Source organism: Camellia sinensis, chromosome 3, assembly GCF_055761805.1.
Source record: "Camellia sinensis isolate YWXY chromosome 3, ASM5576180v1, whole genome shotgun sequence".
Lineage (NCBI taxonomy): Eukaryota > Viridiplantae > Streptophyta > Magnoliopsida > Ericales > Theaceae > Camellia > Camellia sinensis.
In genome coordinates, this window is record NC_138963.1 from 70,215,699 (window position 1) to 70,287,787 (window position 72,089).

The 72,089-nt window shown below is 41.4% G+C and overlaps 2 protein-coding genes across 2 annotated transcripts; one reads left to right on the forward strand and one right to left on the reverse strand.

Annotated features, from left to right (window-relative positions):
- Positions 1-4,709: 4,709 nt before the first annotated feature.
- LOC114307195 (protein NODULATION SIGNALING PATHWAY 2) lies at positions 4,710-6,311 on the reverse strand. Its single transcript, XM_028252592.2, has one exon. It carries the CDS (start codon positions 6,309-6,311, stop codon positions 4,710-4,712), a length of 1,602 nt encoding a protein of 533 aa, XP_028108393.2.
- Positions 6,312-14,119: 7,808 nt separating this feature from the next.
- Positions 14,120-18,073, forward strand: LOC145821597 (uncharacterized). Its single transcript, XM_082918127.1, has 6 exons — positions 14,120-15,364; positions 16,157-16,807; positions 16,919-17,035; positions 17,342-17,510; positions 17,601-17,836; positions 17,939-18,073. The coding sequence occupies exons 1-6, from the start codon at positions 14,120-14,122 to the stop codon at positions 18,071-18,073; spliced, it is 2,553 nt and encodes an 850-aa protein (XP_082774253.1).
- The last annotated feature ends 54,016 nt before the right edge of the window (positions 18,074-72,089 follow it).

Consider the following 72,089-nt stretch of genomic DNA (forward strand, 5'->3'; position numbering starts at 1 on the left):
TTTGATGTTTAGAAAAATATAATTAGTCTTACAAATTTAATATAACTACACTGATATCCCTTAGGAATCTAATTCACATAAAAATTAAAACCTTTTTAATCACTAATTTGTCATATGAACAAAAAAAATAGTATTATTATTTTTTTCCTACTAAAATTATATTATTATTTGTTTATTTCAGTATCTATATATTCACTATCTACATTAATTTCAATCTATGTAATTTTATTAAAAAAAAGATAAATATAATTATATTAAAAATATAAAATTGACTGTATTTTTTACTCACCATCGCCATGCCACTATGTGGCCCAAGAAGTGATAGTCCAACCTACCTTAAACCAAAAACAACTTTGTCGGTATATGGTTGTATTCTATATCAAAACTTGTAGTCGGACAATTGGGTGGAAACAAAAACAAAAACAAAACAAAACAAAACAGAAAAAACAAAACAAACAAACGAGCGAACTTAAGCATGAATTTTTCTGGGTGTTGTATTTGATTGGAGTCGTTTTTTTTTTTTTGGCTAATGAAATTTATTATTATTATTTTTTTTAAGGCAACTCATATGTACAAAGTGAACTTGAGAGCTTAGATCGCAATATCACGAAGAATTACTCAAAAAGATTCGAATTCATGATTTGATCTAAAAATCCTTAACAATTGAATGACTTGTACGAATTAAAATACAATCTACATAATTCTACCCTTGAGACAACAACCCTTGGCCAAGTAAGGTTCCTTTGGTTATCATTAAAAGGGATGTGTAACCTCCAAATGCATTAGAAAATTGGGATTGGTTTTCCTTCAGTTTGTGATCGGATTGGAGGATATTATTGGAGCCATAAGGGCTCACCACAGGTCTCATTTCGATAATCTGAATCGTTCAATGTATAGAACTCATCGAGTATTATATGCTTGTAAAAAATCACGTAGATCGGATATTAATAGTTACGTGATCAAATCAGTTTCGTATAAAAAAAATAGATGGTGAAAAAATAAACGGCTGACAGAAACATGAACGGATGAGATGGCTATTGATATTCGATCAATATGATTTTTTACATATACATAGCACTCGACGAGTTCTACATATTGAACGGTTCGAATTATTGAAACGAAATCCATGGTGAATCCCACGAGCCTATCAGTACCCTCCAATCCGATCACGGACTGAAAGGAAGCACAATCCTAGAAAATTCTCTATGACCTATTCAATGTTTGACGTTGTGTTTTTGTTTGTCGCATAGGTTGTTGAGCAATATGAAACTCGAGAGAACAATGATACTAAAAGAAATTCTGGTTGGGTGTTCTTCCATTGAATAAATAATTGTTCCAAGTACATATGTTGGAGCATCATGTGAGTGATATTGCTTAAATGGTGATTTAAATCAATTGCATAATGAAAAATTTCATGAATGGTACATGTTGACTTGTTTTTATTAAATAGTTAAAAAAATAATGATAACATTGCATCTATGGGGGATTAAATGGTATTGAAAAAAAATTCTAACAAAATTTTATACTCAACATTTACACACTTTTCTATTGTTAATTACAATAGCATAGGGGTTGCAAAAAGCTTGATAATACGCATACTAATGTTTGTGTCTATTTAGCTAAACAAGTTAAGCAATGCTTTTGAATTTAGGTCATTTTTCATAAGTGCTAACAAATTTTTTTTTTCTCATTAGTATATTTCGTAAAATTGAGAGGCCTAATCAATAACAGACCTTATGCCATCATAATCGGATTCTCCTTAGCATTTTCTTTATCGATTTATTATCTAACAGTTGATCCAAAAGTTACAAGCAATTCCAATTGTCACAACTAGTGATAATGACTGTGTGTTGAATTGTGACAATTAGATCAACTGTTAAATGATAGAGAAATGGAGAAAGTACTAGAGAGGAATAATATTTATTTTTTAAAAAAAATAATGAAAAATTTTGAAATATAATATTTTCATGTCATTTTCATTTTCTTATGATTTAAAACTCAAAATAAAAATATTTTCTTAAAAACGAGTTTTTTTTAAAAATAAAATTTCAATATTACCAAAACAATTTTTTCTTTTCTTTTCTTGAGAATGATGACCAATAACCAGCCAGTTCCATTCCATTGTGTTTCTAAAAGCAAAAAATATCTGCAGTTCCATTCCATTGTGTTTCTAAAAACAAAAAAAATTGGCAGTAGCATGGGGCTTTTTTTTTTTTCCCCCCTACGGGGTGAGGGAATTTATTTATGGTCAAAAATATTTTCAATTAAATACTAATGTTCTATTCGGTTAAGTGGAATGAAATAAAATGGAATAAAATTGTCATTCTCTATGTTTTTCAATGATCATTCCCTTATAATATTAAATAAAATATATTTTTCATTATTTTTTTTAGTCAATCAAGCATAAGAATAAATTTTGATGGAATGATCATTTTATTAATTTCATAGCATTTTAATGAATCAAACACTTCATAAGAGTAATAGAACCTGTGCACCATTAAGGACCTGTGCACCATTTAATCCCACAAGTGTTTGTATAGATTAAAAAAATCCCACAAATGTTAGTGATGTTTTCTGTGACAATTTTCTAAATCTGTTACTAAAAATTGACAATTAGTGACTTTTTCTATGACGATTTTCTAAATATTTTGCTAAAAATTAATAATTAGTGATTTTTTTTTTTTGTAATAAAATGTTCAACTATTGCTAAAAAGTAACAATTAGCTACACTTTTTTTTTTTATAAAAACGCCACTAAGAAAATAAAAAATTAGACTTTGTGGTTACAATGTTAAGTAAACATGACTTTTAAATGCACCAAAAATAAAGAGGATTTATTGGTGCACACATCTTCCTAATATGACATTTTAATCCATTCCCCTAGAATAAAACAAGGGTTTAGTAAATGAAAAGTGATATCAACCCCACTTACATCCCGAATTTATCTCGAATGTGAGTTGTGTAGTTGAGATTAAATTTATGTAGTGTAGGGTCTATGTGTATAATAAATGTAAACCACAAGATAACAATTTTGGGTAGTTAAAGTTAGGTTTGTAGTATTACTCGTAGACTGTGTTTGATTTATGAATTTAGAGAATGATTTGAAAAGAGAAAAGCAAATGATGTGTGAAATTAGATAAAATGTAAGTATATTTTATTCATATTTTATCTTATTTCTCTTTTCTTTTTGAAATCTCTCCTCAAATCCTTAAATCAAATACAGTCTTAGTAAATGGACCCGTGATTTGCATGTGAGAGGAGAACATCAAACAAATGGAGAAGAGGTTGGAATATTCAGATTGGGCCCAGTTAATATCCAGCTCGATTAACAGACACTAAAAGGCCCACGTAGTTGGACTTTCCGTAACTTCATGGGCCTCACACTATCCATTCGGACAACACCATTCTGAGAATAACTCGAGCAGTGTGGTATACACAATTGACTATTGGGTAGAACAACACATTAGTCTCACAGCCTAGCAAGGTTAAGGGCCATCACTACCAACGGGCCAAAACAAAAACCCTCTAGGAGACTTTGTATGAAAAGTAAAAGTATGCACCAAAAACTCTAAACTCTCTCTCTCAATCTATATCACTAAGGGAAATGCTAGAGAGCTCTAAATCTAAAGTTTTAATTTGAGCTTTAGTGATGTGTCCAAACAAAAAAAAAAAAAAAAAAAACAAGGCATGGCACAAACATCACATCAGTGGGTCCCACATTCCCATTAGAGTTATTAGAGCTCCTATATTAGAGCTCTAAAACATTTTTGATATCACTAATGACGGGAAATTATTTAATACTTTCGGAGTATCATGTAGTCATATTCTAAGTCAATCACCAATTATTTAGTCCCATGTTATTCCCCATTCCCAACATAAATTGTGGACTCTTACGCCTCTCCACCAATCAAAACTTTATGGAGTATCAAGTGTCTATACTCCGAGAGTACTGAATAATCACTCATAATAACGGGATCGGAGGATCTTTAATTGGCACCACACCGGTGTCCCCAAAGACTCACTTTATCTTCTGTTGCAAATTATTTGATCACATCAAAACCATACAAATCTGATTATCATCATGTTTCTTAAATTTTTATTTCTTTTGTTGTACATTCTACTTAGTGGAAAAAAAAAAAAAAATTTTTTTTTCTTATTTGACAGAATCAAGGCGCTCTTTTCAGTATTTACAAAATCAATTAATCAAGATAGCATAAGATGTTTTTATTGTTGTAGATTTGTTGGTTGCCAATGTATGGATGGATGGTTGCAAGCTGTTTTCAATCCGATGCAAGTCCATATCATACGGTCCAAAACAAATGGCCAAGCATCCTATGTACCCAATTCTCTCTATCTCTCTCTCTCCCTCCAAATCCATTCTTAATGCTAAAACATTTAAATATCCCGTGTTAAAAAAAAGAAATAGTTTATTTGGTGAAAGCAATAAGCCAACAACTATTGATAAAGTAATTAATGAGAAAGACCTTCGGTTAATTTATTCCTAGTTGTAGTGTTACATTTGTTAACAAGTAAGAATTCATCAAAATTGAAAATTTTCAGGTGAAACAAAGCTTTATCCAAACAAAATGAATCCATATATTACTGTATTTGACTCTGTGAATATACACAAAAATCAATCTATACAGTATGAAATAGGTATAAGTAATCTCTGTCTCCCCTACCAAAAAAAATTGTGTTCTTAAACTTCAATCAATTCCAACTAGAAACTCTCACTAATGGAGTTCCCAAAAAGCACAAAACCACTTCATTTTCACCTTCCCCTTCACTTCTTACCCAATATGCACCATCACCTTCTCTCACCAGTTCTTTAACCTCTGCAATCACATCTTTGCTCATCTTCAATGCATTCAATCCCATCCTTGGGACAAGCCCACCTCTCCATTCTCTCTCCTCAAACTTCTCAAAGCAAGCAAGAGAAGAAACATAGGGTGCCACAAATAGACACTCCATGGCTATTCTTGCTTCTTTAAGGTGCACAGGCATATGCCACTCCATTGACTCGAGCAAGGCCGTGACATGCCCCAATTGGCCTTCGAAGAAAGAACCAAAACCGTGAAATTCACTCATCATTGTCTCCTCCTCTGCTCCATGCCCATCCCCAAATGTTACAATGCCCCTATCTTTCTTACCGGTGTTGATTGATTCTTGAGCTATGTTTAGAAACTCGGTCACTTGCCTAGAACTCCTCTGCCTCCCCATGTGGGGGAGACCGACCATACAATTGAAGGCTAACCATTCTCTTACTCCACACTTTTTCTTGATGTTCTTCATCTCGGTTGACAAGCCTTCCATGTCCATCTCCTCGACCTTCAACTTCAAACCTGAAGAAAAGGCGTGCTCAAAAAGCAGTGCCTTTGCCTTCTCAAAGTGCACATTCACACCATTGGAGTCCTCACATTTAACTGATATTATTCGCATAGCCCGTTGACGTTGCCTTCCAAGCGCCTCAATCAAGGGAGGCCATTGCACTCCTTCACCCATATCAAAGTCCACAACATGAATTACCTCCGCGTCCTCAGGTACAGCTCCTAGTATCAACGTATTGGCGGTGAAGTGAGCGAATCTACCATAAGGGAAAATCTGATAGAAAGCCCTAAACGCCGCTGCATAGTTCTTGCTCGCTTCTTGTGTCAAGTAGTCTAAATGTTGATCCAATGATCGGATCAAGTAATACGCCAAGCGTTGAAGAGCTATGCCTTTTGGACAAGCCTTCTCATCTAATCGCTTCAAAATTACCTCCACAAGCTCTTTTTGTTGATTCTCCATTGCCTCTCCACACGCCTTGAGCAAATGAAGAATGCTCAATTGGTTGTCCAGCTCCATATCTTCCTTGGGAAAGAACAATGGTTTGTGGACTGATTCGACATCAATTGATGATGGCCCGATTTGTATCACTTTGTCTAATTCTTGTGATTGTGGACCGCTCTCGCTTCCTATCCAGCTGCAAATTAGGCCGTCAACCTCATCAAATGCCATATTTTCGTCCGAAGTAATACTGGACTCTTCCAAATTTATCAAACACTGTTGAATTGGGGATAGGGCTTGGAAACCCTCATTCCAACAGGGGTAACTATGGGACTCATCATAGTTCGCGGATGAGATGTAAGGAACAGAAGCGAAAACTTCAGAGGAATCCTCGGTGGTTGAGAGGAACAATGAAGAAAACTGGCAATTCCCTATATCAGTATCCATTTCAAAACCATGAAAACCACCTTCATCAAAATATGAATCAATAGTTTTGAGGTATGACCATGATTGATTAAGCTCTTGCCCAAGCATCATCACTTCCATGGCGGTTAAGGGTTGGAGATTCATGGAACAAACAATTCTGATAGAGTGTATATATAGATACAATCATGGAAAATATAGGATTGGGAGGAGAGAGAAGATAAGTAGATCCCGGCATCATTGTCTCATAGATTTACTACAAGCTTCTCCAGTTCCATTGGCAACTTCTTTAGGAGAAGAGTATATGGAGTATATTGGTTGATTTGTTCAGATAATTCAAGAGAACAATTGGACACAAAATACAAATCACTATGGTCCAAACATGTAAAATTAAATTCAATGAAAACCCATCAAAATCTTCGTTCAATACTTAAAAAAAAAACAATTAAAGTTTCACATTATTCATCAATATCTTAGGACCTCAACCTAAAAGAACTTGGGGGTGTGCTCTCTCTATATGTTCAACTCTCATTGGTACTATCAACTCTTTGGGATCATACTTATTTATCCGATTCAAAATTTACCTAATTCTCACAGTGCTATCAATTCTTTAGAGTCACATCCGCGAATCCTGTTCAAAATTTGCCTAATTCATATAGAGGCACATTTTACACGAATCTCAAAATTAATCGAAATGCACGTAAGTTGAACCGGACATCCGTGCATAAAAAAAAAAACTTATGACCCCACAATTAAATATGTTTTAAATGTTGTTTTCAAACTTACGTACGGAAAATGAAAACAAAATCACAAAATCTTTTCGCGGCTGACTTTAATGTTGTGGGGATTTAGAACGTCTACTATTTAGATTAGGATTATGTGTTGTGAAAATTAATATAATAAATATCATTGCGAGGATTGCTAGAACAAATCTGTTAGGCAGAACATGTGTCGTAACTTTGTGGATTATAACTGCCTTATTGATTTCGTCAACCAAATCTTAGGATAGACTTTATACTTTGAATACAATCCAAGACATGGAAGTAGGGACAATGAACTTTAGGTAGGTACTAGGTAGGGTTTGGTTTTTTTTTTTTAAAAAAATGGTTGATAGCCAAAATTTGCGTGGCTCGAATGGATCGAATGTGTCAAAACGACGTCGTTTTGACATTCAAAACGACGTCGTTTCGAGCAATTCGAGCCATGAAATTTGGAGCCACCTAGCATTGTTGTTAAAAATATATATATATATATATATTTATTTATGTTAATTTTTGTAATTAAAATTAAGAGTTAATTATCTAAAAGTTCTATTTACAAAGGTTATAATAACTCAAGTCATATTTAAGATTTTTTGAACTAATAAGTCATATTTAATAAAACTAAGAATATTATCAATTTTTTCCCTAATTTTTAAAACTAAGAACATTATCAATTTTGCATAGTGATATTCTAGATAATCGTTTCACTAACTGATGAAAAAAATAGAGCATGATATTAAACGTTTTTTGCTTTTCTACTTATTGGTTTGATTTAACTATCCAATAAAAGCGGGAATATTATCAATTTTTCTAGTTTTAAAATTGATATCATTTTTAAAGTTATTTATTTATTTTCAGTTTTACAAATCAATATTCTATCATTATGTTCTTTTACAGACACAAAATTTTCAGTTTTGTACAAAAATAATTTAGTTTTTTCAAAATTTTCAAGGAAAAAAAAAACATTCACTTTGTTTGGTTCTGGATTTAGAAAATTCTACTTTTTTATTTTCTGTATTTTAATGTTTCAATGATTTTTTTTTTAAAAATTTTTAAGCAATTTTTTTAATTTTTAGACACATCTAATATAAATACACTTAAAAAGTATAATATTTTTAAAAAAGAAAAAAAAAAACTTTAAAAAATGCACTAAATACCAAAAAATACAACCAAAAAAAATATATGAAAATTCAGTATATTTTTCGTATTTTTGTGTATTTATTAATTTTTTAAAATATTTTTCCACAAATATTTTATTATTTAGATACATCTAAGTAAGATGCATCTAAAACAGTAAAAAAAATTGCTTAAAATTTAAAAAATATTCACTAAAAACAAAAATAAAAAACTCAATTTTCAAAAAACTTTTTTTTGCACATAATTTTTTTTTAATTTTTTCAATTTGAAAGTTGATATTTGAAAGTTTTTAAAATTAAAATAAATGTCAAATCATCATGTTCTTTTATAAATAATCATAAATGATGAACAATCATTATTTGAAGGATAATTTCGACTATTAAAATTTTAATGGGACTTGAAGGTTCCAAAAATCTTAATTAGGACTTAATAGAGTATAGGTTCATAAATTAAAACTTGTATGTAAATATTCTTAAAATTAATAATAAACATAAAAAAATAAACACGTTTTGGTGAGTTACTAGAAAGAGTACTCAAAGAGCATATTTGTTTGGATGAACTAGACAAGATTAGATGTGATTAGCATTTCAAATATTGTTAATCTTGATCATCAATCATTTTGGATTGTATATCATATTTCATGTCAGAATAATTTAGAATTACAAAGGAGGGGACTAACAAAATTCTATCAAGTTTACAATTAACTAATTAGTCTAAACCTCTCACTAATCCTCCATTTTATATCATATCACCTCTTGAGATTTAATTCCCTCGTATGAGAGATAAGATGTCCGGATAAACTAGTAGTTCGAACCTTGAATTTCTTAGTTAAATATCAAATTATGTATTTTTGTTAGATTACTAGTCTAATTCCAAGGCTATTTCCACTCAAACAAACATGCCAAGAGGGTGGGAATTGTCAAAGGGTGGACGGTGGATAGAGGGTGATCGAAAGTAGATAATGTAGGAAATAGAGGAGTGAATGAAAATTTGATTTCAAAACAAATGAAAATTCAATTTCTATATTTTTAAACTTTTGTAAATTTTGAAAATTGTTTACACTTTATTGAAAATGTAAATTTTTTATTTTTTATTTTTTTGATGGTGAAAAATGTAAATAGTTGTCAAACATGTTTTTTGTTTACAGTTCTCGTTTTTTTTGAAAACAAAAAGGGAAAGAAACCAAGATGTTTCCAAATATTGAACAGTTTTTCATTAAATTTTGGGTAGCGAAATTGTTACTACGGTGTCATTCGTTAAGTTTACAATTTATTATGAAAATGAAAATAAAAATTATGTTTCGTAGTAGAAGATACAACGGAACTTCGTGGATTAAGAATAACTATTTTGAGTTTGGTCTTGTTGATTTCGTCAACAAAAATCTTAGGATAGATAGTTGAATACAATTTTATTTTATTTTAAAGATGGTACTTGAATGCAATCTAATATTTTAGCTAGTTAGGATTTGGTAAGGCCTTTTTTTTTTTTTCATATATGCAAAAAAATAAAAAAATAAAATTTTATTATAAAAAAAATATGATAAGTTGTTGGAAGGCGTCCCTAGATTCAGGGTGTTAGAGCATCCACAATGGACGTGTTAGTGATGGTGTTAGTGTCAGTGGCCAAAGTTTAACTAGCTACAGTAACGTTTGGATTTCACAATGGACGTGTTAACGTGTGTGTTAGTGGTGTGTATTAGGGTCAGTTGTTAACTTGTTTGTTATCTGCGGAGAGCGTTGCAGTGAGCGTTCTAGCTGGGAAGGGAAGTGTTTTTTTGTCTTACGGGTTGACCGGCCAGTTGACCGGTCAACGGCAAATTTTTTTTTTTTTTTTTTTTTTGGGGCTTTTTTTTTTTGGACTTGAAATTTAATTTTGGGTTTGAAATTTTTTATTAAACTAAATTATTTATTTATTTTATCTATATATATTTAACACACACCTTAACACACTGTTTAACACATCTATTGCACCATCACTCACTCTCTAAAATTAACAAACTCTTAACACATCTTAACAAACATTTTTGGGCCCCACTTTTATTACTTTTTGTCATATAACACACACCTTAATACACTTTTTTAGCCATCCCATTGTGGATGCCCTTAGAGGGTGAGAGGTTGCTGGAGAGGATGGATTATGGATGAGGGAGTTAGGGGTGTAAAAATGGCCCGCGGTCCGTGGGTGGCCCGATGCCCGCCTACGACCCGAGATGGGCCCGACTTGTTTAGGCCTACTTGGGCCCAGGCCCGAGCCCTTGGGCTAAGGCCTGGACCATTGTTTTGAAGCCCGACCCGACCCATGAGCCCAACCTGTTTGGCCCCAGTCCCTCGGCTCGCTTAAGGCCCAGTCCGAAACCCAGCCTACTTGGGCCACCCATGGCCTAATGTATTTTTTAATGAAACATAATAAATTTTTGGCAGAAAAAAATTTAAAAATAAAAAAAAATTGATTAGGCCCATCCAAGGCATGAATACCCCTAGGCTTAGGCTTGGGCCTAGACTTAATTTTTTAGTTCATGGGCCGGCCCGGCCTTGCTCGAATTTTGGCGGGAGCTCACAAGACACGTCATGGGCCTGGCTCAGTCTGAGCCCAAGTGGACCAGGCCGGGCCAGATTTACACCCCTAGAGGGAGTGGTCGAAAGTGATTGTCAGTAATAATATGGTTTAGAGTAAGTGAAAACTTAATTTCAAAACAATTTAAAACAAAAGTTTTATGTTTTTACACTTTTGTAAATTTTGAAAATTGTTTACACATTTTAGAAAACGTAAATGTGTGTGTTTGGATTAAGTTTTTTTTAAAATTAATTTTTTTTTATTTTTCGTGTTATTTTTTTTTAATTTTTAGTGAATATTTTTAAAATTATAAGTATTTTTTTATACTTTTTTAAATGCACTTTACTTAAATGTATCTAAAAAGTAAAAAATTTGTGAAAAAATATTTTAAAAAATTAATAAATACATAAAATATGAAAAATATATTGAATTTTCATATTTTTTTTGTACTTTTGGTATTTAGTAAATTTTTAAAAGATTTTTGTCAAAAAATTATACTTTTTATGTATATTTATATTAGGTGTGTCTAAAAATAAAAATAAAAACAAAAACACTTCATATATTAAAAAAATTCAGAAAAAACTAAAATCAAGAAAGTAGAATTTTCTAAAAAGTGTTTTTGGAAAACCAAAAACAAGCAAAGTGAATTGTCATGTGTGTGTGTGTGTGTGTTTTTTTTTTTTTAAACTGTTCTTAATTTTTTTGAAAACAAAAATATTACTAAATATTGTGCAAGGTGTGTCATCTGGTAATGTTTCTAGTTTACATTTTATTTTAATTTTTTTTACAAAAAGCATTTAATATGTTTATGTTTATTATTATTATTATTATTTTGTAAAAATAGAAATAAAAAACATATTTAGTATATATGTATTTTTGAAACTTACTTTGAAAACAAGTGAGGGATGATTGACGATGGTTGAAGATGGTGACTAGAGGTGGTTGCCAGCTACAAGAAATGGCCAAAGGTCGATAGTCATAGATGTGGCTAGATGTGGCTAGATGTGGCTATTAACTGTTCGAGAGAGTGACTAAAGGTGCTGATTAAAGCTAGTTTTCAGCAAGAAATGATGGTCGAAGGTAGTTGTCGACGATAAAAAGTAGTTAGCAACAATCAAAGATGTTGACTAGGGGTGGAAAAAGGAGTAAGGGATGAAATTTTTTTTTCTACGCTAATGATACCAATTTTTTTTGTAGGTTACAAAAATTATGTAAATTTAGTGAGTATTTATAAATTTTAAAAACAAAAATTGACACCAAACAAATTTTTGTTTATAATTTTTAAATTTTTATAAATATAAATGTAAACATAAAATTACCAAACGGACCTTAAAACATTTTCCTTCGTATAATAACACTTTAATAATATTTCAATATGTTTTAACTATTTTTGATATAAGAGCAACTCTAATAATCAAGCCAAAAAACTGTTACGCCTTACAAAAATTCATCTTGAATGGTACCCATTGCCAAAAACTAACAAAACTAATTCTTGTGTCAAATTTAGCTCAAAACTTGATAAAATCATATTTTATTGCATGAAATTTTCTATCAAAAATTCAACTCTTTTTTCTTTCCAGAATTTACAACCTTCACAAATTAAAACTCAAACAGAACTTGTCAAATTATCAAAAAAAATTATACAAATAGCCAAATTCTACCATGAAAAGTCATCATTGGAGTGGTATAGTAAAAAAAAAATAGTGCTTTTATTCCGTAGCAAATCAAAAATAGTTGACAAAGTCATTTTAGTTAGAGTTGAAGATATGAGTGGTGATCACACCATAATATGGTGAACCCTCTCACACCATATCATAATCTTCATTTGGTGATCAATAAACCTTCCCGCAAGATGTAGAATAATCTGGAAGTATTTTGGTGTTTGAATTTAAACACAAAGAGACACAATGCTTCATAGCATTGTATCTATTCCCATACATCATGATGACTATTGGCAAAGGTTATCAAAATACTTATAAATAGTTTGAGATATAGTTCTTATGTTTTCACTTCCAAATATCCAGAAAACAGTATATAAATAAACACTCCGTTTACTTCCGGATTATCTTTTTTGTCTTGCGTGATAAACACCCTCACGGGAACTTCGATCCATTGCCATTGTGAAGTTCATCTTTCAGTGGTATTAGAGCGGGTTTACACATTATCGCAAATGTCAAAATACAGTCTGGAAGAGAAAAAAAATTTCCGAGCTATTTTTGCCGAAAATTCAGAAAATAATTGATCAACAATCTACGGCATTGGTGAATTCCGTTTGTTTATTTAATCATCACCAACGCATTGTATTCCCATAATTCTATTCGAAGAAAATAACTGTTGGTGGTGCTATTGTCCCGAACCTTGCCGAAAGTGAAGCCGAATTACACCGTTGGAAACAATTTTATAAAACATTTTTCGGTTCAAATTGGGTCTCAAAATTGACACCATCATGTTCTTCACAGAATTTTGATCACAACGGTAAAATTCGTTTTGAAAAACGGCAAAAATTTGATCCACAAAATTCGAAATTCAGTGTTTGGTCGCCGACTCCCGTCACCGGAGGAGACAATCTGTGCATTAATACCGTTGAAGACTTGGAAATTCAAAATTTTGGGCCAAAAACAAAACCAACTAAAAGGGGCCCAAAAATTAGAGTTACTGCTAGAAAATCCATTCCTTTGGGTCTAAAAATTAAAAAGCATTTTGTTCAGCTCATTAGCCCAGGCGCAGCCCATAGCCAGGCACAGCCAGCCCAGCGCGCAGACAAGCCCAGGTCTGCATCCTAGCTAACCCAGTGCGCAGGGTCAGCCCAGTGCGCAGCCCAGCCAAGCAGCCCAACGCTGCAACCAAACGCGCGTCCATCTTCGCGCGTCGCCCCAGCGCCCCGCGCATCGCACCCGGACCCAGACCCAGACCCGCGTCCGTCTGCTTCGCCCGACCCGCGTTCTGACCCGCGCGTTGACCAGCGCGTTGACCAGCGGTTCAAGCCGGTTCAGCCACAATTTTGAACCGGCAGTCGGTTCAAGGGGTTTTTCGGCTCGTTCTCGCTCATTTCAAGGCCGTTTTAAGTCATTCAAAAGCCAAAATTTCCATAATTTTTCTAAGAATTTTTCTGTGGGTACTTGTTCTAAATTTTCTGAAAACAAAATTCGAGGAGGAGGCTATCCAAGGGTGTTACCAAGGAAAACATCCAAAGAAACATTGTTTAAAAGGCACCATTGTGTTCCTTGGGCTCGTAACTATTATTACAATACTCATAAGCAAAGTATTGGGTTTACTAGGCCTTTGGATTTTCATCATTCTTCGTACCCAAGGCAACAGTACCGTTCTATTCCTTAACATTATTTTCATCACAGGGGCTGATTCAATAACTACAAGGCTTTTCCTTATTGTTGTTGTTTTTTATTTTGCTTATTTTTATTTTTAGTTTAGTAATATAATATTCACATTTGAATTTTCATAGTAACACATTTTGTTTTTAATATGGCTATTGAAAATACAATGGATTCTTCGAGAATCGAGATGCTTAATGGAAATAATTTTCGAGCATGGAAGCGCCACATTTCTTATCTTCTTACACATGAGAAAACATTGCATACTTTATCCACTTCTAAACCAGATGATGATTCAAATTGGTTCCAAAATAAATGGATAGAAGATGATGCAATGGCAAAGGCAACTATGTTACATAATATGAAAGATAACATAATTCCGCTCTTTGAAGAACATGACACTGCTAGACAACTAATGGAAGCACTAGAAAGTAAGTATGGAGTTCGATCGGATACTCAAATTCAATTGTTCTTGGAAAAATATAATAACACTCGTATGAGTGATAATGATAGTGTTGGTGATCATGTTAATCAAATGGAATTAATTGCTAAAGAATTATCCAACACTAATCACTCTTTGTCGGACAAGATGCAAATAACAACCATACTTAATAGTCTTCCATTGTCTTGGAATCATGTTAACACATCTCTAACTCATAGCGAACGAGAGATTTCAATGGTAACATTGCCTGTTCTCTTAGTTTTGGAAGAAGAAAGAATGAAGCGTAGGCGTAAAGAAGGATTTTCTTCTAATTTGTTGATGGCACAATCTTCACTACAACCACAGAATAATACCCATACACCATTCAACAAGAAAAAGACTACTTTTTTCAAGAAAAAATGGAAGAAGGGATTTCAGAAAGGATGGAAGAAACCACAAGAATGGAAAAAATATCAACATCACAAGCATCAAATTGGCCCATGTTACAAGTGCGGTCAAAAAGGTCATATCAAAGCCAATTGTCCTCAGAAGAAGCAGACAAAGGAGAATAATCCTGTTGCCATGGCAGTTTCTGAAGAAATGGTACTTGAACCTTCATCACATTCATGGTGGATTGATTCTGCTGCAACTAGGAATATTGTGCAAAATAAAGACATGTTCGTGGAATTTACTGACAAGAAGGTTGGTGAACACAGAATCTACATGGGTAACAACTCCTATAGTGATGTTTTGGGCATCGACAATTATCAATTCTCTATTAATGAGGCTTCTATTGTGCTTCATGATGTGCTTTATGTACCTAACATTCGGCGAAATTTAATTTCAGTTCCGGTGTTAACTGAAAAAGGTTTTGAGATTACTTTTAGGTCTAACACAGTATTGATTAAGAAAGGAAGTGTATTAGTGAAAGGTGTAAGAGTGAATGACATGCTCTTTCTTCCTATTGATAATAAAGTATGTATTTCTGATTATTTGCATGTTTCTACTAATAATAGGTCTTATTTGTGGCATTTAAGGTTAGGTCATATTAATAAAAATAAAATGTCTCGAATGTTTAAAAGTGGCTTATTACCTAAAGTATGTTCTGATGATTTTGATATATGTGAACCATGTATCAAAGGTAAAATGACTAGCAAACCATTTTTTAAACATTGGAAATCATCGGAATTACTTGAAATAATTCATTCGGACATTTGTGGGCCTTTAAGAACTAAAACTCATTGAGGCATGAAATACTTTATTACTTTCACTGATGATTATTCAAGATATGGACATATCTACCTTCTTAAACACAAATCAGAAGCACTTGACAAGTTTAAGGAATATAAATTAGAGGTAGAAAAGTAACTTGGTCGGTCCATTAAACACTTGAATAATGATAGAGGTGGCGAATATGAAGCTATGGATTTTTTCTGTAAGGCGAATGGCATAAAACATTTGTTTATAATGCCATATACACCACAACAAAATGGGGTCGCAGAAAGACGAAATCGTACTCTCATGGAAATGACAAGATCTATGATGGCTCATGCTGATCTTCCTATTCATTTTTGGGGGGAAGCCTTGTCCACCGCTGTGTACATATTTAATAGAGTCGAAACAAAAGCCAAACCTCTTACTCCTTGCAAATGCTGGCATGGAACTAAACCTAATCTTCAAAATCTCAAAGTTTGAGGATGTAAGGAACATGTACTTATTTTCAAACCTTTAAGGAATAAATTGGTAAGCAAAACTTGGGAATGCAAGTTTATTGGTTATGTCGCAAATGGGAGTGGTTATCGTTTTTACCATCCCGAACGTGGATTGATAGAAAGTCGAGATGCAATTTTTCTTGAATCCACTGATCTTGTTACTCCTATTGACCAAATTGAATTGCTCTTTGACGTATCTCAGGATTCTTCTCTTCCTACTTTGTCACACAGTCCGCATATTCTCCTCGAACCATCTCCTAGTGGGAGCAAACGCAAATTACATGACGTTGTTTTCCCTGTTTCGAATTCTGAGATAAGTGGGAGTCAGAGCAAGAGAGCAAGATGTCCATCTACGGTTTTGAAAGATCATTATGTTTTTCAAGTTGAAGAACTTAATAACTTAGTAGATGATCCTACTAGTTATAATGAAGTAATGAGTAGCAATGATGCTACACAATGGCTTGAGGCAATGAATGAAGAACTTGACTCAATCAAGAAAAATGATGTTTGGGAATTACTTGATCTCCCAAATAGAAGAAAAGCCATTGGTTGCAAATGGGTTCTTAGAAAGAAATTTAAAATAGATGGAAGTTTGGAGAAATACAAGGCCAGGTTAGTAGCCAAGGGTTTCACTCAACAACCTGGAATAGACTTCGTAGATACATATTCTCCTGTTGCAAAATTTGCCTCAATAAGAATTCTAATGGTGCTAGTCGCCAGGATGGGTTTGGAATTGCATCAATGAGATGTTAAAACAACTTTTCTCAATGGAGAATTAAAAGAGGAAATTTATATGATGCAACCTGATGGTTTCTAGAACCAAGGTAATGAGGATAAAGTCTACAAGTTGAAGAAATCTCTATATGGACTTAAACAATCTTCAAGACAATGGTACTTGAAATTCCACCAAGCCATTTTAGAAATGGGCTATGTTGTAAGTCCATTAGATCACTATGTTTATATTTGGAAAAATGATGACAAGTTAGCAATATTGTCTTTATACGTGGATGACATATTGTTAGCAGGAAATTGTCCAGATATGATTATAAAAATCAAAACTTTCTTAGCATCTAGATTTGAAATGAAAGACATGGGTCTTGCAACCTATGTTCTAGGAATTAGAATTTCAAGAGATAGAAATTCAAAATTATTATATCTAGATCAAGAGAAATATCTAGACAAGGTGCTCAAAAGATTTAATATGGATAACTGTAATTCTTTAAGTACGTCTGTTTGCAAGGGACAAAGTCTTAGTAAAAGTATGAGTTCTCAAACTGAGTCTGACATTGAGGAAATGAGAAATGTTCCATATGCTCAAACAGTAGACAGCCTAATGTATGCCATGACAAGCACTAGACTTGACATCTGTCATGCAGTCGGATTGGTAAGTCGGTTTCAATCCAATCCAAGTAAGGAACATAGGGAAGCAGTCAAAAGAATATTCAGATATTTAAAAGGCACTAAAAACTTGAAGTTATGTTTTGGTTTATGTGTTCTAGATATAAAAGGATACACTGACACGGATTTTGCAGGAGATGTAGATGATAGAAAATCTACTAGTGGTCATGTGTTCTTGTTTGGTGGAACAACAGTTTCTTGGTTAAGTAAGAAACAAAGTTGTGTTGCAAAGTATACTATGGAAGCTGAATACATAGCTTGCAGCACAGCCGTTAGTAATGCGGTATGGATAAAACGATTTGTTGGCAGTTTACAATTAGGTATACCTGTCAGACCGGTCAGTATGTTTTGTGACAATTAGTCTGCCATCTCATTAATAAAAAGTGGAGCAAATAGCTCTAAAGGAAAACATATTGATGTTAGTTACCATTATATTCAGGATATAGTGGAGAGAGGTGAAATTAAAGTCAACTATATACTCTCAGAAGAGATGGTGGCTGACCCTATGACCAAAGGGTTGTCTCTGGAAAAATTCAGAGAACATATAGCTAATATGAGATTGAAAAATACCTAGTTAGGTGGTTTAGCTAATTATATAAGAGCATAGTCGGATGACTCTGGGGATGCCTAGATAACCGATGTTTTGCGACTCTATCTTGCATGGAAACATGTGTTTGGTCAGGTAACAAAATAGAGGAACTGACAAGGTACGGATATCATAGTTAGCATGAGATGTAAAGTCCATAATATGCAATATGCTAACTAGATGATATTGTCTGCTTGATCAACAAAAAGTCATTGATAAGGTGTGTTAAAGAAAACCTTCAGGAATGGGTTTTATAGAAAGTACTTAACAATAATTCCAGTGCAGGTCGACACGTGAAAAATGTGTACGGCTGAAGTCGTCAATGGTGATTGGGTATGGACTATGAACCCATCACTAAAAATTGATGTCGTTCACTTGTTATATAGTGAATTGAAGTCATCTGGAATGTGTTGACAGTGGAAGAACACATTCGTACAGGTGCGGTCAGATTGGTGACAAAAACGTACGCATGTATGGCCAAGTCACAATCAGACGTCGATCTATGAGGTAGTTTCATAGATGAAAGTTGGCATGAGGCAAAGTTTTGGTACCAAGGTTAACATGCCCAACTCAGGTTTTATCACCAATATTATAATGTGATCAAGTGGGAGATGAAGATATGAGTGGTGATCACACCATAATATGGTGAACCCTCTCACACCATATCATAATCTTCATTTGGTAATCAATAAACCTTCCCGCAAGATGTAGAGTAATTTGGAAGTATTTTGGTGTTTGAATTTAAATACAAAGAGACACAATGCTTCATAGCATTGTATCTATTCCCATACATCATGATGACTCTTGACAAAGGTTATCAAAATACTTATAAATAGTTGGAGATATAGTTCTTATGTTTTCACTTCCAAATATCCAGAAAATAGTATATAAATAAACACTCCGTTTACTTCCGGATTATCTATTTTGTCTTGCGTGATAAACATCCTCACGGGAATTTCGATCCATTGCCATTGTGAAGTTCATCTTTCAAGAGTTACTCTAATTTGCATTTGTCTTATGTGAATAATGATATACAAATAAAAAAAAATTATATAAAATTTTGATACGAAATAAAGTGACCAATGTAAACTTTTCTTTAAAATAAACCGCTTACGAATATGAGTTTTATTTGCAATTCTTGTGATTTTTTTTTACTGCATTTTCTATATGAATATAATTATTCTTCTCTTGTTACAAAGTAATTATTTAGTAGTGATAAAATATTACATCATATTGCCCTACTAATGAAGCAACCAAAAACTTTATCGATAAGACAAAATTAATCAACCCATCTTTATTCGTGAACTGTATGACACCCAAAAAATGTATTTTATAAGGGAAAATATTTTAAAGTTCTAAAAGAAGCGCTTTAAAAGGGTTTTAATTTATCATTTTATTTTATTTTATTTTTTTCACTACCAGCTGTGTAAAGCTGCTTTTACAGCTGCTCCTCTAGAGCTCTGGATTACTACCGTTTTATAAGTTGGGTTGGGATTCATCACAAGCTAATTTGAGAAGTTTATGGGCTCAGTAGTTTCATTTTGATAATTTTAATTATTTATTTTGTAAAATTTTTTATATATATTATTTATAAAAAAATTAAATCTGTCTAATAATTGTAATCTTTTATTTTATTGTGTTTTTTTTTTAAAAAAATGAATGATTATTTTAAAAAATATACTTGACAACTATTTTTTTTTTTCATGAATGATATATTTTAAACAATTCAAAAAATGAATGGTTTATTATCCATGAAAAAATTGGGTAGGTATGATAATTTTTTCCATAAATGATATATATTAAGAGTCTTATTGAATAAATAATTCAAACTATCAAAAAGGGACCCGTGATGAATTCTACAGACCCAAGTTGTTTCAAATTGAAATGTGAATTTGACAGAAATTCAACTTTTATAATTTCTTATTTGCCGAGCAAGTTTGGGAATTGACTTTTTTAGCTAAAAAATCAACTATCCTATCTACTTTTTGACATATTTTTTCGTAAAAAATTAATTAAAATAATTAATTCTTAAAACAACATATAATATCATAAAAAATATCACATGATACTTTAATAATATCCAATAATTTTCTCTTATTATAATGGCAGCATTAAGGCCTCGCTTGGGATACAAATATTTTAATCTAAAAGTTAAAAAATTATTAAAAAATCAAAAAGCTTATAACTTATACAAAAAAGTCAAAAATTTTCTTTTTCTCTTTACTTTTTGTATATCATTTTGTAAAAAAATATAAAATTATTTTAAATATACTAATTTTTTAAACTTATATTTTAACTAAAAAATTAAAAAATTACTAAAATAATAAGTTCTCATACAAGGCCTAACCCGCGAACCTTAAGAAGGGATAAGCACGGGGAGGAGAGGATTAGTAATAGAGAGTTGAGAGATAAACGTATATCGACCAAGTGATTGAGTCGAATCTTTCATATACGTTTGTTGTGGTCATCGAAGACCTGGTGTTTTGCCACACCAACCGATCACCAAATATTTTTTAAGATTGACAAATATTTTTGGCTTTTGTATTTTATGTAGTCTGACAATACAATGAAACTTTTTTTTTTTTTTTTTAACTCACAATCCAATGAAACTTTGGTGTCTACCATGAAAGAGCTTGCGGATGATGGCAACATCCTGCTTACACCCTCGTCCAGTTGACCTCTGTCTCTGGCACGTATAATTCGAAATTTAACAACGCTACATATTTATATATATAAAATAATATATTTAGGCTTTTTTTTTAACAACATTTAAAAAAATTAATTTATTAATTTATTGACTTACTTAAGTCACATTATTTGTTTATTTTTCTGCACATCTTTTCGTAATAAATAAAAAAAAGTAAATTCTCAAAACAATCCTTATAAATTAAAATTATTTTAAGTGTGATTCACATCCTATTAATTTTAAATTTATACCGTTTAACTCAGTTTTGAAATAATTTTTGAAGTAAACTTTCGTAGCTCCTTCCTAACATTTTTCTTAGAGACTAGATGACAAATAGATAAAATATATGCACAGAAAATTTAGCATGTGATTTAATTTAATTTATATATTGTAAAATTTACATATAAATCTGAATCACACAATAATTTTCTCACTATAATTCCACGGATGAATTCTGTCTACCTTGTATTATTAGATGAAAATTTGTCCAGTTGTACTTAGCTGGATAAAATGTTTGGTTGTATTTGGTAGAGCTTTAGAATAATGATTTAAGAATAAAGTTGTATTTTGAGTTTATGAGTTTTGGAATTAGGATTTGAGTGTGGAATATTTGTTTGATTATAAATTTTAAAAAGAGTTTTGAATTGAGTTTGAATTTAATGATGTGACATATGATATTTGATTAAAAAATTTACAACTCATAACTAAACACACAATCTAAAATTCTATTCAAAACTTATAAAAAATTTTAAAAAAATTCAGAAAATATTTTTTATTTAAAATATAAAAATAACATATATCAAAAAAAAAAAAAAAACTGTTCAGTCAACCGGCCAATCAACTGGCCGGATGTGCGGAGGGACGACCAGATGGACAAGTTTTCATACGCAGGTGTGGAAATGATTTTTGAAACGCGGAACCAAAAGTAACATTCAAATCAATAGATAAAATTATGATTTGAGAGTCCTACCAAACACGGCTTTTGTTTATTTTTTCACGACATGTCAGGCCGTTGGAAATCAAGTGATTTGAGTTGAATCTCTCATATATCAAATCTACACAATTCACCTTATTTCCAAGATAATTTTCGGAGTAAATTTTGATGATCTTTAGGTCAAGTTTGGCTATCCTAAATAAGTACATATTTTTTATCTTTTTATTTTTTTTTCATCACATCATCTCTCTACTTTTTTGCACATATTTTCGTAAAAAGACAAAAAGTACACTTATTTAGGTCATCCCAAACAACCCCGTAATATTTTTCTTTGAGACTAGATGAAAACAGATAAAATATGTGCATAGAAAAATATTTTAAAAAAATATATTATGTGGTTTAGATTTAATTCACGTGTTATGATACTTATATGTAAAATGAATTTGAGTCCCATAATAATTTTCTTGATGACCAAACTAAACCAAATCTTAAGTTCCATCAAATGGGGTCGACTACATGAATCTTTCCTCTCTACTCGACTTTATCCAAAGTCATTTCATTAGTCAAATTAAGGAGATTCATATCTCTATTTACTATATTAGCCCACGTCAATCTAGGTTTGCTCATTCCTCTAGCACTTTCATCTACCATCACTGTATCGTATCTTTTCACTACTGCCTCTGTTGGTCTCCGTTGTATATGAGCAAACCATCTCAATTTATTTTCTCTCAACTTATCTTCTATCGGTACTATTCCTGCCCATTCTCCAATATACTAATTTCTAACTTTATCTTTTCTAGTCTTATTATACATGTACTTTAGTATCTCCATCTCAGCAACACTTATTTTATATACATGTTGTTTCTTAGTTTCCTAACATTTCGATCTATACAATATTGCTGGTTTAATAGCCGTTCTATAAAACTTCTTTTTTAGTTTAGTGGATACTTGTTTATCGCACAATGCCCCAGACGCACTCTGCCACTTAAGCCACCCCGCCTTAATTCTATGGACCATATTCACTCCAATTTCCCCAACCATTGTGATAATCAATCCTAAATAACGAAAATGTTCACTCTTAGGTACTTCTTGGTTCTCAATCTTTGCTTCTCCTTTGTTTCCATTGCTACTGTTACTAAAAATACACTCCATGTACTCTGTCTTGGTTATGTTTATCCTAAATTCTTTAAATTCAAGTGTTTCTCTCCAAGTCTTTAACTTAGTGTTAACTCCTTCTCTAATCTCATCCACTAACATGATATCATCTACAAAAAGCATACACCATGACCCATTATCTTGAATATTTCTCGTCAACTCATTCATAACTAAAACAAAAAGATACGAACTTAAGGTTAATCCTTGTGTAGGTCGACTTTTCGTGCCCCATTTCGGAAGACGAATAAGCCCTGTAGTATAGGACTTTCATGGTTCTGAATCTGATCTCACAAGTGCAATGTGAAATAGATAAACACCAAAGAGTCCAAATCCGATAAATCTTTTGGAAAATCGATTTTGAATCAAATTGCAAAAAATAAACTGCTTTGCCAGATACAAAGTCGCCACCTAAATATTTTTGAAAAATTTACGGAACCCATGACTCGTGCTGAAGGCCACGTGTCCGTCATCATCAAGATTATCTCAGGAACTTAGGTACGAGAGGAGAAGGTCGCCCGATCAAAGATCGGCCTCTACTAATCATGATGTGAATCTTATTTAAATTATATGTTCTTGTTCCGGTTATTAGGCTAGCATTACTATGTGATGCGCACACACACAAGTATAGACTAGCTTGCAAAAATTGGAACACTTGATTTCATGTTTGGTTTGCAAATTGTTTCGAATATGTACCACTTGAAAAAGTGATCGCATATGAACATTACTCAAATTGTTCCAATTCAAGCAACTAGCCTTTATCCATAGGCATTCAAGCAGTTTATCATTTAAGTAATTAGCCTCATGGCAAGTATGCTAGACATGGCAACAATCACATTCGTGCAATATGCTAAAGCACAAAAGATCTCACCTAGTACTCTAAGCCAAAAGATGACAGAGTTAGGAAAAATGCGTGCTCTTAACTATGCAATGTGACTAATGCAACGCATACGATATGCAATCTAAATAGGCTTGGCTACTTAACATGGCATATGAAACAATTTGATAGCATGCGGTCTAAGCACGTATTCAAAGAAACATTAAACTAACAATTCAAGTTAGCATGATGAATTGAGCCTTGATGCATGCAAGACAAGTGGTTGTAAGGCATGAGAGATGCTAAACAAAACATGATGCCCTAAACTAACCATCATAAGCAGTTAAATCAAAGGGAGAAAGACGTGGGGTTAGAAGACATACACATTATTATAATTGTGCCCTCACGCAGGAGGGTCTGAATAAATTAACTAAGCTAAGCTAATTACTACGAATTAACTAACTATTACAAAACAAAATAAATAAATTAGCTAAACTACTTAACTAATTATTACAATAATAAATTAATTAACTATTCTAACTAATTAACAATCACAACACAAAATAACTAATAACTTCTAACTAATTAATTGCAACACAAATTAACTAGTTAGCTATCTATTACAAGTCCATAAGTGAACAAGCCTCGATGAGTAAGCGAAATGCTTATGCATGCACGGATTTCCAATCGAAAAAGCCACTGTTCTGTTGCACAATAGAACATCTTTTCGCCTCAGACACTACTTTGTTCTGCTTCACAAAGTCATTGCTCAATTTGACAAAAGTGGCCGGCAGCCAGAATTGATGGCCTGCTGGCCACTACTTGTAGCCTGCTGTCTAGAACTTGTGGCCTGTCGGCCACAAAGTTTGGTTCCTCCTGCTACAACAGAAAGCATATAGAGCAAGAACAGGATATTCTCAAGGGTTGTTTGTACAACTTACACCTTCTTATCATCAATCAGCTCAAAGGAGTGGTAAATTTGATTTACAAGCCATCAATCAATGCAATTTCATTGCATAATGGCCTATGAACCAAAGTGTACAAGTTTAATAAATGTAACAAATGAGGACTTTCAAACCCCCTCCCTATCATGGGTTGATCAAGAGAAGTGGTTGACATTGACTCCTGAACCGTTTACATCACTAACAAGTATGAAACGATTCAAGACTCAAGGGTTCAATTAACGTTCGATTGAACCCAAACCAAGTTATTATCTTGCATCATTTTTAGTCCTCATTTTATTACCCCATTTTAACTACCAACCATTCCTTAGCAAATTAAGTCCAAAGGTAAGCTTTAAGTCCTCTAATGGAAAGAAGCATCAAACCAAGAGTTGTTTTAGGCATGAGAGAAGTGTCATGCCGTTGATAATGAACGCCCAAAGGGATTAAACCATTAAGCATAAGACATCAATCTCAAGCTTTAAACAAGCAACAAGTGTGAACCAATTTTCAAGGCAAAGCAAAAACCAAGAAAGGAAGGAGGTTGCAGAAGTGATTAGAGGGTGAAAACAAGTACGGAAAGCCATAAACAAATGCTATCAACTCAAATAGGTTTGTGGCTAAAGCCTAAACCACCAAACTTATGAGGACAATTACACTACAAGCATGCAATACAAGGCTAAAATGCAATGAACCACCAAAAATAGTTCTAAATCAATCCTAAAACATGCTGGAATTAAGACAAAAATAGCTAGAATAATAAGCTAAAACATGGAGCTATGTAAGCTAGTAAACAAAGCATAAGGAAGGGAGGCTACCCCCTATAATTTTGGACTTTAAAATATGTTTTTAGCCACTGAAAAAGCTTTGAAAATCAGTATTTAAAAGCTCAAAAAAAAAAAAAAATAGTGTAAAGGTGGGAAATTACAAGGGTAAAGGCTAGAGAAGCAAGATAGAAAGAAAGGTGAATGACCCCTCCACCTTTTAAGGCCTTAAACCACAAGTTTCAGCCCAAAATTACAGAGTTTATACAGCCCAAAAATAGTAGAAAAAGAGTAGGAAAAATAACAAACAAAGTAAGGAAACAAATCAAGCTTTATACCTCTTGAAGAGGGGAACACTTCTAAGCAACAATTCAATACATCCACACCCTCAAGAGCTAAAAGTAGGCTCAAAAGTACCTCAGCTCAAAGATTGCAAGGTTTGGTTTAGAGTGTATAGGCAAAGGTTCAATAACTAGTAAGAGAGAGAGAGATAGATAGATAGAGAGAGAGAGAGAGAGAGAGAGAGAGAGAATTGTTGAGAGAGACAAAATAATTTGCTCCAAAATTTTTTAACCTTGAAAGCAAGAGGGGAGGTCCTATAGATATAGAAAAACATCAAACTCCCTCAAAATATCAATACATACACGTGTATGCAAGTGCATGCATCAGTGACAACAACTGGCACAGCTAGTAGAAAATATCTACAAAACACACTTGTGGCTGGCAGGTCACTAATTCTGGCCGGCAGGTCACACAAGTGGCCGGCAGCCAAAGGTGGTGGCCGGCAGGTTCCAAGGGTTTTCAGGTTTGAAGATCTATGGTTGTGGGCCAAAACAAGGCAATAGGTGTATAGGGTTTGAAGGCTCAAAGCTGTAGCATTTTGCTGAGGACTTCGAGCACTTAATAAGCATATACATATTCATTATTGGGTGTGCAAGTGGTGACGTCCAAGTCATAAGGGCGGTCAAAATGAGGTGTCTATAGTTGCCCCTCTTTGACAGAACTTGGAGTCATGAAATGACGTGAGTGAATGTCAAAACCCGAAGACGACTCATTTTGACAAGGCCGTAAGACTTGGACAAACAATCAAGACAAAAATTAAATGGTTACGCCCGTAGGCTGCCTACGTATCCCTTTGCAAGGAATCAAACCAGCATAGTTTTGGGGCAAGATGCAAATGATATGCACAAAAAAAACTTTAAAAGTTGAACTCACATGCTTCGCGAAGATGGCTATTTTGAAAACTCATGATCATGCAAGATGATGCAATAAGCAAATAATAGATAAAATAAGCAAGATAACAACATATGAATGAGCAACTTCAAGCCTAAAACCAACAATTTCCATGCAAAAAGATCTAAAACACACTCTAACCTTGCCAAAAAACGGGACAAGGAAAGAAAACACCGTTCAGGGTTGCGTTTCACGCATCCTGAGAAACTGAAACGAAAACCGCTCGGGGTCGCGTTTCATGCGTCCCGAGATGAAACTGCTCTGAGTTGCATTTCACGTGACCTGAGATACTATAATCACGCTAAAACCATGAGAAGAAAATAAAAACCGCTCGGGGCTGTGCTTCATGTGTCCCGAGATAAAACCCGCCAAGGGCCGCGCTTCATGCGTCCTGAGAAAAACCCGCCTAGGGCCGCGCTTCATGCGTCTTGAGATAAAACCTGCCCAGGGCCACGCTTCACGTGGGTTAAGATAGAAAAAAAATCACTCGGGCTTATGTTTCACGCATCCTGAGATAAAACACGCCTAGGGCAGCGCTTCATGTGTCTTGAGATAAAAGAAAAATCGCTCAGGCTCATGTTTTATGCGTCTTGAGATAAAACACACTCAGGGTCAAGCTTCACACGTCCTGAGATAGAATAAAAACCACTCGGGCTCATGTTTCACGTGTCCCGAGAAAAAAAAAGCCCGGGGCCGCGCTTCACATGTCTTGAGATAGAAGAAAAACTACTTGGGCTCGCATTTCACACTTCCCGAGATAAAACACGCCCATGGCCGCACTTTACGCTTCTTGAGATACAAACAAAAGATGCACAGAGGAATGAGCATGTGCGATAGATGCACAAAGTGAGCGAGTGCTGTAGACACCCCATTTTTGACCGTCCTCAAGACTTGGACGCCACCATTGGAACACTTGGTGATTACCCTTGTTTGTGTTCGTCTTGAGTTCCCGGAGGTCTCGGTTGCGCGCCTTGCCTCAGGATCTCTCGACTCGATCGTGTTGTGTCTGGTTTTGCACCAAACACTTGGGTTTTGCCTTGGAGGGGCAGGGAATGCCTTGTGAGGCATCCCCACGTATCACCGGCCATGGCTTGAGGCCACTGACCAGTGATTTTATGCCATCGACAATGTATATTGCCGGTCGGCACTCTTTGTTGTCGGTCGGCCATTTATTTTGCCAAAATGGCAATTTTGAATGGCCGATCACTGTTCATCTACTTTTAGTAGATATTTTGTGCCAGCTGTGATAGCTGGCACCCACTCTGTTCCCCTCCATACACGTGTATGGAGGGATTTCCCTCTTGGATGGCTTGTTTTGGAAGCCTTACAAGAGGGAGTTGTCTATAAGAAGAGGCTTCCTCTCTTGGCATTAGGGTTACAAAAATTCCAGAGGGAGCTCTGGATTAGGGTTAGGGTTGATACATATTTCCTATCTCTATATCTCTCTCTTGTGTGTGTCTAGTGTGTGTTTGTCCATACTATTGCACACAAACACATAGTGTTACACCTTCTCTTGGTTGTTGAGGGACCAGAGGGTTGTTCTTGGTGTTCTTGACTGGATTTGAGCTCAAGGAGGCAACAAGATCATCATTTGTGAAGGAGGACTTCAAGGGTAAGAAACTAGTCCCTTTTTACCGCATTTTTGCACACTACTTTTACCTATCTTGCAACTATTTTTTGGCTTTGCATATAATACATAAAAGTTCTGTTTTTAAGGCCTCTAAATAGTTTGTTAAGAGTGTTTTAAGCTTTGGGGTTGTTTGACCCCTCTTAAGCCTTGTTTGGCCCTTGTTTTGTGCTATTTTGTGTGAGCTCCGAGACTTTGGTGTTTGGGCCTCCTCACCACTGAAATCTTGAGGGATTTTAGTGGTAAGGATGGTGCCTTGAGGTTCCAAGAAGGAGAGGGCCACCCCCTCTCCTTGTTGTCCTTGAAAAGGACCATTTTTGCCTCTTTAGAGAGCACCTAGCTTAGGCTCTTGTTGACCATGCCTTAGCTGTTATTTATGCTTATTTTGCCATGAAGTAGCATTGTTTTAAGTTGGTTTTGGTACACCATGCTTGCTTAGCATACATGCCTTGTAATGCCATTTTGTTGCCATAACATGCCTTAGGTTGTAAACCATTGTTCTAGCATGTTTTAGGCTTGGCTTTGTGAAGCTTTCATGTTTATTTTGCCATGTTTAAGGTCTGTCCTTGGCTGTTTTGGTCGACCATAGCTTGTATTGCGTGCCCCCTTTGCATTTTGGGCTTGTTGGCCTTAAGTATATAAGTGTATAGCATGCCTTGTTTGTATCATTTCAATGGTTTGGAACCTCTTAACATGTTATCTCAGTCCTTATGACATGCTTATATGCTTGCATTTAATCCTCCTTCAATGTGTTTAAAGGTTGTTACCTTATGCCCCTTGTTTAGGCCTCGGAGAATGCTTGCACTTTTAGACCACTTAGATGCCATCTAAGTGCACCCTTGGCTTTGTTTAAGTCTGCATTTGACTTGTTTTAAGTCCCCTTAGCCTTGTGAGGTTTGGTGGACTTGACCTTGGTTTAAGCCTCCTTGGCTTGTCTTAAGCACTTGGGCCATTGTGGCATATTTTGCTTGTCTTGTTTAAATTGATTTGGTATCATCTTGTAACATGATTTTAGAGCTTAATGCATGCTATATGTCCATGTTTGCATCCTCTTGAGTGTGCTTGAGAATTGCTTTTTAATGCTTGAAGTGTTGGAGATCATTTGCATGAATGTTTGTGTGCCTATTAGTCCTTCATTTTTGAGCACCTTGGCCACTATTTTAGGCCTAGTAAGGGCTGCCTAAACCGTACTTAAGTCCATCCTTTGCTTGTATGCATGCTTACCTTGCATCTTGCTTGCATACTTGTATAAATGCACTGTATGCCCATGTTGCATGCTAGTTCACATGCCTAGGTTACACTCCATCTAGCATGCATGCCTTGTTCCTTGATTTAGTGATGGGAGTTGGGCCTTTATTTGTTGGTTTGTATTGCATTTGAAATCAACATGCATAACTTGGTCTCTTGGGCTATCACGCATTGAAATGCGTACTTGATGGTCCGAGAACCAAGGACCATGTCCCTTTGAGTCATAAACATGATAAGGGATATGGTCGGTGCATACATTGCTTGAAATGCATTGCCATGCTGTGCCTTGCCCTCTGCTACTGTCAATTGCAGGTTCTGCTGACATTCTTGGCCGACCGGCAGTGTTCAGTGCCGACCGACCATAAATCTGTGGCCGATAGCTTCATCAACAGCCGATGATCACATCTTACTGCCGGTGGCCATTCTCCTCAGCCGGTGGCGTCTCCCAATGTCCAGGGAAGCAATTCTGAGACTTTGGTAGTTTTCAGAGGGGCAGAGCAGGGAAAACAGAGGCAGCCTACGCATGGCAATGGACTTCCGAGCAAGACCTGAGCACGCATGCATTGAGCCCTCTTCCCAAGGCCCTTTTTTTCTTGCTTTCTTAAATTAATTAATTTGTTTAATTAATTTAGTTGGTCTGTAATAATTAATTAGCTAGGATAGTTAATTAATTATTCAAATTGTATTATTCTTTTGGTCCCTCCAAGCGAGGGCGAATTTGTAATAAGTGTGGGTGAGTGTGCGCATGTCTTCCAACCCCCACTTCTTTCTCCCTTTTACTTACCTGCTTTGATGGTTAGTAATAGGTCATGTTTAATTTAGCATACCTTATGCTATGCATGCGTGCATCATTCATCAGTATTGCATGCACCGGGCTCGGCGCATCATGCTAACTGCATTAGTATTTCAAATCTAACTTGAATACATACTACTTGTGCATTTTCACATGTCAGTCATAGACTAGCCGAGCGTACTCTAGTGACATTCCGTATGCGTTGCATTAGACATTTAAACATGGACTTGGATCATGCATTGATTGCTAACGAGTTCTTTGTTTTAGCACGGAGTACGATGTAAGTATTTATGCTTTAGCATCCTTGCATGCGTGAGTGTTGCCATGATAGCATGATTACCATGATGCTAGCTGCTTATGTGATATAACTGCTTAAATGCCTGTGGGTGAAGGTTGGATTGTCTGAGTTGGAATAGCTCATTGAAATCCATGTTTTAGCCTACTTACGAGTAGCAAATTCCAAAACATTTTTCCAAAACAAACGGATATGCAATGCTTATTTCCAAATTAGGCGATCTAGTCTATACTTTTGTGCTGTGCGCATAACATAGTGATTCTAGGCTAATAATCGGGATAAGAACACATAACGTTTTCAAAAACAGATATCACGGTTAGTAGAGGCCGATCTTCGGATCGGGCGAGAGGGGGTGCTCATAGCTGACCTTCCCCAATCGTACACTAGCTCCCGAGCCGAGGCAACTTATGTGATGACGGACACGTGGCCTTTGGCACTGAGTCAGGGTTTCCTAAATTCCCCCTTAAAAAAATATTTAGGTGGCGACTCTATATCTGGAAAAGCAGTCCATGTTTAGCACTTCTTTCAAAAATCTGTTTTCTCAAAATGATTTGCCAGATTTGGACTCTTTGGTTCAGATTAAGAACCGTGACACAAATCGAGTCCGAACTGTAGCGGGGGTCCCTCGCGAACGTGTTACAGTTTCTGGCGACTCTGCTAGGGATTTAGAGAGCTTGACTCGAACTCGTGATATCCTGTTTTGATTTCACTTATGTGTTTCTTTGCATTGCATGTGTATTGGTGCGCCTAGGACACCGTGTTTGCCATCTGCCATTCCTGAACGGTTTGCTGGAGGCTTGACTTTGTCAAAGCACGCTATAAGGCTGACCAGTTGTGGGCTCTGACAGTATGGGAACACAAACCCTAGTTTTACTAGGGCACCCTTTTTGACCATTCGACCTATGCATATCAAAATCCATAGTGACCATTCCAAATTAGGACAGGTGGCTTACCCGATTATAGGTTGTTTGAAGCCGCTGCGTGCATAGTAAAACCCTAGCTCCTGACAAAAATAGGACAGGGAAACCCTACCCCTCCATAGGGGTGTTTTGGCTCTCTTTACTTGCTATGTGTTTTTAGAGTGCATCTCTACAGGAACGTACATATCAGTTTGCAAGTTTGAGTATCAGGCCCGAGGGCACCAGTATCAGTGTTGTTGAGAAATCAATTATCTGCGGGTATCAAGTTCAGTTTTGGGAACAATGATTCTGGGGAACAGTGATCAGTAGTAGAATACAGTTGTTCGGCTACACCTGTGTTTGATCTGTTTGGGCTGAAATGCTGTTTGTTTTTCCTTTCAGTTCAGAGTGTCCAGAGAATTGATACAGAATAGCTAGTGTTCCCCCTTGCTGAGGCAGGACTTATGATGACGCAGAATTCAGAAGAGATTGTGGTTATGACATCTACACTAGATCAAGGGATCACCCTGCGGGATGAAACCATTTTTGATGTATCGCATCTGCCTAGGTTGCCGGTCGCGCACCCGGTCTGGACCCCCCAGTTGTATCAGGCTCGCGAGCCCACTACATTCGAGCTGATGGGAATGATTGGTGATCTCCAGAGATCCGTGGCCGATCTGGCCTATGGAATGTCGGCTTCACCGCCAGTGGCACCGTATGCCGGGAATTTCATACCACAGGAGCCCCCGCTACTGGGGCGGATTGTGATAGAGCTCAGCCAACCAGAGGTTGCCTCCCGCTACAGCAACGACGTGTCAGTAACAACCGGGCTTCGCTCTGATGTAGTAACCCAAACCCCCGATCAGGCTGAGGCCAGAGGCAAGAACAAAATGAAGGCAGATGCCGACCCCATTGAACAACTGCTACGGGCAGTCGAGGCTTTGAAAGCCGAGGGGATGAACAAGCAACAGATATCCGCAGTTATGGCAAAAACTGTGGAGGATGCTCTCCCCACTCCACCTGAGGGTAGTTCAAGTCAGTCAGAAAATCGGGATAGGCTCCGTCATGCCAGAATAGTTCCTCCTATTCCCAACCCTGTACCTGGGAAAGATCAGAAAACCAAGGCAGTGCCTGCCGACCCTTTTGCTAGTACGTCTAGTAAGAATACTCAGACTTCAAAGTACCTGCCCCGAGGGCGCAGGATCTTTCATGCTCTCTACATGCCTCTGTCTAAGGTACTTCAGATTCTTGCCGAAAGGGGGCACCTCAAACCCCTTGAAACTCGGCCTCTCCCGAAGAATCTCCCTCTCACACATGATGCTGCTTTGTACTGCGCGTACCACCAACAGACCGATCACGCCACCGACAATTGTTTCCGCCTTCGCCATGAAGTGCAAGATCTGATCGATAATGAGGTCATTCTTCCACTTACCTCAGCGAAGTCTGTTACCACCGAGCTGTTGGACTTTGAGGATACTGCGAGTATGTGATCAGGGGTTGGACCACCTGCGGGCGGCGCTCGATGTATTTCAGATATGGCGTCTGGCACGCACTTTTGAGCATTTGTAAATGTAGTTTTGTAGCTTCTGGCTTGGGTTTTGAGTCAGTTCTCTGTTTTGTTTTTGAGCTTGCCTCTTTGCTTTGAGTCAGTCCTTTTGTTTTTGGGTCTGTCTTGTGGTACCGAGTCAGTCCCGTTGTATAGGGTGTCAGGTGATTCTAGGGTTGTTCCCTTGAACACCGTTTTGGTTTTGTAAATACCCTTTTGTTTTGAGTCTGTCTCTGTTGTGGAGCCAGTTACAATCAGGGAATTTGAATGGAGCAGCTGTGGCTACCACGTTTCCATGCTTATTGCTAATTTTGAGCTAGTTATGTCAAGGGATTTGAATCGAACGGCCGTGCATTCCACCTGTTCTCTTGTGCCCTGAAAATCATTGCATTGACCTATGTTTTTCAAAACCTCTTTAACACTGCGGTGAAAACAAAGAGGAAGGAATTCCTCGAGTTTTGCAAAACTTTGGTCAATTTGAGAAAAGGAGAGGCATGCTAAGCCTTTAATCAATGAAACCATGCTTGTTAGCGTGAGTACTGAGAAGGACCCTGGCTTGATCCAGATTGGTTCCACACTATCTTCGGCGCGAGCGATTTGTCGCTTTTTTAAAAACTTTCAAAAACAAATGTTTTGCGCGGCCATGTGAAGACCTGTGTGGAATCGCTCTTGAGATTGTGCAGCCTAGGATCGCTCTCAGCCTCAAGAATTCGACCTGTTTGTTTTGAACCTCGAACTCATTCGGAACATTCAGCGGTCAACTGTCAGAGGAGGCCCGTGTGGCCAGTTTTGAAGCAGCCCTCGAACAAGAGGCACCAAAGTTGAAACAAAAAGATTAGATCTCACCAGAAGAAGCTCGTGGAGCAGCCATGATGGATACTTCTGCAAATCATTGCAACAGCCGTTCTCCTAGATACAGAGAGGCTTCAACTTCAAAAACCATTTGGCATGGACTTGTTACACTTTTACCCTTTTGAGAGGCTCGCTGGGCCAAAAACCCGGAAGGGTGACCCAGGCAAAAGTTAGAGCAAGAGAAAAATACAAAAATGCAAAAAAAAAGAGAAGAAATAAAATCAAAAAAAGAAAGAAAAAGAAAATGCAAAAAAAATCAAGAAAAAAAAAGAAGAAGAAAAGAAAAAAAGAAAATGAAAAGAAGCTCGCAAGGTCGAAAACCCGCATCGGGCACCTTGGCAAAAGTTAGAGCCTGAAAAGTGAAGGTTAAAATACCCGAGTGTACCTTAACCCGAACTACGTAAGGCTTGATTCCCATGTTTGGGATACGTAGGCAACTTCATCCTGAAGTCCAGCCCTCAATGCTTTCATAGCGCCTCAGTCCATGTAATGGTTTTGATCATCCTTGCCTTCTCTGAATCCGATAGTTCGGTTGTGACAACTGGATACATAGGCAACGTCGTCCTGAAGTCCAGCCCTCAACACCTTCAAAGTGACTGTGTCCATATATTGGTTTTGACCATCTTCGTCTTCTCCATATCCGAGAAAGTTCGGTCGTGATCATCACTGGTAAGGACTGTTTACAATATGCTGCGACATCATCCAGACAAGGGGCAACTTTCCGTTGCCATGAGTCGCCGTTCAAAACAGGGGCAACTTTTTGTTGCCATGCAGCGTCCTTCAAACAAGGGGTAATTTTCCATTGCCTCCGATCCGAGGTTGTGCATCTCGAGAATGAGTTCCGCGCTCGTTGGGCGGCGGCCGTTTCCAAATATAGTTTTTGAGAATTTTTACTGAGGTTGACCATTTTCTCGAAAATTATTTCATTTTCCAAAACTGGACCATTTTCTTGGACCCAAAAAGGAAAATTTTCAATGCTCATAGTCTGACTTGCATGGTTTTCAAATCAAAGATCGAACAAGTACATTAATCCGACTCTCATCTTGATCAAAACTGTTTTAGTAGAAAACCAAAACAAAAAATGGTCAAAATGATGAACTAGGGACATAGTTGAGTCAGGCGTTCTGTCTTTCCCCCGTCGTCAACATACTTGCCAGGAGGGCACTTTACCCACCAGAAGAAATAGCTCTGAGCTAACGGCGTTGGGCATGAACCCGCAACTTCCTATTCATTCATCAATCACCTTGGGGAGGGATGAAAAATGAGAGAATAAAGAATAGAGAGGTGTAAGTTGAGAGAAAAGTAAGAAAAAGGGTTTTGAGAGAAAAAAAAAAAACGAGCCTGAGGGCCGAGTGATGTGAGAATCACAAATCAGAAAGGGTGGGAAATATACCCGGAGGAACTGGCTCCTCGAGATTTGAGGTCTTTCGTTGAACATGTCCGCGTGTCGTGTCTTTCGTTTTGTTCGCCTCAACTTTTGTTTTGGGTCTTTTCCGAGCGTGTCTCGTTGTGTTTAGGTCGTGTACCCTTTTGTTTGAGTCTTTCCCACTGTGTTCAGTTGTAGGCTCGATACCCCGGTTAAAAATCCTTTTTTATTTCGAAAATCGTTTATGCTCAGAGTGCTGTGCCATTCTCTACATCTGTGCGAAGCAAAAGAAGAAGAAAAATTTTTCGGGGCATCTGAGCGTGCTTCAACTTCAACTGGTTCCATCTTTGTGTTCCGTCTTGTCAGATTGGGCCGTTTGTTCAGGATTTGCTGTGTGCAGAATGAACCGAGTGTGGTGTTAGGGGCTGTATGCAGACTAACCCCCAACAGAGTATGGGTTGTGCGTTCAGTTTGAGCAGTGTGTTGCTTTGGCTGTTTTGCTATGAGGCCGTTTGGTTATCTGATCATTACAGTACAAATGCTCGATTTTTCAGACAACTGGTCAATTCCATTCACATTGAGGTGTGACATGATGTGATGCGATGCAATACATGAGATATGTAAATGTAACACTTTTTAAGCAAAAAGTTTGTTCGTTTCATTATCTTTTTCAAGTACATAGCTTTGAAAACAAAAATCTGCCTGTGGCAGTACAAGGTAATCTAACTACCAGCAAAGAGAAGGAAGAAAAAGAAAAAAAAAGAGTACAAAAAAGAAGAAAAGCAGCAATCTGGATCATCATCAGTAGTCTCGGGCCTGGGGATCTGTCCTTACCCTTTTCCTGGACGAAGGTCCAAGGGCATCGTCATCGGCATTGTCATCTGAGCCTGAGTCCGAGTCGTCTCCAGCCTCCTCAGATGACCCGGTCTCTGCCTCTGCCTCGAACTCATCATCATCATCATCATCATCGTCATCATCAGGGGTCGGCGCCCGAGAGCTACTCCCGACATGAACACGCCCTGCCCTGGTACGGGGATGTACAGCGTCTCCACGCCCTCCTCGAGCAGGAATAGAGGGCCCAGCCTGAGCGCCACCCACCGGAGGAATCTGGAAGGGAGGCTGAAAAGCACAAAAGGCAAATACATCAGAATACTGTGAGCAGTATATTAGTGCAGAATGAAGTGTATGAGTACAGTGTGTGAATACTGTGAGCAGTTTATCAGTGCAGAATGCAGTGTATGAGTATAGTGTGCAAATGCAGTGAGCAGTTTATCAGTGCAGAATGCAGTGTATGAGTATAGTGTGCAAATGCCATGAGCAGTTTATCAGTGTAGAATGCAGTATATGAATACAGTGTATGAATGACGTGAGCAGCTTATCAAGTGTTGTGTTGTGCACCAGATTATGTAAAGCAGCTTATGAGTATGGTTTGAGGCCGTCGTCAGGAGGACATACCGGAATACTATAGAGGGCCAGGAGGTCGAAGGTTCGCTGTAGCATCCCCATCATGGAGGCATTCAACTCCAGAGATTGCCGAGTGTTCTCGGAGGACGCCTGCAAAAGTATCAAAGGCATCAGTATTCTGCGGAATATCAAAATAAATTGAAACAAAATGACAATGCAAAATGCAAAATGAAGTAGTACATACCGGAGGTAAGTCATAGAACCCGACCAACTCATGGTCAGCTGGAGGAGGAGCAAAGGGAATCTGGTACGTCGCCCCACCCTGCCCTCAGCATGTCAGTATAGTGGGCAGAGCTGGCCAGCTAACCCCCTGACCCCTCCGAGCTCCGTTCCTGCCACGGACACGAGCTGTCCTCGACGTCCCTGCCCCAGCTCCTGCTCCGGTTACTGGCGCCGCAGGTCCTCCTCTCTCAGCTCGGTGGCAACCGCTCAGAGGCCGCATAATGTAGGTCTGGACGTACTCTCTGAAGTTGCCCTCGCCCCTGAAGTCCCCCGTGTCCCAGCCGATCGTGTAATCGGCCATCTCCTGGGCGGTGAACCTCTCAGTGTCTCTCATATGGGCAGGAGGTGGACCCGGGACTATCTGCTCCGGTAAACCCAGGGTCTGACGCAAGAAACGCTCGCCCAGGTACCAAGCCCGATAGACCGGGCCCTCCAACAGAATCCGACAACGGGCAGTCTCCCCTGCGCCCTCGTAGTGATCCCTCACCACGGTCGGCAACGGAGCCCAGGGCTGCCGGTGATCTGCGGGTAAATATGCAGTTTGTTATCTATCTGTTATCAAACATATAGTGCTAAGCGAAGCCTAAGAAAATTCTAAAGTTGAACATACCTCCGCGGCGGTGATGGTGTCGAAGTAGCGGCGGAAGAAAATAAAAGACTCCCGTGGTCTCCGCACGCATCGCACATCAAAGCGATAAGAAAAGGGGACGCCGAGTGGGGTCTCCACATCAGGTACTGGGGCAAGCCTGGGAAAGTAGGCATATACCCACAACTGCAGAACAGATATAAGTATGACTATCAGATAAAGCAAAATACAGAATGAAGCAGAAATGGCAGAGCCGTGTGTTGTGCAGTGTATTATACAGAGTATACAGTGTGTGCAGTATACAGTCAAAGTAAAGCAGAGTATATGTGTGCCGCGTGTGCAGTATATAGTTAGTGAGAGGTAGACCGTGGTGTGTGCAGTGTACAGAATACAAAAAACGTGAAGCAGAAATGTAAAAGGGAAAGAAGATGTACCTCCCAAGCTCGCCAGTAGCCGCCGAGAAGCTGTCCGCTGAGGCGGGAAGAAGAGCTCATGTAACCATACAAAGTGGCCAAGCCGGCGCCACCCCAGTCATAGCGGCGGATCCGCCTGACATCCACCAGTGCGCTCAACAGGCATAGAGGCACGGTGTTCGCCCGGTCGACGAAAAGGGTCGTCCCAAGCAGAAACATGATGAAGCCCCGCGCATACTGATCCACCTCCTCTGGGGTCATCTGCGCCTCCTCCGCCAAGGTTGGCTGAATCCGGAAATGGCTCTCGAACCAAGAGTACCTGACAAACCCTGCCCGGGCAAGGGGTGGCTGAGTGCCGAGCAGGTACAGCTGGGCGGCGTCCCACTCATCCATATCAGTATCGAAGGGGATCGGATCACCCCCTACCCCGATGCCGGTGAGCATCGAGAAATCGTAAGGGGTCATCGTCATGTCCCCCGCGACGGAGAAGTGGAAGGAGTTGGTGGTATCCCACCATCTCTCCACTAAAGCGGCAAGCAAGGGCCTGCAGGTCGTAAGCCGGGAGAGCCCCTTGCAGAAGATGCCGAAACCAGCCTCGTCGACGATATGACGAACCACGTCGGGCAACTCTATGTACCAATCCCGAGCAACGACATTCCCATACCCGCGGATGGTATGGGAATCCCCCTGTAATAAAAAACAACAATTGCGAGGCAATATTCAAAACGCAGTTTTAAGAAGCATATAGGTATACAGCATGTGTGCATGTTTTCAAATTCGAACAGACATCGGGTGCAGGTGTACTTACAGTGAACTACAACGTGTGATGTGTCAGCGTGTTTAAGTGGTTCAGCGCAAATACAGCATGTGTGCATGTTTTCAGACTCAAGCAGATACCGGGTACTAGTGTGTATGCAGTGAAATACAGTGTGCGCCGTGTGTTTGGGTGATTCAGGGTCAGTGCAGTGCGTGTGCACGTGTAAGTTTCAAACAGATATCGGTTGTAAGTTTGTTTGCAATCAACTACAGTGTACAGTGTATCGGTGCATCCGGGCTAAGCAGTTAGAGAACAGAATCAACTAATGGCAGTTATGTTCTACACTGCGGAAAATAATAAAACAGAAGAAAGAATGTTACCTTGGAAGCGCCGAAGGACAGATGGGAGGTGGGCTCACGCAGGAGAAGCTCGGGTGCCACGCCCCTCTCGAAGCTCCGGAACTGGCGTAGTCCATCGGGGAGCATCACATGAACCGCAGGCCTGTAGGTCTCCGGATCGAACGGCCGGATATGAAGTGGCAAGGGGTCGGCCTCAGGATCCATCTCGAGCTCTGGAGGGGTCCCGTCCTGTGGAAGAGTCAACAAAATGGCCGGAAGACGAAAAATCGGGCGAGAATGTGAAGAGTCAACAAAAAGTCAACCTTGAGAGGGCCGAAAAAGGTCGAAAAAGCCGAAGTGCGGAAAAGGCACAGATATCGAGAAAAACTCAAGGGAAACAAGCCTTGAGTGGCGGAAATCGAAAAAAACAACACCGAAATGAAATTTCAATCGGTTCAAAACGTTCGAAACGCAAGGGTGAACGCGAATCAAACGACGAAACGGAGCCAAAAACCAAGGAAAACGAGGAAATAAGGCTCGGAAAATATTTTAGAGAGAGAAAGGAGATGATTTCGAGCAAGGAGAAGTAAAGAAAATAGGGCTAGAAGCCCTATTTTAAAAGACCCATAGCGAAATGCCAGAATTGCCTCGATACAGGGACTTTTTGCCGGTCGGCCACACTCTTTGCCGGTCGGCAAAATAGTTTGCCGATGGAAATTGTATGATGGCCGATGGACGGCTGGTGATGCATTTTGATGGCCGGTGGGTATCTGGTGGTCTCTTACAGTGGTTTGGGAGCCTCCTACATCCTTTTTTGGGTTATATGTGTGGTTCAGGGCACCTTCATCACTCGAGACAATGCGGGAAAGCACACTTTTGAAACGTGAACCTTCGAGTTGACCTCATGCCACAACTTCTACGAGCGATGCTCGGTACGTACGAAGAGCGTCCCTTCCCATATCCTTTTCATGTCTTGTGGATTCCACAAATCGTTTCAATTATGCTGTGTTATAGTACTTTACATTCCAGCATCGTGAATAACATGTTTTTACTTACATGTGTACATTCAACTCTTCTCATACACACTACTTGCGTAGACCGCATGTTTGTAATCAATTTCACTACTTGCGTAGACCGCATGTTTGTAATCAATTTCACTACTTGCGTAGACCGCATGTTTGTAATCAATTTCCCTACTTGCGTAGACCGCATGTTTTGCTTGCGTAGACCGCATGTTTGTAATCAATTTCACTACTTGTGTAGACCGCAAGTTTTGCTTGCGTAGACCGCATGTTTGTAATCAATTTCACTACTTGCGTAGACCGCATGTTTATAATTAATTACGTTACTTGCGTAGACCGCATGTTTGTAATCAATTTCATTACTTGCGTAGACCGCATGTTTTGCTTGCGTAGACCGCATGTTCTGCTTACGTGGACCGCATTCTTATGTTCAAATTCATTACTTGCGTAGACCGCATGTTCTACTTGTGTAGACCGCACGTTTGAAACCAATTTCATTGCTTGCGTAGACCGCATGCTTATCATCAATTTCGTTGCCTGTGTAGACCGCGTGCTCCACTTACATGTCTGTGCCTTCACAGCATTGTTATGCTTCCCACTTGTTTCGCGTTGTCACGCATTTTCAAGTACATTAATATGCATGTTGTTAATCACATTGTACCTGTTAAGTTTGTTTTCTTTGCAGGCACGATATTGTATGTACGGTTCATTTAAGGCTGGTGCAACCTGACGAACCGGACAGGTATAGTATACTCTGAGTGAGACATATCGAGAATTTTCACGGTCTAGGAGACCTTAAATCCTCAGAAGGTGCAAGACCTTTAGTGCATTGATGTGCACAGTCCATTTACAATGTCATGTATCTCAAAAGCCGCGCGTTAACGGTCTAGGAGACCTTAAATCCTCGGAAGGTGCAAGACCTTTAGTGCATTGATGTGCACAGTCCATTTACATTGTCATGTATCTCAAAAGCCGCGTGTTGTCGCGCATTCCATGCAACATGCATTTCATGCATCATTTGCATTTCAAAAAAAACAAACAAAAAATATAATTGCATTGTCATGCATCATCGTAAATAGTTGCATTGTCATGCACCATCGTAAATAGTCGCATTGTCTTGCACCATCGTAAATAGTTGCATTGTCATGCATCATTGTAATATAGTGTATATTGCATTGTAGCTTGCATGCATTCACTGCATCACTTCCATCTATGGCTTGCGCCTTTCCATGTTGAGCTTGGTCTGGTATGTGCCCATACTTTTCACGTCGAAACATAGTTCAGTAGACCTTTCTATGTTAGACGCGGCTTGTACGTGTACATGCCCTTCCTAGGCAAGATTTGATTTGGCCTGCGTGCCTTATCCATTGTATCCATTTCCATTCCATTGCATATTTGTAGATATTGCATTGTGGCTTGGATGCATTCACTACATCACCTCCGCCTATGGCTTGCGCCTTTCCATGTTGAGCTTGGTCTGGTATGCGCCCATACTTTTCACGTCGAAACATAGTTCAGTGGACCGTTCTATGTTAGACGTGGCTTGTATGCGTACATGTTTTGCCTAGGCAACATTTGGTTTGGCCCGCGTGCTATATCCATTGCCATTTCCCCAACATTTTCATTATATATTACATTGTAGTGTAATTGTTGCATCCAGCATTAGGATCGTAGTCCTTTCCTCAGCGGGTTGTTTCCCCACCTTTGTCATTCCCCCCAATACTTGTTCTCGTGTCCGTCTACATTACTCATAGTTCTGTTGACCGTTCTATGGTAGACGAACTTGTTACCTCCATCAATCTATTTGACATAGGTGTAGTTTCGAACCGCCCATGATTGGATCATGATTCAATTGCATTGCATTTTCATTTGCATTGTTCACACATAGTTTTGTATATATTGCATATCATTTTGCATTCATTTTTGTATTGTCATGCATGTTGCTAATAACATTGTACCTGTTAAGTTTGCTTTCTTTGCAGGCACGATATTGTATGTACGGTTCGTTTGAAGTTGGTGCAACCAGACGAGCCGCACAGGTATTGTATTCTCCGAGTGAGACGTATCGAGAATTGCATAATTCTCTTACATCCTTTCTGCATTTGTAATTTAGTTGCATTGGTGTATGCTAGCTTAAAACTGCCGCATGTGTGCTTCATTACAGCTTTCTTTGCATGATCATAAGTTATGTTCGGCTTTGTGCATTGTCTTGCATTTTTCCCCTGCCTTCGGGCGCATATCTTGTTTGTCTTGCATGTTTGTCTAAGTCTTCGGCCTTGTCAAAAATGGGTCGTCTCTGGGCTTTGACATTCACTCCCGTCATTATTATGAATTTCGAGTTCTGTCAAAGAGGGGCAACTGTAGACACCCCATTTTTGACCGTCCTCAAGACTTGGACGTCACCATTGGAACACTTGGTGATTACCCTTGTTTGTGTTCGTCTTGAGTTCCCGGAGGTCTCGGTTGCGCGCCTTGCCTCAGGATCTCTCGACTCGACCGTGTTGTGTCTGGTTTTGCACCAAACACTTGGGTTTTGCCTTGGAGGGGCAGGGAATGCCTTGTGAGGCATCCCCACGTATCACCGGCCATGGCTTGAGGCCACTGACCAGTGATTTTATGCCATCGGCAATGTATATTGCCGGTCGGCACTCTTTGTTGCCGGTCGGCCATTTATTTTGCCAAAATGGCAATTTTGAATGGCCGATCACTGTTCATCTACTTTTAGTAGATATTTTGTGCCAGCTGTGATAGCTGGCACCCACTCTGTTCCCCTCCATACACGTGTATGGAGGGATTTCCCTCTTGGATGGCTTGTTTTGGAAGCCTTACAAGAGGGAGTTGCCTATAAGAAGAGGCTTCCTCTCTTGGCATTAGGGTTACAAAAATTCCAGAGGGAGCTCTGGATTAGGGTTAGGGTTGATACATATTTCCTATCTCTATATCTCTCTCTTGTGTGTGTCTAGTGTGTGTTTGTCCATACTATTGCACACAAACACATAGTGTTACACCTTCTCTTGGTTGTTGAGGGACCAGAGGGTTGTTCTTGGTGTTCTTGATTGGATTTGAGCTCAAGGAGGCAACAAGATCATCATTTGTGAAGGAGGACTTCAAGGGTAAGAAACTAGTCCCTTTTTACCGCATTTTTGCACACTACTTTTACCTATCTTGCAACTATTTTTTGGCTTTTCATATAATACATAAAAGTTCTGTTTTTAAGGCCTCTAAATAGTTTGTTAAGAGTGTTTTAAGCTTTGGGGTTGTTTGACCCCTCTTAAGCCTTGTTTGGCCCTTGTTTTGTGCTATTTTGTGTGAGCTCCGGGACTTTGGTGTTTGGGCCTCCTCACCACTGAAATCTTGAGGGATTTCAGTGGTAAGGATGGTGCCTTGAGGTCCCAAGAAGGAGAGGGCCACCCCCTCTCCTTGTTGTCCTTGAAAAGGACCATTTTTGCCTCTTGAGGGAGCACCTAGCTTAGGCTCTTGTTGACCATGCCTTAGCCGTTGTTTATGCTTATTTTGCTATGAAATAGCATTGTTTTAAGTTGGTTTTGGTACACCATGCTTGCTTAGCATATATGCCTTGTAATGCCATTTTGTTGCCTTAACATGCCTTAGGTTGTAAACCATTGTTCTAGCATGTTTTAGGCTTGGCTTTGTGAAGCTTTCATGTTTATTTTGCCACGTTTAAGGTCTGTCCTTGGCTGTTTTGGTCGACCATAGCTTGCATTGCGTGCCCCCTTTGCATTTTGGGCTTGTTGGCCTTAAGTATATAAGTGTATAGCATGCCTTGTTTGTATCATTTCAATGGTTTGGAACCTCTTAACATGTTATCTCAGTCCTTATGACATGCTTATATGCTTGCATTTAATCCTCCTTCAATGTGTTTAAAGGTTGTTACCTTATGCCCCTTGTTTAGGCCTCGGAGTATGCTTGCACTTTTAGACCACTTAGATGCCATCTAAGAGCACCCTTGGCTTTGTTTAAGTCTGCATTTGACTTGTTTTAAGTCCCCTTAGCCTTGTGAGGTTTGGTGGACTTGACCTTGGTTTAAGCCTCCTTGGCTTGTCTTAAGCACTTGGGCCATTGTGGCATGTTTTGCTTGTCTTGTTTTAAATTGATTTGGCATCATCTTGTAACATGATTTTAGAGCTTAATGCATGCTATATGCCCATGTTTGCATCCTCTTGAGTGTGCTTGAGAATTGCTCTTTAATGCTTAAAGTGTTGGAGATCATTTGCATGAATGTTTGTGTGCCTATTAGTCCTTCATTTTTGAGCACCTTGGCCACTGTTTTAGGCCTAGTAAGGGTTGCCTAAACCGTGCTTAAGTCCATCATTTGCTTGTTTGCATGCTTACCCTGCATACTTGTATAAATGCATTGTATGCCCATGTTGCATGCTAGTTCACACGCCTAGGTTGCACTCCATCTAGCATGCATGCCTTGTTCCTTGATTTAGTGATGGGAGTTGGGCCTTTGTTTGTTGGTTTGCATTGCATTTGAAATCAACATGCATAACTTGGTCTCTTGGGCTATCATGCATTGAAATGCGCACTTGATGGTCCGAGAACCAAGGACCATGTCCCTTTGAGTCATAAACATGATAAGGGATATGGTCGGTGCACACATTGCTTGAAATGCATTGCTATGCTGTGCCTTGCCCTCTGCTGCTGTCAATTGCAGGTTCTGCTGACATTCTTGGCCGACCGGCAGTGTTCAGTGCCGACCGACCATAAATCCGTGGCCGATAGCTTCATCAACAGCCGATGATCACATCTTACTGCCGGTGGCCATTCTCCTCAGCCGGTGGCGTCTCCCAATGTCCAGGGAAGCAATTCTGAGACTTTGGCAGTTTTCAGAGGGGCAGAGCAGGAAAAACAGAGGTAGCCTACACATGGCAGTGGACTTCCGAGCAAGACCCGAGCACGCATGCATTGAGCCCTCTTCCCGAGGCCCTTTTTTTCTTACTTTCTTAAATTAATTAATTTATTTAATGAATTTAGTTGGTCTGTAATAATTAATTAGCTAGGATAGTTAATTCATTATTCGAATTGTATTATTCTTTTGGTCCCTCCGAGCGAGGGCGAATTTGTAATAAGTGTGGGTGAGTGTGTGCATGTCTTCCAACCCCCACTTCTTTCTCCCTTTTACTTACTTGCTTTGATGGTTAGTAATAGGTCATGCTTAATTTAGCATACCTTATGCTATGCATGCGTGCATCATTCATCAGTATTGCATGCACCGAGCTCGGCGCATCATGCTAACTGCATTAGTATTTCAAATCTAACTTGAATACATGCTACTTGTGCATTTTCACATGTCAGTCATAGACTAGCCGAGCCTACTTTAGTGACATTCCGTATGCGTTGCATTAGACATTTAAAAATGGACTTGGATCATACATTGATTGCTAACGAGTTCTTTGTTTTGGCACGGAGTACGATGTAAGTATTTATGCTTTAGCATCCTTGCATGCGTGTGAGTGTTGCCATGATAGCATGATTACCATGAGGCTAGCTGCTTATGTGATATAACTGCTTGAATGCCTGTGGGTGAAGGTTGGATTGTCTGAGTTGGAATAGCTCATTGAAATCCATGTTTTAGCCTACTTACGAGTAGCAAATTCCAAAATATTTTTCCAAAACAAACGGATATGCAATGCTTATTTCCAAATTAGGCGATCTAGTGCGCATAACATAGTGATTCTAGGCTAATAATCGGGATAAGAACACATAACGTTTTCAAAAACGGATATCACGGTTAGTAGAGGCCGATCTTTGGATCGGGCGAGAGGGGGTGCTCATAGCTGACCTTCCCCAATCGTACCCTAGCTCCCGAGCCGAGGCAACATTGGTGATGACGGACACGTGGCCTTTGGCACCGTGTCAGGGTTTCCTAAATTCTCCCTTAAAAAAATATTTAGGTGGCGACTCTATATCTGGCAAAGCAGTCCATGTTTGGCACTTCTTTCAAAAATCTGTTTTCTCAAAACGATTTGCCAGATTTGGACTCTTTGGTTCAGATTAAGAACCGTGACACAAATCGAGTCCGAACTGTAGTGGGGGTCCCTCGCGGACGTGTTACAAGTGCGATATATGGACAAAATGAACAAGTGCGATAGATGCACAATGTGAACAAGTACAATAGATGCACAAAGTGAACAAGTGCGATAGATGCACAAAATGAACAAGTGCAATAAATGCACAAAGTGAACAAGATTACAAATCAATACAGTACAACGCATATTCCATGCAAGATAGACAACCAACGTATGAGATTAATTGAAAGCATGTTCCATGCAAGAAACAAAAGCATATTCTACGCAAAATTGAAAGCATGTTCTATGCACGAATCATGAATGATGTAGGACACGCGTGCAACATAAGTACGTGTGAAAATGCACATTCTATGCAATAGAAAAGACCAACTATGCGATTTTGACAGAACAAGCAAAACCGATATTCGGTGACAACCTCCAATTTACCTCTCGGAGACTTTTGCAACATGTTAAAAAAGGATACACCTCGTTCATATTGACAAGTGTGGCACATTCACGCACCAGAATGTAGTTTCGAGATTCCTTAGAATCAATCTGAACCCAATAGTGAACCTCCCATACACTTCTCAAGAAACAAAGGCACAAAATAGCATCAGGACACAAGTGAGGACCACCGGCCACCTGCCGGCCACAAAGGAAGGCCGCCGGCCACTTGCCGGCCACCAGTTGGGCTTACCGGCCACCCATACTTTCTTCGGGGGTAGATTTGTCTTTTCAGCCTCAGGTCTTTAAATATACAACTCCATACTTCATTTCCACACACCTACACCTCTAAAAATCTTCACCCTCTCTCTCTAGGTGCTTCCTTTCTCTAGATTTATGCTTTATACACGTTTTCCAATGCCCTACGCAAACTTTTTCATAAAACCCTCTTCATTCTCTGCACGTTGAACCGATTAGATTTTGATTTTGTCATTTTTTTTTTCATTTTCACCGCTTTAGGCTTGTTCTCCTCGAGTTTCTCTCGGGTTTTGCAAACTTTTCCGGGTCTTGACATTTTCTCCTAGTTTCTCTCTCCTAGGGTTGACTTTTTCCAAGTTTACCCTCTTTTCTCCATTTTTCTTCATTTTTCACCCACTTTCTAGATGGAGGATAAGATTCCTCGTGGCAGGGCTTCTCCTAAGGTTCCACTTCCATTATCACCCCATGCTAAGGTTGAGGAGGCGGTGCTTGTTGGGGCTAGTGAGGTATAGTTGGTTTACCGAGCAGTTCCGCGGGAGCGAGCCCGAGACACTAGAGGAGATGGAGCAGTACGCCTGGGGCTTCTTGATGTTTCTCCTTGAGACCACCTTATGAGCTCCATTTCCCAGATGAGGGGAGAGCAAGTTAGAGGCTATTGGGGAGCCTGGGAGGTATGCACCACACATTTCTGATTTTGTATTTTATATTTAATATTTGTTAAAAACTTGTGCTTTCTGTTTTGCACTTTCTGTATCTATTCATACATTGTGCTTTCTGCTTTGCACTTTCTGTTTTAATTCTGTTCATGCATTGTGCTTTCTGTTTTGTATTTTCTATTTCAAATCTGTTCATGCATTGACACCACTGCCCTCTCTTTGCAGTTGTGGGTTTATGCCTACTTCCCAGCCCTAGCTCCAGAGCCTATGGAGAGGATTTCCCCCATGGTACCATATTCACGACAGTATGACAGCCGGTGTCGGCGTCAGAGCCGCGATGACACGACCTTTACCTTCTTCCGCCACTACTTCGATACAGTGGCCGCTGACGAGGTAACCCGAAACTCACAGTCATTTTTGCTTTACTATTGCTTTGATTCATACTTTGGTAACTGACGACAACTGACAACAACTAAGAATTTGTACATTCTCTGTTTGCAGATCATATGGCAGCCCTAGGTGACGATGCCGGTTGGTGTGAGGGACCAATATGCGAGGGCCTGGGGCACATCTCGCTTCCATATTGTGCTGGAGGGCCCAGTCTGCCGGGCTTGGTTTTTGAGCGAGCGTTTCGTACGTCAGACCATGGGCTCACCCAATTCGGTTGTTCCGATGCCAGCCTCAGCGTCCATGAGGACAGTGGATAGCTTATCGGCTGATGCGATCTTCCAGTTTATGGTGGGCCTAGACGCTGACTTCTTTAGAGCAGAGGAAAACTTTGCAACATTCATCCAGACCCATCTTATGCCCCCTCTGATGGGCGTTCACGCAGGCGAGGGAGTAGGAGCTCTTGTGGCGAGTCGAGCGACCATGGCCCATACTAGAGGGGCCCTTACTGTTGGGCAGATGACCGGTTGGCTGGAGATTCCCACTACGTTCACATATTGGCGGCCGGCCAGGACAGCCTACCAGATTCCGATCGAGCCGGCAGAGGCAGGACACGAGTATATTAGAGTTTGAGGCGCATGCGTGCCTCAGGTACAAACCACACTTTACAATTTGCACCCCACATTTCAATTTCAAATATGTTTATTTCAGATATTTGATCAGTGAAATGCACTTACATGCGCCAACGGAGTATACAGAGAGCCTTCTCGAGCTAGTTGCCTCTCTAATTGGCATGGTGCAGAGAAGAGAGACACTGCTTGGTCTCCATGGTATTCAGGTAATTTCCTCCATTTCAGCTTGCATTTCATTACTAATTCTGTTGTGCACCACACTATCATACTCTCACTGATACATTGGAACTTCTGCTGTAGTTTTCTCTAAACTGCACTAACACACTACATTGGCACACTGTACTCACACATTGTACTCATACTATATCTGGTTTCTGCATGACGCTCATTCTGCATACTATGCTTGTATTTGATACACACACTGTAGCTGATATGTTGACAACTGTTTTTCCAAATCCTGAGGGCACTAGTGGCAGTAGTAGCACTAGCACTGGCAGCACCTTCTCCAGCAATAGGGAGGAGAGAGAGAGACAAGCTCCAGCACGTGGCCGAGATGTGCGCTGCAGTCAAGGCAGGAATAGGGGTACCCGAGGCCAGAGTAGTCCCTCAGAGCCTATTTTGATCATTGATGATGCTGAGACTAGCGACTTCGTGAAGGTAGCGAGTCGACATTCTGAGTCATTTGAGAGTGAGGGATCTAGAAGTGGAGATGACGCTGAGGTGGGCTCTGAGGTAGGGAGCGAAGATGATACCGGCTCTAGTTCAGAGTCTGATTCTAACAGCGGTGCTGATGGTGACAGTGCCCCCGAGTCCCCTTCGAGAAAGAGGACGAAGAGGGCCTCTTGAGGTTGAGATGATTGGTGCCAATTTTTTTGTACCTTTTTGCTTAGTTTCTTTTTGTTTGGTAGCATTAGCACATGTATAGCTGACAGCTGGCCTCCACAAATGTGAGGATCACTAGATTATTGACAGCTGGCCTCCACTCACAGCCTTATCTTCTACAAAAGGTCCTTTTTCGTGATTTCTTCTCCAGAACCTCATTTTAGCTGCTGTTTCTTCCACAAATGGAGATATTCCTTGCCGAGAAGCTCACGGATTGGATAACTACTTTAGACGACACGAAAAAGGTATTTTTTTAGGGTTTTGACATAAATGCACTTTTTTTGTTAAGCCATACCCCACATTGCTTTCCGTTCTTCCTTGCCGTGGCCTAATGTTGGGACCTAATTACGCATGTATTTCGCTTCAGAACACAAGAAATGTGCCCGACTCTTGAAGAATTTTAGGCATTGATGGAAACTCGACGTGATGAGAAAATCATACCTTAGCCCCGTTTTGGCCACGCCCAAGCTTTGGGACGAATGTGTGGGCTCACTTTGCACGAAGCTTGATCTTTGGCCTATAACGGAGAGCTAGACATACCCAGCTTGATTCATCGATTTTCTAACATTGGTGATAGGGGCGACCTCCTCTGGCGAGGTTTTTAGCAACATGCCCTCTATTTATGTATGCTTGCGCATTTCTTTCTTGCCCCTAGTTTTGGTGGAACCATCACATGATTGATCATAGTGTCCCAATGCCTGAAAGAAGGTAAAAGTTGCATCGGTTTGGCCCTGGCTGAGACCTTGATGGGCTTGGATGCATTTCATCGGGGAGAGACCACCAGGTTTGCGGGGAGTCCACTACTTCTTCAGGTGTTGTTTCCCACCCTTTCTTATATGTGTTTCTCACATCACTTGGTATTCATGCTCTATTTTTCTCTTAAAGCCCTTTCTTTACTTTTCTTTCAACGCACATCTCTCTATTCTTTAATCTCTTTTATTTTTCATCCCTTCCCAGGTATGGCTCATGGATAAGCTGAAGGTGGTGGACTCTTGCCCTGAGTACTTAGCTCGAGCTTATTTCTTCCACTAACGACTAGTGGATTTTCCCAACAAGAGATGGTGGTGCAACTAGATGTGCAACAGGTCTGCTACTGACATAGCTTTGTGCTGCCCCTGACTTCATCTAACTAAGATGAGTTACAACATGAATCGACAGCCTGGTATACAGTTGATTGGCCTCATACACTGCATGTTCTACTTTTCCTTCCTATTCAAACGCCAATTTGGACATGATCAGACCCGCCCAAAGGAAGGGGTAGAATACCCAGCTTCATTCTCGATTCGTGTTTCACACTTAGCTAGGCACCTTGCTGCTTGGAAGATGAGAGAGCTTCTGGCCCCTGCCCCTAGTTTCAGTTCTGTCCTTTTTTGGCTCGTGCTTGGCTTGGCTCAATGATGAGGCACAAACAGGGCCCACTTTGGCTTTAGAAGCTTCCGCAAGCACGAACAGAGGACGCATGAGCACCTAACTCACCAATGCCCCTAGTTTATTGATTTGACCTTTCTTTTCAAGTTTTATGATGTAAAAACAACTTTGATTTGTATCAGAGAGTTGGAGAACTTTATGTTGAAATCAATGGAATTAAAGTTGTGAACACTAAATTTTTTCCTTTTGGTCCAAAAATGGTCTAAAAAAGTAAAATTTTGAACAAAGTCAACTTTTATTAAAACTTTTCAAAACCATTTTCGAAAGTGATCACCACCTGACACACACATAATCAATCCTCTAGATATACAACCTTGAATCAAAAGATCATAACTGCCCCTGATTGAATACATTACTGCTCTGCATTCTTCTTCCCAGAATGAAGATCATAACCACGCTCTCAGATAACTGACTGTGGGAGCCAAATAAATAGAATAGTCGGAAGGTGTGTACCCTAGAAATCAGACATTATTCGGCTCCATATTGCGTGACTAGGATGCCGAACATGTTAGGAATGCCGAATAGCCGGAGATCAGCAGCTTTGAATAAATAAAAGGGGAATGGGTTAAAAGTAGGCTCAGGCCCCGAGGCCCAAAAAGCAAGTATAAATACAAGAACCACAGATTTAGAAAGGTATGTAAGAATCACTTCACTTAACTTAGTAAAGAAGCTATCCTGAGTGTCTGAACTGACTTGTCCGTCAGAGTGCTAATTCCGGCACCCTCGACCGGAGTGTTTGTATCTTTTCAGGTGACTAGCTGAGGATCACTAGCGTCTCCCAGGATCTGAAGAGTATTTCCAAACCTCTTTCCCCACAATTGGCGCCGTCTGTGGGAATACTCAAATATATCCATGGCAGACGTGACTGAAGATCCTCCTATAGCCACTGACGAGACCATACAGAGAGATGACCTCACTTCAGCAAACTCGCTTGGACCAAAAACCATCGCAGCAAGACTTGCCTTAGACCTCTGCTCATCTTCAAACCCAATGCAAAAGACAATACAAGCGACCATGGCACAAGCTAGGCAAACCAAACAGAGGTTGGACAACATCATTGCTGAGAACGAACGCCTTCGTCACGATCTGGCCTCGGAAATAGCAAAATCCAAACAAACAGTGCGCTGGGCTTCTGAGCGACCCCCAAGGACAGATGATCGACGATCTCGAGCCCGACAGCAAGAAACTGATGGCCGCTATACCTCAACAGATCATCTTGAGGAGTTGGCAAAGGATGAACGTCCCCAACAATGCGTCCGGAGGAGTGCGATCAAAACACCTACCCTTCCGAATGATGCATTTTCGCTTGACACCGTCCACATGATATACAGCCTGCTAGCAACCCCGGCTGTATAACCCCGGCTGTATATGCGATCCAATCTCATCCAGGCCCCCAAAAGTAACTCACACCAGCAAAGCGGCCCCGAGAAACGCCAAGTATCACCTTTGACGACTCTGATTTGATTGGCTTAACACTCCCTCACATTGATCCATTGGTTGTTGAGCTACGCGTAAACCGGTTCACCGTCGAATGCATTCTTATCGACCAGGGTAATACTTCAGAGGTTATGTATTATAAAACCTTCATCAAACTCAGATTCAATGAGTCAGACCTGACTCCAGCTCTTTATCCACTATTCGGCTTCAATGCCAATCCAGAGTACCCATTGGGAAAGATCAGCTTACCCGTTCGAGCAGGTTCCAGAATGGTGGACGTGGAATTCTTGGTCATCAGGCTGCCATCGCCGTATAATCTCATCATGGGGCGATCGTGGTTGCATACCTTGCAGGCCGTCCCAAGCACCTATCATCAACTACTACGTTTCCTAACAGAACACGACATTGAGCAAATCTGCGGCTCCCAGAAATCGGCACAAGCATGTTATCTCCTTGCCACCAAAACGCCAAAGGAACTGCAAGTAAACTCCATTGAGGTGCCGAATCAGGAGATCCTTGATGACGTTGGGCGGTATCCAAATGAGAAGGCCACGGAAGGTTTAGATTGAGTTGACATCGATGGAAGCCCAGAAAAGTTCTTCATGATCGGCGCTTCTCTGAATTAGGTCGACAGGCAGCAGCTGATCTCTTTCTAGCTCAACAACCTCGATGTCTTTGCGTGGACTCCATACAAAATGCCGGGAATAGACCTGTCAGTTTCACAGCACCATCTGAACGTCGATCCCAAATGTAAGCCGATCATTCAGAAAGGCCGGCGGTCAGCCGCGGAGCACACTGCCGCCGTTGTTGAAGAGGTAGACAGACTACTTGACACCGGGGCAATTAGAGAAGTCACTTACCCTACGTGGCTCTCCAATACAGTGGTGGTGAAGAAGAAAAATGGGACTTGGCAAGTGTGCGTCGATTTCACGGATCTGAACAAAGCTTGCCCCAAAGACTGTTTTCCTCTACCCAGAATCGACCAGCTTGTCGATATAATGGCACGCCATCAACGCATGAGCTTCCTCGATGCTTACAGAGGCTACCATCTAATCGCCATGCATCCAGATGACTAGGACAAAACTGCATTCCTCACCCTAAGAGGAACCTACTGCTACAAAGTTATGCCTTTTGGGCTGAAGAATGCAGGGGCAACCTACCAAAGACTGGTCACCGCCATGTTCAAAGAGCAACTCGGCCACACTATGGAAGTATACATCGACGATATGGTGGTCAAGTCCAAAGAAGAACAGAATCATATAGCTGATTTAGAAAAGACATTCAGCATCTTACGCAAATACAGAATGAAACTGAACGCTTCCAAGTGTGCGTTCGGAATCGGCTCTGGAAAATTCCTGGGTTACATGGTCAATTACCGAGGAATCGAAGCCAACCCGAGGCAAGTCACAGCAATCTTGGAACTCGGCTCCCCCCGTTCAGTAAAAGAAGTCCAAAAGTTGATGGGGATGGCCGCTGCACTCAACAGGTTCATCAATCGGTCTACAGATTGCTGCCGACAATTCTTTCAGACACTACGGCAGGGTAAGGCCTTTGAGCGGTTCGCCGAATGCGAGACAGCTTTCAACGGGCTCAAGACCTACCTCCGCTCAGTACCTCTCTTGACAACACCCGCCGCTGGTGACCCGCTCATTCTATATCTGGCAGTTTTCGATAGGGCCGTCAGCGCCGTGTTGCTAAAAGAGGAGGAGGGGGAGCAACGGCCAGTGTATTATGTGAGCAAGGCAATGGTTGACGCCGAAACACGCTACCTTCCACAGGAAAAACTCATCTTAGCCCTAGTCATGGCGGCAAAAAAACTGATGCATTACTTCCAGGGACATAGCATTAGGGTGCTAACAGATTATCCCCTCCGATCAGTACTACGGAGTGCAGAAGCATTAGGACGTGTTTCAAAATGGGCTCTTGAACTCGGCCAATATGACATTCAGTTTTTACCTAAAACCGCAATTGAGGGGCAGGTGTTGGCCGACTTTGTTGCCGAATTCACCGGCGAGCTTGCCAACCTCAAACCTGACGAAGTTCGACCAAAGGCTGAAGTTCGACCAAAGCCGAATTGGAGAATTTATGTCGGGGATATTTGGCAATTATACTGTGATGGATCATCTAACCAAAGGGGTAGCAGCGCCGGAGTTGTAATCATGTCTCCAGACAGCGCAGTAATTGAGCAGGCCGTCAAGCTTGGCTTCGAAGCATCAAATAACGAAGCCGAATACGAAGCCCTTCTAGCCGGTCTGCGGAATGCGCACCTTCTTGGCGCTCGGCGTCTGCTTGTGTTTTGTGATTCAAAATTGGTAATCAGTCAGCTATACCTGCCTGAATCCTGTGGGTGAAGGTTGGATTATCTGAATTGGAACAATGCATTTGACTGTGAGTTTTAAGCCCACTAGATAGTGGCAAAACCATGTTTTTCTAAGCCCACCTGAGGGTGGAAAAATCTGCATTTTAAGCCTACTTGCGAGTAGCAAACCGCTTTCAAAAACAAACATGAAATGTTGTGTTCCAATTCAGGTGATCCAGTCTATACTTGTATGTTGTGTGCATCACATAGTAAATCTAGGCTAATAACCGGAATAAGAACGCATAATGTTTTCAAAACTACATATCATGGTTCATAGAGGCCAACCTTTGATCGGGCGAGCGGGGGTGCTCACGATGTGACCTTCCCCAATCGTACCCAAGTTCCTGAGCCGAGGCAACTTTGGTGATGACGGACACGTGGCCTTAGGCACGAGTCAGGGTTTCCTAAATTTCCCAAAAATAAAATATTTAGGTGGCGACTTTGTATCGGGCAAAGCAGTCCATGTTTGGCACTTCTTTCAAAAATAAATCTGTTTTAAAAAATGATTTGCCAGATTTGGACTCTTTGATGATTCATCGGTCTTGCATTGCACTCTGCGAGATTAGATACAAGACCGTGACATTTGAGTCCTGAACTGTAGTGAGCCCATATGAACAAAATAGGATTCCCCCCTGGGACGTTTGGAGACGTCTACAGTTTCTGGCGACTCTGCTGGGGAGTTAGAGAACTTGACTCGAACTCATGATATCTTGTTTTGATTACACTTATGTGTTTTTTTGAATTGCATTTGCATTGGTGCGCCTAGGACACCGTGTTTGCCGTATGCTATTCCTAAACGGTTTGCCGGAGGCTCACTTCGAGAAGCGTGCCATAAGGCTGACCGGTTGCGGGCTCTGCCACGACGGGAACACAAACCCCGATTTTACCGGGGCACCCTCTTTGACCATTCGACCTAGTGCATATCGGAATCCATAGTGACTATTCCAGGCTAGGACAGGTATCTTACCTGATTATAGGCTATTTGAAACCGCTGTGTGCGTAGTGAAACCCTAGCTCTTGACAAAATAGGACAGGGAAACCCTACCCCAACATAGGGGTGTTTTGGCTCTCACTTGCTTGCTATGTGCTTTTAGAGTGCGTCTCTACAGGAATGCATGTATTAGTTTGCAAGTTTAGGGTATCAGGCCTGCGGGCACCAGATTAGTATTTTGGGAATCAGATATCTGCGGGTATCAGATTCAGTTTTTGGGGACAGTGATTTGGGGATAATGATCAGTGTTTGAGAACAGTATCTTCAGCTTATCGACTGTGTGTTGTGATGCCCAACTGTGTGTTGTGTATTTATTTAAAGCCGTTATGCTATCCGATTGTCTGGTTGTTTATTTCCTTATTATTGCTTTATTTATCTTTTTGCTAGGTAGTTTAGCACAATTGCTTCAGACCAAGCAGATATTCCCCAAGCACTCTGGACAAGAGGTCGCCGACTCAATCGATCTGAGGATCTGGTCGACGGACAACCAGTGTTTCACTCTCTACCCCCAGTCATCAGACGAAGGTCGAGAAAACGTAGTGTATCCGAGCAAAGATTGCCAGATCAGTGGACTTTAAACAGTCAGGTTGAGCTTCCCGAGGCTGCTCCTGAGTTAGACCTACCGGTAGTTCAGATAGATCAGGGCAGTATGGCAGGAACGACAGGAGTTGAGGAAATGATGCGTCAGATGCAGGAGACCATGAGAGCCATGTAGCAGGGCGCTATTCGTCGAGATGAATTTGCCAAACAACAGGCCGAGATCATGGCCCAACAGGCAGAGTTAATTGCCAGGCTGCAACAACAAACTGGGGCATCTGCTTCACATCAAGCCCCTCCCCCACCAGGAGTTCCGCCACCCAGGGAAGTACCAAATGTCCAGAAAGAGACGGACATTCCGACAGGGCTGGCTCCGCCCCCCAATTCTACCTCAATTGCCTAAGGCACCTATGCCTATCAATCAACCGGACTCTCCCTTCTAGTTCGAAGTGGACCCTACAGCATTGAAGTTGAGCAAGCTTGAGAAGTTGTTCAAGAAATCCCAAGGGGTGAAGTCTATCCCGGACATTAAGGAGGGGTATACCGACGTAGCTGTGATGCTGCCAGATAGGTTCAAAATGCCCCAAATCGATCGCTTTGACGGATCTAGGGATCCCATGGTGCATCTCCGGTTGTTCTCAGATATAGTACGACCGATGGGCCTCACCAGACCGCAGAAGCTTTCATTATTCGGCCGGACCTTATCGGGCGTGGCCGCTATCTGGTACGCGAAATTAGAAGATGATATTAAGCGGAACTGGGATGAGATGGCCGAGGCTTTCATTGCACAGTACTCCTATAATACGCAAATCGAGATTACGACCCGTGATCTTGAGACAACAAGGCAGGAGCCTAAGGAGAGCTTCTCTGAATTTGTAGCCCGGTGGAGGACAAAGGCCTCGATGATGACCCTAAGGCCTACTGATAAAGACCAAATCCAGATGATTGTGCGCAATCTCCAGCCTAAGCTGATGCAGAAAATGATCGTGCTCCCCTTCTCTACCTTTTCAGATCTGCATGAGATTGGAGTACAGATTGAGGATGCCTTGAAGCAGGGCTTGATCGATAATGACAGAGAGCAACCCAGAAGAACCTTCAACTGTAACAACAATACAGGCACCAGCAATGCCGCAAATGCTAGTGCTTTAGAAGTAAGCATGGTCACCACCATTCCCCCTCCAAGACCTATGGCAGCTACACCTTTCTCCGACGCGTTCGGAAGCAACACACAAACCACCAAATACCAACCTCGAAGCCAAAGAACCTTCACCCCATTATATATACCCCTATCCAAGGCTCTAGGAGTATTAATCAGGAAAGGGCACTTAAAACCCCTAGAGCCAAGGCCATTACCAAATCCACTCCCTCCCTCTCATAACCCAGCAAAATACTGCGCATATCACCAACAACATGGTCACGACACTGACCGATGTTTAGATTGCGTCACGAGATTCAGGATCTCGTTGACAAGCAGGTGATTGTGCCTCGCGAAAAACCCAATGTCACAACAAACCCTCTCCCACCGCACAACCAAGCTCGACCCCCCAAACGTATCAACTTTATCCAGACTGGGGTCGTGTCTTACGATCCTAGCATACATATTACCCTGTCCCACCTACCCAAGCTAGAGGTGCTCCTTCCTGACTGCACTGACTTGTGCATGTTGGACATCTCCAGAATCCAACCTGAACCAATGGTGCTGACTGCCGAAGACAGAACAGGGGAGATTTCAGGGCAGAATGGGATTGTTGAGTCTGGATCAGAGGAGTCTGGGAGTTTTACTGAGGAGGTATACAGTTCGAGTGACTACATTCTATCCGTAGGCCAGGTTGGGCCAAATGTGGAATTGCCGGCAAGGGCAGAGCTTTGTGTGATACAGGGGGATGAATCTGGTCAGAGGATAGATGACTTGGCAGCTGTGAAAGAGGACTTTGCTAACCTCCAGTTTTTCAGTGAACAAGATCCAGGAGGCATGGCAGTCAACTGGTCTGATTTTGAGGAGTCAGCAGAGGTCACCGGGTGGCTTGATGACCTACCAGATGTTGTCGACGAAACTCAGGTGGAATGGGTCCCGGCAGAGGCAAGAACATCAGTTGTGGCCGGAAGGGCCGGAAATCAGAATGCATCGCCGGAGAGCGCCGGTGCTAAGAATTTCGCTCAGGATCTTGGCACTTGGAATATAAGAATTATAGAGCAGCCAGCTATATTGAAGCAGTTGGAGCAAAAATGAGTCGAAGAGTTCGAGAGAATCAGAAAATCCAAGGCCCCTGAGGGGACTGAAAATGCTGTGTGCACGAGGATAGAGAATGCTGCGAGCATGTGGACGGAAAGTACCACGAGTATAACTGTACCGGAGCCGGACAGGTGTCTGTTGGCTACCGATGGAATGTGGTGGGAGGACGATGATCTATGTCTTGCCGACACGGATGAGGGTTGGGGGAGTAACCAGCCAGACGATACCTGGTACATTGACGAAGTCGATCATATGACTAGAAGCAGACATTATTTTAAACCCCCACACCTAGATCAGCCAGAGGTGTCTGGGAAAGATAAGGAGGCAGAGAGACAGAAAGAGAAGCAACTCGAAGAAGAGGCCGTATCGAAGCAGTTAAAAAAGATAAAAGCAGACATCTCCATCTGGGGACTACTTATGGCATCGCGAGTACATCAACAAGCTGTCTTATCGGCCATGGACAAGGCAAAGCTCTCAATAGACACTACGCCCGAACAGCTGGTGGGCTTAGTTTTTCCGGGAGGGTCTACCCCGATGTTGACTTTCTCTGACAAAGAACTACCACCTGAGGGTACGAACCATAACAAGCCACTCTACATCTCTGTGGAGTGTAGAAACAAATGGATACCCGCGGTGTTTGTCGACACAGGGTCTGCCATCAATGTGTGCCCGGCAAGAACTGCATATGCCATCGGTTTAAAGACCGCGGACTTTGTGCCGACAGCCCAGGTAATTCGGGCATATGACAACACGAGCCGAGAAGTAATGGGGACAGTGAAAATTCAGACCAAGGTTGGGCCGGGACAACATGAGATTGACTTTCACGTCTTAGAAGTTCCTGCGACCTTCAATCTACTCTTGGGACGGTCGTGGCTGCACCAGGTGAAGGCGGTTTCATCCACCTTACATCAGATGGTGAAATACCCCCATGGGTAGGGAGTAGCTATTGTTTTTGGGAATTCATCGATCCATCCACCGCCAGAGGTGTCTACACCAGTCCTGGAAATTGAGCACGGTATGGAGGATGTGTTCTTATCCGGTTTCACTCTAGCTGAGGCCCGGGTCATGCAAAACATTTTGGCTGTTAATGAGGGAGTTATGCCAGTGCTCAATCAGTATACCTCATGAACAAGCTTCAACACATCCCCGGGATGGGATTGGGAAAGAGCGGTCGGAAGGGCGTTGCAGCGTTGGCCGAAGTGCCACACAACCCACACACCTTTTGGCTTGGGTCATCTCCCGACCAAAGAGGATTGGATAAGGAAAGGTAAGGAGATGGTGGGGAGATCCAGAGCAAAAAAGGGCAGGGAAGCCATATGTGTTAATACACCGGCCCATCCAGGGTACCCTAAATGGACGCTTTGTCCGGGAGGGGGAAGACTTTCCATTTTGTGGCTTCCCGGAACCATGGTTGAACGCAGAGAGGAAGCGCATACCAGCCTTTGAGATCTTCTTTGACCTGCAATTATCCGGGGATGACGTTGCCGAAGAGCAGACAGACCCATTAGCTGAGGCTGAGCAGAGCAAGAAAGTGGAGTCTGAGGACGCCGGAAGTGAAATGGGGGTAGCGCTGGCGTGTCTATTTTTAGATCCTCCGATCGAACAAAAGTGCTTGGGGGATAATTTCTCAGTATGCGTGATCGAGAATGAAATGGCTGCGAGCCTACCAGCAAACATTTTGGATGTATCTATCGCACCTTCTCTCATTTGGCAATATGAAGAGGGATTTTTGTCAAGCAGCACCGGGTCAGGTAGTGAGCCGGAATCTGATTCCACCGAGTCTGTTGAGTCGGAATCAGGTTCCAGCTCGACTGAGTCTGAGTCCGGTATTCCTGGGGGTGACAACCCGGATACCACAGTCCTGTCTAGGTCGTCTTTTTCTTTCTCTTTTGAGTCTGTTGTAACCGAAGAATCGGACGATTTGGATGTGCTTAATGAGAATGATGTGGCTGTGGTTTCTGAGTACTTTTCTGTGCCCTTGATTTATTGCATTAACTCAGACTTTCAAAATTTTGATGAAAACGACGAGGAAGAAATTCCTCCGATTTTGCAACGCTTAATTGAACAAGAGCAGGAAAGATTTGTGAAACCCTTAATGGATGAAATCACTACTGTGAATATTGGTACTGAGGAGGACCCGCGGCTGGTCCAAATTGGGTCCACGTTGTCTTTGGAGGAACGCGAGCGCTTAGTCGCTTTATTAAAAGATTTCAAAGATGTTTTCGCGTGGTCCTACGAAGACATGCCTGGAATCGATCCTGAGATTGTACAGCACCAGATCCCTCTTGACCCCGAGGCCCGACCCGTTAAACAAAAACTCAGAAGGATCCGCCCGGACTGGGCTCTCAAGATTAAGGAAGAGGTCACCAAGCAAATTGACGCAGGTTTCCTGCTAGTATCCGAGTACCCAACTTGGTTGGCCAACATCGTTCCGGTGCCAAAGAAGGATGGTAAGATCCGGGTATGCGTGGATTTCAGGGACTTGAATAGAGCTAGTCCGAAGGACGACTTCCCCTTGCCGCATATCGATGAGTTAGTGGACTTCACAGCGGGACATGCTTTGCTTTCGTTCATGGATGGCTTTTCGGGCTGCAACCAGATAGTGATGGCACCTGAAGACCGAGAAAAGACTGCATTCACCACCCCGTGAGGGACCTATTGCTACAGGGTAATGCCATTTGGGTTGAAGAACGCTGGAGCTACATATCAACGGGCCGTGACCACAATATTGCATGACATGATCCACAAAGAGGTTGAGGTGTATGTGGACGACATGATTGTCAAGTCCAAAGAAAGAGAGGGCCACTACACTGCCTTGCAAAAGTTCTTTCAAAGGATCCAATTTCGGTTGCGGCTGAATCCTCAGAAGTGTACGTTTGGTGTTACAGCAGTGAAAATGCTGGGGTTTCTAATTACACAGAGAGGTATCGAAGTCAACCCTTCCAAAATCAAGGCCATCCTAGAAATGCCACCACCAAGGACTGAAAAGGAGGTGTGAGGCTTTCTGGGTAAAGTGCAATTCATAAGACGGTTTATCTCAAAATTAACCTTGACTTGTGAACCATTTTGTGGCCTCCTGAAGAAAGGAAAGAAATTCCAATGGGACGGCCGATGCCAAACTGCTTTTGAACAGATCAATGAATACTTACAGAACCCACCCGTGTTGTCACCGCCAGAGCCGGGGAGACCGTTGATTTTGTATCTGTCAGTGACTGAGACTACAATGGACTGCATGCTCGCGCAAGAATCAGAGGACCAAGTGGAGAGAGCCATCTACTATCTGAGCAAGAAGATGCTAGAGTATGAGACTCGTTACACACTGTTGGAAAAGGCTTGCTTAGCTTTGGTATGGGCTACCAGGAAGCTGCGGCACTACCTGTTAGCTCACTCCATAATGTTGGTTTCACGACTAGATCCTATCAAATATCTCTTCGAGAAACCGGCACTTACGGGTAGGTTAGCTCGTTGGTTGTTGTTGCTTTCCGAATTCGATCTGAAATATGTGACGCGCAAGTCAGTCAAGGGAAGAGCAATAGCAGAATTCTTAGTCGATCATCCAGTGGAATGAGGTGAAGCAGTTGAGTACTTATTCCTAGATGAGGCCGTTTTGCATATCGAAGACGAAACTTGGATGGTGTACTTTGACGGAGCATAAAACCAGTACGGGTATGGGATAGGGGTGTTACTGATAGCACTCGACAATTCCCGTATCCCTCTAGCATTCAAACTTCAATTCAAAGTGTCGAACAACGAAGCAGAATATGAGGCATGCATTGCCGGTCTAGAAGCATCCCTAGAACTAGGGGCAAAACGGTTGGACGTCATCGGGGACTCAAACCTTGTTGTGTCTCAAGCAAAAGGAGACTGGAAAGTCAAAGAAGAAAAGACGATAATGTATCACCAAACCTTAGACCTGCTGATTCCTCAGCTTGAGAAGCTAAACTTCACTCATCTACTAAGAGAAAACAACAGGTTCGCAGATTCACTAGCAACTCTGTCTTCCATGATAGACATCCCGTTCGGAGTCCGGATGCGTCCAGTCATTATCGACAAGAAATTTGTGTCAGCTTACGAGTCGATTGCTGCTATAGATGAGGTTCAAGATGAGAACCCCTGGTATTACGATATTTGGAATTTCTTGGAGAATAAGGCATATCCACCAGGGGTAAATGCCAAGGATAAAAGGGCAATCAGAAGAATGGCCGTTCAGTTCATCATCTGCGGAGGTAAATTGTATAAAAGAGGTCATCTGGGAATGCATAAGCTCTGTGTTGAAGCTGAAGAATCGAAACGCCTGATGGAGGCCATCCATGGAGGGGAATGCGGTGCGCATATGAATGGGGTCATGCTAGCGCGAAAGATCCTCAGACAAGGTTATTATTGGTCCACCATGGAGGAGGATTGTATCGGCTTTGTTTGGCGATGCCACAAGTGTCAGATCCATGCAAACTGCATGAACATTCTGCTGTCGAAGCTGTACAATATGACTTCGCCATGGCCATTTTCAGTTTGGGGAATCGATGTGATCGGGGCTGTCACTCCAAAAGGGTCGAATGGGCATGAGTTCATCTTGGTTGCGATAGATTATTTCACAAAGTGGGTTGCGGCTCAATCTTATGCGGTGTTGAAGGCGTCGCACGTTGCAAATTTTATCAGGAACAACATCATCTGTCGTTATGGGGTCCCAAACGAGGTCATTTCAGATAATGGTTGCCACTTCAAGAAGGAAGTGATTAACTTGTTGGAGAAATACAACGTGGCTTTTCATAAGTCATCCATATATCGGCCGCAAACCAATGGAGCGGTTGAGGCCGCCAACAAGAATATCAAGCACGTACTGCAGAAGATGGTGGAAACCCACCGGGATTGGCTAGATAAGCTGCCGTTTGCTCTGTGGGGTTACCGGGCATCAATTCGAACTTCTACTGGGGCGACTCTGTATTCATTAGTTTATGGGATGGAGGCCATTCTACCTATCGAGATTGAGGTTACGTTTTTACAAGTGTTGGCTGAGTGTCAAATAGCCGAAGCAAATTGGTAGCAGAGCAGATTTGAAGAACTCACGCTCTTTGATGAGAGAAGACTGAAAGCACTGAACCATGTTCAAGGTTATCAGCGCAGAATTGCCCGGGTTTTCAACAAGAAAGTTAAATCTAGGAATCTAAAAGAAGGAGATTTGGTGCTCAAGGACAACCGAGCTCCTATACACGACCCTAGGGGCAAGTTCAGACCCAATTGGATTGGTCCCTACATCATTAAGTCTATCTAGTCAGGTGGAGCTGTGGTTCTGATGGACCTAGATGGCCTAGAGTTCTCCCAACCGATCAACATGGACAAGTTGAAGAAATATTACCCCTGAGAGGCTCGCTAGGCCGAAAACCCGAAAGGGCGACCTAGGCAAGAGTTAGAGCATAAAAAAATTGAAAAATATAAAAACTGAGCTCGCAAGGTTGAAAACCCGCAAAGGGCGGCCTTGGTAAAAGTTAGAGCGTAAAAGGAGAGCGAAAATACTCGAGTGAACCCCAACCTGAACTACGTAAGGCTTGATTCCCGTCTTTGAGATACGTAGGCAACTTCATCCCGAAGTTCAGCCATAAACTTTTCCCCGATCAACTTTGTCCATTTGATCATCTCGGCCATCTTTGTCTATTCAGCATTTGAGAGTTCGGTTATGATCTCCGGTGCAGTGCTTTTCAGACTAGGGGCAACTTTTCGTTGCTGTGCAGTGCCGCGGTACTATTCAGACTAGGGGCAACTTTCCATTTACTAGGATCCGAGGTTGTGCATCTCAGTGACAGATTTCAGGCATGTCCAGTTCTGATCCATATCGAAAATAGTTTTGAAAAGTTTTAATAAAAGTTGACTTTGTTCAAAATTAATCTTTTTATAACCTAGACCATTTTTGGACCAAAGCGGAAAATTTTCAGTAACCACAACCTTCAATTTCATTGATTTCAATACAGAATTCTCCAGCTCTTGCATACAAATTGAAGTTGCTTTTTATTACATTCATAAAGAAAACTTGAAAGTACTAACAAAGCAATAAATCCGGGGCATAGATAAGTCAAGTGTTCCTGCGCCTCCTCCCAGAGTTGGTCGAAGCCTCCGATGCCAAAGTGGGCCCTTCCTGTGCCTCTTCATTGAGCCAATCCAAACACTCATCAGGCAAGGTGCAACTGAAAGTGGGAGAGGGAGCCAAGAGTTCTCTAGTCCTCCATGCTGTGGCATACCGGGCAAGCTGTGCGTCTCGAGCTGGGAATGCAGCAGGGTACTCTATCCCCTCTGGCGGGCAAGTCTGATCATGCCCGAACTGGCATTGGAACCGGAAGGAAAAGTAGAAGACATAGTGTGTCATGCCAATCAATTGAATCCCAGGTTGATGGGTCATGTTGTAACCCATTGCCGGCAGGTTGAGCCAAGGGTAGCGCCAAGCGATGCGGTTTGTAGACAAACTGCACATCCAGTTGTACCACCACCCCTCATCCAGGGCATCGACCAGGCATTGTCGAAAAAAGTAGCCGCGAGCTGAGTATGTTGGGCAAGGCTCCACAATCTGTAATTTGTCCATCAACCACACCTGGGGAGGGATGAAAAATGAGAGAATAAAGAATAGAGAGATGTATGATGAGAGAAAAGAAAGAAAAGGGTTTATTGAGAAAAACCGAGCCCGAGGGCTGAGTGATGTGAGCAATACATATGTGAGATTGGGTGGGAAACATTACCTGCAATAGTAGTGGGCTCCCCGCAAGCCTAGCCGTCTCCCGGCGATGAAAAGTGTCTAAACCCATCAATGTCTCAGCCAATGTCATGGCGATACAGCTCTTGCCCTCCTTCAAACCTTGGGCAACCTCGATCAACCGGACACTGAATCCACCGGAGCCTGGGGCAAGCAGGAAGTGAGATAGCAAGCATAGGCAAAGCACGTGTCGCCGATAGCCCTGCCAATGATGGTCGCTGCGGTCACCAGCATCAGAAAACCAGCGAACCAAGCTTGGGATGTCCAGCTCCCCGTCGTGAACCAATGATCGAGCATCAAGCAAAGTGAGGCCGCACATTCGTCCTAGGGCTTGGACGTGGCCAAATCAGAGTTGAGGCAAGATTTCCTCATTGCGCTCGGATTCCATCAAAGCTTGGAAATCTTCAAAGGTAGGACACATCTCTTGCCCGCCAAAGCTAAAGACATGTGTTACCAGATTCCAAAACCTTGCCGCGGCATGGATGAAAGGAAGATGCAGCGGAGTACGGCCCATCGTAAATAGTGCATTCAAGCCGAAGCCCCGGAAGTTCAACTTTTTCGAGCTGTCTAGAGAAGCAATCCAAGCTTTGAGATTTTGGATGAGAAATGCTTCCATTTTGATGCAAAACTAAGATGAAATGAAAGAACCACGAAGCTGAGACTTTTATAAAGGATAAGGCACTGTTCGGGGGACACGTGTCAACAATTTCGTGGTTGCCAAGCCAGGTGGTCGGCCGACCACCTTTTCTGGTAGGCCGACCACCCATTTGGTCTCTGATGAAAACAAGCTGGTCGGCCAGCTCCCTATGATGGTCGGCCATGATGAGAAGCAGGGCTTTGGTCTTGTCCTAGCTTCTAAAACAGAGTTCCTGGCATTTCCATGCATCGGGAGTGTTGAAGGTGCAAATTTTTCTCTGTTTCGGATGCATTCCGTCACCCAGATTGTCCGAAATGCATTTTGTTTATCGAGTTGTTGTTAAATCTTGCTTATCGAGTTGTTGTTTTTCTTATCGAGTTGTTGTTTCGTTTGTCGAGTTGTTAAGTTTATCGAGTTGTTAAGTTTTGTCGAGCCGTTGAGTTTTGTATATTTAGTTGTTACTCTTTGTTTAATCAACATTGTTGTGTCTTGTTTATCGATTTGTAAACTTGCTAAGGTTGTGTTATTTCTTAGTAAGTCGATTGTTTAGTTTGTTGTGTCGGTTCACTACCTGACTTAGCAATTTTCAGTACACAATTCCATTCAATCTCATTTTTGTGCAAAATAATGTGATGCGATGCAAGAACATAAAATGCAACACTTTTTCAAAACAGCTGTTTCATTCCATCATGCTTCCTTTGTTACAACATTTTACAACATGGGTACAAGTTTTACAGAAAATAAAAATTGCCTAATAATGTACAAATGTGCTACAACTAATAGTAAAAAAAAAAAAAGGCAAATAAAGCAGGGAACAGCCGCATCAATGCTATCAAGCACAGGAGTAAGAGGCCCTCTTCATCCTTTTCTGCAGAACAGCCTTTGCACCATCATCATCATCGGAATCGGAGTTGCCGCCCTCGGAATCCTCCTCGGCATCATCTCCACTACCGGAACCGGAACCAGAGTCCTCCTCTCTGCCGGCAGATGTCTCTAACTGGGGATGTGCAGGCTCCTTTTCCTCGCTGGACTCCTCCTCTACGACAAGTGCTCTACGTCTGCCTCGGCCGTGAGCCGAACCCCCTCTTCCAGCTCTCTGAGGAGGCCTGGATGGCTCGGCCTGTGGCCCAGTATGTAGCGGAGGCATCTGAAAAGAAAGAGCGCAATTTGAATACATCAGCCAAAGTATGTATATCAGATGCAGATGCAAGAAAACTACGAGAGGTGGGTGTATGCAGATACAGTACATGAATGTGGTGTGTGTCAGATGTGCTCTATACATACAGTCAATCAATGTAGTGAAATGTTCAACTTCAACATGTCGTCAGAAGTATGATAAATGCAAGAAAACTAAAGAGTACCGGGACACCGACGATGGACAACTGCGTCTCTCTCCGCAGGACCATGCCCTCGAGTGAGGCTACTAACCCAAGTAATCCCTCCGTATACTCCCTGGTAGGCTACATATACAAGCTCAAGTCATCAATGAGTAAACAAATGAGTACCTGGGTGGTAAACGAAAAGTAGTGGAACATACCGGTGGTGAGTCAGGATTGCTGATGTATCGGTGATCGGGCATAGGGGCCTCCATCGGAATCGGGTATGAAGTCCCGTATCGCCATCTTGTCAGCTCAGTCAGGATAGCTGGCCATCCGGCCTGATAATACGTCGGGGGAATCGAGGGAACCAGCCCAGCCTCACCTCTAGATATACAGGCCCTGCTGGTAGAAGGGATATCTGCAGCCCGAGCTCGACTCGATGATGGCCTACCAGCAGACCTCCTTATGGGGGTACGGACACCTGTCAATGGAGGCATCAAGTATGTATGACGGTAGGTCGCGTACTCTCCCTCCTCCAAATGCAGAAGTACATCAGTGCCCAGCATGGCCGACTCAACATACTGGAGAGTGAGCCCCTCAGTGGACCGCATGTCGACCGGAGGTGCTGCAGGGACACTCTGCTCGGGGTAGCCCATAGTCTGACGCATGAAGCGATCCCCCAGAAACCAGGCCCTACCAACGGGCCCCTCAAATAAGATCCTGTACCGAGAAGCGGCCCACCCCCCAGCAAGCTAAAATCAGGTATTTCCACCCAAGGGCGCCCAGGGCTACCATACAATCTGCAGATAACCAATGCATGAGCCGATTAGAAATCATAAATGTGTAAAAGGAATCAGAGATGAAAACATGAAGAACTGAGAGTTTTGAATTACCTCTGTTGGCCGCACTGTGTCAAAATACTGCCGCAGGTAGGGCAAAGTCTCTCGGGTCCTCGGCCAGTTCTGGCCCTCGAATACAAGTGAGTAAGGGATCGTGAGAGGCACCGCCACCTCGAGCTCCGGGGCTAGCGTCGGAAAGCACGCGAAAACCCAGAGTTGTGGAAAACAAGGCAATAGACAATAGAATATAGGATGCTGAGTGCAGAATGTGAATGAATGTACAGAGAATGCAGAATGCTGAGAGCAGAATGCAAAGTACAGAACATAAAGTGTGCTGTGTGTGCAAGGTACAAAAATGAAAAGCATAAATGTAAATCAAGAGGGCAGGACGTACCTCCAAGGCTCTCCAATAGCCATCGACTATGTTTCCCCGCTCGCGGGAGGTCGTGCTCATATAGCAGTAGAGGGTAGCCAGGCCGGCGCCACCCCAGTCATACCGACTGACCTGTGGTAGGTCTACCAGAGCACTCAGAAGATAGAGTCCGACAGCGTTTCCCCTATCGGAGAACAGGGTGGTCCCGAGGAGGAACATCAAGAACCCTTGAGTGTACCGCACTATCTCCTCGGGAGTCTCGGGCTCGGTCCCCCTAAAATGTGTGGAAAACCAAGTGTACCGGACCCTACCCGATGCTCTATCAACCGGTGGGCGAGCTCCCAATAGATAGATCTAGGCGGCCTCCCACTCGCCCATATCCTCATCATAAGGGATCGCCCAGCCTCCCACGTCAAGGCCTGTCAATATAACAAAGTCGAAAGGGGTCATAGTCATGTCCCCGGTAGCTAAGAAATGAAAGGAGTTGGTGGTGTCCCACCATCTCTCTACAAGGGCACCCATCAATGTCCTGCTAGCAAGATAGCGAGATATCCCCGTGCAAAAGGGTCCGAACCCTGCCTGGTCAACCCAATCACGAACGGCCCCCGAGAGCTTTGTGTACCACTCCCTCGCAACAATGGAGCCATATCCTCGTGTGACACGGGAAGACACCTGCATTCATAATGAACACATGTATTCAGTTTCAGAATGAAATGAATAAGCTGCGTGCAAATGAAATGTATGAGTTGTGTGCAGACCAAATCAGACACTATGTTGTGAGCTGCATGCAAATGCAAGTGTGTGCTGTGTGTTCACCTCAAATATGGGCTGTGCGTTCAGAAACTCAGAGTTTGGGCTGCATGTTCAACTTTCAACAAGTGTGGGCTGTGTGTTTATCTAAAAGAATGGGCTGTGTGTTCAGATTTCAAAGTTCGAGCTGTGTGTTCAGATTTCAAAATCAGTGGGCTGTGTGTTCATCTCAAAGTTTGAGCGGTGTGTTCAACATCAAGTGTTTGGGCTGCGTGTTCAGACTTCAGAAATAGCGGGCTATGTGTTCATCTCAAAGTTCGAGCTGCGTGTTCACATTCGAAAATGGACTGCGTGTTCAGAAATTCAACAGTTTGGGTTTTGTGTTCAACTCTCAACAAGTGTGTGCGGCGTGTCCACAATCAACAATGGGTTATGAGTTCAGAAATTCAACAGTTTGGGCTGTGTGTTCAACTCTCAACAAGTGTGTGCTGCATGTCCACAATCAACAATGGGTTGCGAGTTCAGAAATTCAACAGTTTGGGCTGTGTGTTCAACTCTCAACAACTGTGTGTTGTGTGTTCACAATCAATATGTGGGCTGCGTGTTCAAAAGTTCAAGTGATTGAGCTGTGTGTTCAAGATACAAACGGAATGCTGTGTGATAGACTAAGTGTTCAGAACAAGCTATGTGCTAAAATGAGCAGATAAACATAGCGAAAGCATGAAATGCACAGAAAATGCATAATACATTGCGGAAAACGTAAAAATGAAGTACATACCTCCCGTGCCTGATGAGAGAGATGGGACTCCAGCTCCCGCAATAGCAGATCCACAGGTGCTCGATCATCAAAATCAGTAAAGTGGTAGAAAACGGCCCGAGGAAGGATATGCTCCCGAGGGTGATACCTCCCGGGGTCGAATGGCCGAACCCTCAGGGGTAAAGACATGATGTCCGGCTCACCTCTGGCACTGGGAGGACCTCCGCCATAAGGGAAATGACCGGCCATCTCGAAAAAGGAGCAAAAATGAGCAAAATGAGCCAAAATTGGAAAAAGTCAACAAAAGTCAACTCTCGAGAAATGAAAAAGTCAACAAAAGTCAACTCCCAAGAAAATCTTCCAAATGTTGAGACAAACTTACCTCAAGTGGTGAAAATGAGGAAAAGAGCTCCGAAATCAAAATCTAATCGGTTCAAAGTAAAGAAAACTGAAAGATTTCGCGAAATAACTTTGCGTGGGGCGTTGGAAAACGCGTATAGAGCTCAGATCTGAGAGGGAAAATGCTCTAGGGAGGGAGAGGGACTGATTCCGGACTTGGAGTTGTGAGAAAAAGAGCTTTGGCCGAGTGTATTTAAAGAAACAAGTGTGAAAGTACCAAACTGCCCTGGATTTTGGCTAGGTGGTTGGCCGACCACCTTTGGTAGGCCGACCACCCCGCTTTACCAAACCTGGTCGGTGACCTCCAATACCTCCAAACCTGGTCGGTGGTGCTCCCAAGGGGGTCTCCATGGTCTCTTTGAACTCCCTGCAAATTTTGGTAGTGATCGGAGTCCCCGGTACTCGAGAAAGTACAAGGAAAGTGCACTTTTAGTCGCGAAATCCCTCCGCGGGAACTTCAACTCCAACTTTCGATGCGTGTTTCGTCGTTACTCATCAAGAGCGAGGTGTATCCTTTTTGAATATGTTGTGACCTTTTCGGGAGGTAAACCGGAGGCCGTGATTGAGTCGCCCTCATCAAAATTTGCATTTCTTTGCTCGTTGTTTGTGTCAAATATGAATTCGAGTTTGCACTTATCCTGCATTGTTCTGCACGTCACTTGCATTCTCATGCACACCACTTGCATTGTTGTGCACGTTTCATTGGTATTGTCATGCCTCCATGTTTAACTTGCGTTGTCACGTACGTTTCTTCTTGCATTGCGATGCACTTTCTCATCGGCACCATGTGTGTCTGCGTTCAATATAGCGTTGGACATATGTTGCTAACTATGTTGTGCTTGTTAAGTTTTTTTGTTTTACAGGCACGATATTGTATGTACGGTTCATTTAAGGCTGGTGCGATCAGACGAACCGTGCAGGTATTGTATCTTCTCCGTGTGAGACGTGGCGAGAATTGAATAATTCTCCGCATTCTTAAACTGCATGAAATGCAGTTGTTACTTTGCATTCTTGCTTAAAACTGTTGCATCTATTGTGAATACTTGCCTCATTACAGCTTGCTGCTTTGCATGATCATGAGTTACGTCCGGCTCGGTGCATATCATTCTGCATCTTGCCCCCTGCCTGCGGGCATGCCAGCGGCCACATCTCTTTTGTCTCGCCTGTTTGTCTAAGTCTTTGGCCTTGTCAAAAATGGGTCATCTCTGGGCTTTGACATTCACTCCCGTCACTTATGACTTCTGAGTTTTGTCAAAGAGGGGCAGCTATAGACACCCCATTTTTGACCGACTCTGAAACCTCAGAACGAGCACAATATGCATCATCACCATTTCGTGGTCGTAGGCCATTTTTCCCGTTTGGAGACCAGTTACCGGTTTTCAGAGCCGTCGGCCGTGTGCCTCGGTTCGGGACTGCTTGACTACCTCCGTTTGCTCCGATTTTTGGCAAACACCTTGTTTCCTCTCCCTAGAGGGACACTGTGGCCCGAGAGATTGCTTTCGTGGTCGCGCACCACCTCCGGTGCCTAACAGCCTATTTTCAGGGCCTCGGGCTGCTTTTTTTGGCTCCAGAACCCTCGTTTTGCATCGGTTAGGGTTCATTTTTTTTATGGACCCTATTTTCATTGTTTGGAAGGTGGTACTATAGTGGGAGACCAGCAATTCTCTTGGAAATCATTTTCTCTCTCCTCCAACCGGTTTTCTTGACCGAAAGCTGGTTTTCCTCACTTTTGGGCCATAATTTCTGGTCTCTCATAGCACCATTGTGTTGTGCTCATCTGGGAGGCCACCAATATGGGTAGGCCGACTAGCTTTTCTTCCTGACCCTTTTGAACCTTGCTAGAAGCTAGTTTTCCTCTCTCCTGGGCCACAATTTCTGGTCTCCCACCATACAGCTGTGTTGTACTCATCTGGGAGGCCACCTTTCTGGTATGGCCGACCAGCATTTCACCTTGACCCTTTTG

Coding starts and splice junctions, on each gene's coding strand:
- LOC114307195 (XM_028252592.2), bottom strand. CDS start 6,311: ATGGAAGTGATGATGCTTGGGCAAGAGCTTAATCAATCATGGTCATAC.
- LOC145821597 (XM_082918127.1), top strand. CDS start 14,120: ATGGCTATTGAAAATACAATGGATTCTTCGAGAATCGAGATGCTTAAT. Junction 17,036..17,341: donor TTTTAGAAATGGGCTATGTT/GTAAGTCCATTA, acceptor TCTGTTTGCAAG/GGACAAAGTCTTAGTAAAAG. Junction 17,511..17,600: donor TCGGTTTCAATCCAATCCAA/GTAAGGAACATA, acceptor TATGTGTTCTAG/ATATAAAAGGATACACTGAC.